General features: G+C 41.2%; 1 protein-coding gene across 1 annotated transcript; it reads right to left on the bottom strand.

The window, feature by feature from the left end:
- Positions 1–29395: 29395 nt before the first annotated feature.
- On the bottom strand, positions 29396–66768 carry ENPEP (glutamyl aminopeptidase). Its single transcript, XM_071555131.1, has 20 exons — positions 65870–66768; positions 60759–60900; positions 59130–59261; positions 55017–55137; positions 52505–52659; positions 51821–51934; positions 50023–50157; positions 45695–45760; positions 44314–44379; positions 42878–43029; positions 39473–39552; positions 37680–37807; positions 37508–37563; positions 36563–36713; positions 35866–35939; positions 35666–35767; positions 35387–35557; positions 33464–33601; positions 31820–31898; positions 29396–31578 (listed from the first exon to the last, which is right to left on the bottom strand). Exons 1-20 carry the CDS (start codon positions 66502–66504, stop codon positions 31438–31440), a joined length of 2838 nt encoding a protein of 945 aa, XP_071411232.1. The 5' UTR covers positions 66505–66768; the 3' UTR covers positions 29396–31437.
- Positions 66769–72089: the final 5321 nt, after the last annotated feature.

Here is a 72089-nt window from a genome sequence, read left to right as displayed (position 1 = left end):
CATGGTGGGTTTTGTTGTTGTTGTTTTTGTTTGGGGGGGATTTTGTGGATTTTTTTGTTTCATTTTTTTTCCGGGAGCTTTTCTTCCCCTTATCGGTGGTGGCAGTGTGAACCTGGAACAATGGAGGCCGCAGAGAGGGGGAGAAAAAGCCACAACGAAATGGGGAATTTGCAAAATATGCGTTTGAAGGAGCTGGAAGAGGCGAGTGGTTAAACAACGGGCTCGCACCCCCTCGCCCCTCGGGAAGGCCTATCCGGGCCGCCTGCTGCGCAGCCCCCCGCACCGGGCGTGCAAGCGGGCAGCGCCGTCTGCCTTCCAATCCACATCCCAATCCACATCCCAATTCACATCCCAATCCACAGTCCCTCCGGCCCGCGCAGCCCCCACCATGCCCCGACCGGAGCTGCGGTCGCGGTCGCGGCCGCGGACCGGCGCCGGGAACGCGCCCCTTCCAACCCCGAAGCCGGGGGTTCCCGGGCGGCCCAGGCGCCCCCTCCCAGCCGATGGCGCCCCGGGGCCATGTCCCGGCTCGACTCCGTTCTTTTGTTTCCGGACCGTGCCTTCCCGCACTTTGAACTCCGGCGGCATGCGCGAGTCCCTGGCCGTCGGATCGGCGTGCTTCGCCTCTCAAAGTCAAAATAAGGCGCAGATATGGACGTATGTCCTTTGGATTATTTTCTGTACTTCCCGCTGTCCACTCCTTGCTTTGTTTTTAGTACATGCGCACTCATCAGCGTATGCTTTCCCAAACCAGCGAGATACTGATCTTTACATACCTGTACAGTTGTCTGTAGCTAAAAAATAAAAGATTTTTTTTAACTTACGAGATTCATTAGCATTTTTGGAGGGAAATAACTTCATGGGAAAATAGTTGACATCTGAGCCCGTGGAAGGGTTTGCTGTTGGTGGGGGGTTTTGTTTTTTTTTCCACAAGGCTCGTTGCGGGGGCTTTTTTTTTTTTCAATAATGCTCCGTTGCGGAGTGGGGGCGGCGGCAGAGGCCGGTGGGGTGCGGGGCAGGTTTGCAGCCCGTCTTTCCCCGCCGCGGACGGGGTTCCAGGGGCGTGCGCGAGTGGGGTCGGAAGGTCTCACACCATGGCTTAAGACAAGGAGGAAGGACAGGGGACGGGATCACGGCGCACTGGGGCTAATACGCATTTTCGGGGCATATAATTTACCTTGCTAAATGCCTGCTTTGGTACGCGTATTACATATGTGTAGGTCTGGATATTAGGCACCCGATAGAGCGTAACAGTCAATAATCCAAAAACTTGGAAGGATTTACACCTTCGGAGCTCCACACAATGCCGGACTAATTGATTGCTAAATCCGAAGTTTTCTAAATGCGAGCCCCTTTTAGAATTAACTTCTCCGCCCGCCTGCATCTACTACTCAGAGAAGAAAAGAGAGTAATAAAATAAACTCTCACTTGCAAATTTTTAGCGACAAGGGAATCGTCTATGTTGATTTTTCTGTTCGTTTGTGTATTTTGGTGGGGGGGGTTGTTGTTGTTTTTGTTGTTTTGTTTTGTTTTGTTTTTTTCAATTAAAAAAGGCATTTGAGGCCGCTTTTCACTAGCTTAGACTCGCTTGTGCCGGGCAGATCCGCGGGACTGGGGAGCAAGCAGAGCTGAGCCGATGCTCTGCGCCCCTGCGCGGGGAGCCAGAATTCTGTCTGGTGCTCGACCGAATGTCCCTATGGTCGATCGGGGGCGAGGATGGCTTGTTTGGTCGCCTTCTCCCTTGCGGGTGTAACCAATCCCCGCCCGCCCCGAAGTGCAAGGGGCAACGTGGGTCGCTCCCGCCGCCGTGGAGCCAGGCGGGGCCGGGTAAACGCTGCCTCCGCCAGAGCGGGTTCCGAGCCAGCCCTGCCTTCTCGAGGGGCGGGTTGTCACTGCCCGGGGAGGCCATCGGCCCGACCCTGCGACTCAGCACGACCGCCAGCAGCTCATGCCCGGCAGCACAGGAGGAGAGAGGCAGCGTGGCCGAGGTGGGGACAGGTATCCATCTTCCCGCGGCACCGCCTGGGCAATAGCCAGAGCTTGACCCCACGTGGAGAGGCGGGGAGGCCGGGCTGCTCGGCAGGTAAAGTCCTGAGCTGCTGCGACTCTGCAAAGCCGTATTCCTGGGTGAGCCGCGCGATTTGCGATTTGCGTGGCTGAAGTCCGCCATCGGGTGCGGGGAATGGATGCGACTGACGGCTAGCCCAAAATCAGGGGAAAAAAAAAAAGAATGAAAAGACAAAAAAGCCACAACCCCCCCAGGAGCCCACCCGGGAGCAGGAGGCCGCGAGTGCCTCGATCCAGCAGTTAGAAGGACCCTGGAGCCCTTCAGCCTCAGCCCCGTGCCCGGGCGGCGGCTCATAGCACTGGGGAAGACGTGTGATTCCTGTATGTGTCTGTGTGCGAGTGTGCAAGAGTGTGGGAGAGACCCATGGCTCCCCACCGAGCCAGAATGCACTGGGGAAAGTGTCTCAGATTTATGCACGCATACAATATGCACGCATACATATATAGCTACGTACACACATATATATTGTACACACATACGTACGTATTTTACATACATACACACACATATATGCCCCCACACACAGAGTGCTGCGCCGGCTGTGCTCTGTAGCCGCTAAACGCAGATGAGAATGATGGTTCGAAGGCTGTAGCTCCACACGGCCACGCGGGGACTGGCCATGCACGGACCGCATTGGTGAAGTCCACACCTGATAGGAGCGCGAGGCGTGATCGCCTCCCAGTCTCTCCTTCCCTTTTCTTGAGGTTTTCGCCCCACACCCCAGGGTCTAGGGAGTCGTGGCGGGGCCGGGAGAGGAGCGAGGCTGATGTCAGCAGCCCCGTGCTCGGCCGCGGGCTTGCGCCCACCGTCAAGCCCGGCCACCGTTGAACATTAACAGGCTGGAGCGGCCCCGCGATGTAACAGGCTAAGTATAAAAATGAATCATCTCCCAGGCTGTTGTAAAACGTCCTGTAAAGTTCACCTATAAATCCTGGTATGCACTTAGTACTCTCGGCTTCACGTCTTACTTGCTATGTAGTATTTGCCATTCCCTCCTCTCCCCCCTTTTCTCTCCCCCGAAATCCCGCTGGCCGTGTGCGGTCCTAAACCTGGGCCCACATGCTCTGGGATGCCATATCTCCCCCCGTGACGAGAGCCTCGCCTCGCCGGGGACCACCGAGGTGTCGCCGGCCGCAGCCGTCGGGGCGCTGGGGCCGTCTCGCTCCCTCCGAGCTACGGGAAGGGAATAAAACAAGTGGGACAGGCAGGGCCCTTAACGCTCCAGGGCAGTAGGAGCCCCCACCCCCCCGGGGCCAGCCTAGGTGTGGCAGCTTGCAGCTGTCCCTGATGCTCCCGCCCTTCGAGGGATCTGTGTCTCTGTGCCTGTGATAAGACGAGCTGCAGCAAAGTTCTGTAAAACTCAGCAATGTCTCCCCCCTGCAAATTCTCTATGTATTTTTCTCGGGATTAAAGGGCAAAAAGGAAGACTATCCAATCTGAAGGGAGCTCAGTGCTGCACAGTCTCAGTGGGCAGGCGTGGGCAAGGATCAATGAGCATGCAGACAGCAATGCATCCCACAGTTCAAATCTGTGCCTGAGATTTACGGAATTGGAAAGGAACCCAAGACACAAGCTCCCTGGCCTATTGGGTGTGTACGTGGAGAAATGGCTCGTCACTTGATGTGTGTATTTGGTGTGGTGGTAGTCCCACTGCCTCACAGGGGACTGCTTCCATGCTTAAAATTATTCACATGCTTGAGTGATTTGTTGAATTGTGGCCATATGTAAAGCAATAAATATAAGTGGCTACTTCTGTGCAAGTAAGAAATCCAGAGTTCTCACAAGTAATTTTCCAGCAGATCCAGACCTTGTACTTTTGAGATAAAAGTGAAGAGAACTCTTTTATTTCATTCAATTAAAAAAAACTAACCCCACCAACAATCAGTGTCGTTGTGAAAATACAAGCATAAAGGAGCATAAAGACTTTCCTTTATGCAAAATCTTGCTGGGTACTTTCAAGGCTGCATTATCTGGAGAGGAGCAGGAATCTACAAGCCTTGTACTCATGCAGTTGTTTTCAACCTTCTGAGCCACAAACTCTTGCATCTTCTTTGGTGGATACAAAACTACAGAATGAAGCAATTTCTTGCAAGGCTGGAGGATGGCATGTCAGTGTGAGTAGGTCCCAGGCAGTTTGGTGCTTCTTTGAAGTCTGGAGAGTCTGAACTGTCAGTGCTCGGTGCAAGGGCAGTTCCCAAGCAAACAGAAAATCTCCCTATGAGGTTCAGAGTGGTTGATTTCTCCAGAGAAAGTCATGCATACTTCCCACTCCCCGGATGGGTGGGAAGAGCAGTGGAAAAGGAGATGGCTCTTCTGCCCTTTCTCTTCTATATGCAGAGCCAAAGTCTCTGGCAATTCTCTTTTCCTTTTTCCCTTTTTTTTTCCATGCAAAGTAAAACAGGATTTGGGTAAAATAATAGTATCCAGCTTTTGGCAATGCTTCCTATAAATTCATGGCTTTAGCCTGGACTGTCTCATGGCCAGACTGTAAATTTTCACATTCTAACTCCCTGTGACAAATCTCTAGTCTCAGTCATTGTTATTTCCTTCAGCTTTCACATCCTTCTGGCAAAAACCTCCAACTCTGGTATTCTTCCCCCCAAAACAAAAATTCCTACCACAAGAGCCATCACCCTGAGAACATTTTTTAATAAACATGTTTGGAAAATGAAAACAAGGCACATAAAATATATGAATATGAGTAACATCAAATGAAGACTTGGAAGGGGTTTCAAGTAGTATTACAAATAGGAAATAGCTTCCCAGAGATAAAAATACTCCATGTGTTTTGTTAACACCAACAGGCAGTTGGACTTTATTCTCATGGTTTATTTGGATGTTAAGGGACACCTTTGTTCTACTTGATGTACTTATAAATGCTGGTTGAGCCAGGAGGTCAGAGACTACAGCTTGCAATCAGTGGGTGACCGGCAACATCCCTGACAAATACTGTCGGTGTGACACGATCAGGGTGACAGCCATTCTCACATGTCAACAGCTATGGCTCAGTGAGTCCAAAGGACATAGGGAGGGATGTACAAGTCATTTTTTTCAGTCCTGGACCATGTACCTAGATGCTGTTTAAAACTTCAGCCCTTGATACAGAGCAGGAAAAATGGTTACCACGGAGAGGGGTTGTTTGTTTTATTTTGATTTGGATTTCTTTTGCAAGAAAAAGCAGAATTAATTCCCTCAAAAAGTGGCCTTATAATTTAGTGACAGTTGTATGTTCTCAGAAACTTACAGGGTGTTTCCTTTGAATTGTCTAGGGCACAGGACATGTTGCATTTTTCTGTCTTCTTAACAAAAAGGCTTCTGAAACTAGAGCACAGCTCTGACAATTCTTTCCATGACAATGGAGTACTTAATTCTTGTGATGGCCAGGCACTGCCATTTGAGACCACTCAAATTCCCTCTGGTAGAGCTGGCAATCCTGGAGACATAAATAACACAGCTTGGGCACTCAAGTGAGCATTGTTTACATGGAAATATTATGGGCCTACACTGGTCAGTGTAGTGTTTTCCTCCTTGCACTGGAAGGAGCAGAAGCTGTGACATACTTTTCAATCCAGTGTGGCATGTATGCATATACTTAAATCCTATTGGCTTCCAATGGTATTTGAACAGGATAAGTACAACTCATCTCATACTAGAAAACAGCAGAAATTGAGTGTGTGCCCACAGTACATGCTAAATCAGGACCAGGCTCCAAGGCTGGAGAGAAAGGACTGGGAACAGTTTCCCTACTTATGGCCTTAGACAGGTTCATTTAATCCTGCATGGCTGGGCAAGGAGAATAACTGGGAGGTCCTACAGTACCTAGATTTAAAGAATTCCCATCCAGAAAATACTTAATCTCTGGCCACAGAAATCAATCAGCTGTTTGGGACCAGGGTATGTCTCATGTTCAGGGAAATGGTGAACTAAAATCACAGAAAACCTCTAAAGGAGATCTGTGAAGGCTTTTCCTTGGGTAAGGAAGAGGCCATGCCGCACAGGCTATGAAGACCATGCTATGAAGACCTTGTGTAGACGCTTGCAGGCATGAACAGACACCATGCAGACTCCTGTTAGAAACACACTGCATTAGAAATCAGAGAGTGGTTCTCTTCTGTCTGGAGAAATAAAGTCAAAGGATGAGTAAGAAGAAAAGATGAAACAGCTTGAGAAGAAGAAAAGAGATCTTATTTCTGGTTCCTGTTAGATGTCTTCTGCAGTGACTGTCACAAGAAGAAACCTTTGTGGAATACAATGCCACAAAAATCGACGTGCTGTCTCATTAAGAAAAGTCTGTGTGCTCTGTAGATCAGCTCAGGGTTGATATGTTAGAGGAGTGATAATTTTGAATCTAATTCTTTGGTGGTGTAACCCAAGAAATTCTGTTTTACTGTTTTATTTTAATGGCACATTGTCACTTACTTAAAAGAAATCCAGTTGAAATAAACTTGCAGAGGGAAAATGGGACAGCTAAGTTGGTAATCTTAATGTAGTTTCTCTAAAGGTAATGAAGACACTCGTAATTTATTCTTTGTTATTCTTCATGACATCTGATTAATTTTAATGTAAAATTCAGTTTACACGTATATACAAGAAGAGTGTGTGGAGTGCTGTGGGCAGAATGCCCACCTTGACTACAGCAGAGGATTAGGAATGTCAGGCTGTTATAAAGAGAAAAGCAGAGCCTAGAACAGGCCTTAAGAAGTAATCCTCTGGCCCTGTCCTGTCACCTTTTCCATCAGAGGGAACTGCAGGGTGCTTAAGAAGATACCTGCTCGAGGATTTGTCACTCAGTGCACTGAGGTCTCCTGGACAAAGAAAAGCCTTGCTCTGTCCATTATGAGACCTGTGATTTAAGGCTAGAAATATGGACTTTAGCCAAATTAGTGAGAAGTATAAAATCACAGAAAGCACTTATTGATATCTTGGCAAGAAACTCAATAGGGTATCTGACACTCATCTATGCCTAATGTTATAGTCCAATACTACTTAACTGTTAAAGGCATGACATTAGATATGTAATCCTGGCCCCGTGGCCTCTGTGATTAAAATGCTGTCATGCAATCCCACTTAGTAACTGGTGTTGGACACACTCACAGTACCCCAAGGGGCTCTTGATGTTTATACCATAGCCAAAAGATTCCTGTAACAGTTGATGTGGACTGGAGACACAGTAGTAACCTGTATATTCCTCTGTTTACGTATGGGATCTCTCTTTCCTCTGAAAGTGAATCCCTCTTACCAAGTCCCTCTGCAAGCAAACACTAAACTGCCAAGAGAGATTGTGGCTGAGTTGGGTTTGGTCCCCCAACACCAACAGGATGAAACAGTTGCAAGATGCTGTGAATGTGAGTGCAGATGACCCTATGCCTTCAGCACAGAGGGTCATACAAACACACTGTGTCTCCTGGACCCTCCTACATGTAGAGCCCTTAGCCACGCTGAAAAAGGGCACGTTCTAAAGCTGAGCCTAGCTAACTAGATTGCAAATTGGCTGGACATATGCTGAGCTCAGTGAAATTCAGGACACCAGCACTAGTTCATGTTTTCAGCACATGGACAAGGTCAAGCCACTATGACGGTGTTTAAACTGAAGGATCTGGGATGCTTCCTGACCTTCAGATCCAATTGTATATCCTGGCTCTGGATTGGTGTAATGCTTTAAGCAGTCAAAAACATGTTGGAAAATCCTACATATTCAACCATGGGAAGGAAACCAGGCATGAAGGAAAGCAGAGAGAAACCACAATGTGTTCTCATCAGGTTCTTGGTGTGTGCCAAAGGAGATGGGAACCTGGTAGGTCCATGTAGTTCATATGCCATGCAGTCTTGGTTCAGATGTGCATTTTCAGCTGCCCTTACTGGCACTAGAACAACAATTGTGTCCCATGTGATGTGAAGATAAAAATGCATTGGTGGTTGCAAAATGCTCAGCTAACTTGATAAGGAAGAGCATTTCAGTACATGGACAGAAAATTAAATCCCTAATTTCTACCTAGAAATGGGTATTTATGGAGCATAATGCACATTTTACTTTTTTGTATTGTGTCTCTTTGTTTCATTTGATTGTTTGTTTTTATTTGTTTATTTGTGTTAATGCATTATATTGGCAGTTCCAACTCCAGACCTTTTATTCAAGTGATAAGCATAAATGATAAAAATGTCTAAAGACAAAGTGGCTTGTTTGCCTATAAACTGGAAGTTGCCTACCTTCACTAAGCACAATGAAAGGTTTCAACCAAAAAGACAGGCATAGCTACAGGAAAAACTGACTTAAAATGAAGCAGCCACCTCATTGCAGTATGATTAAGGAAAGCCTTTAATAGTCTGGAACAGATTTATAATAATTAGTACAACTTGCTCATTATCTGAGACAAGGCATGTACAGCATATATCATGTCTCTCTGTGAAATTGTAGACAAGTTTAAGCTGATTACATTAAACATAAGTAGCAGGGTGAAGCAGGACATTTTGTCCAAATACATGTAAATAGAGTACCTAATAGTTTAGGTACTATGCCATGAATGATTTATACCTGCCTACTTTGTCAAATCATGTTGACCAGGTTAGATCTTTTCATTTGGTCTCCCCAAGAGAAAAAACACAGCATATTAGGGACTAGTCCCCAGAAAAAGTGCCATGGTGGTAGAGATGCCAGCTTTTCATTTCCCCAGTGGGTGGTCTGAAAAATTCCCAAAAGGCAAAGAATCTAGAGCTAGACTGGGCCTCTCTTAAGCTGAAGCATTTAAGAGATTTTTTAATGTGTAATTTAAGATGCTTGCTGAGAAACAGACTCTGATTTAACTATTTGCAGCTTATGATTTTTCCATTAGAAAATCTTAAGGAACCATCAGCACATTCCATATTTGACTGACCACAAAATCACATTTTCCCCCCCTCAAATCTATTGCCCCACAGCAGTGTCCTTTGTTCTTCTCCTTTCTCATTAGGCTTGTGCTTATTTGGAAATTGTTGGAGAAGACGTTCAACCGCTCTCATTCACACTAAGCAATATGAACATCTAAAAAGATTGCCACTGGCTTCTTTTGGGGCAATTTGCAAAGCAAGGATTTCATCTGGAAGTCTGGGTGGACTGACATCCCTGCTTAATGTTTATCACAATTCCCTCAAACACCCAGATGTTTTGCGCACCCCTTTCTCTGCAGAGCCCTCTCTTTAACAGCCTGGAAGATCAAACTGAAGAGAAGTGAGCAGCATGCAGCATTCTCACACGCATAAACATTCGAGTCATCCCAAACATGTTGGAGCTGCGTTGCAATAGGCAAATACAACTACATCTAATTGTCTCCCTTATTTAAATATTGTTGGGTTTTTTGGGTTTTTTTTAGGAAATATATAACTTTTGTTTGACAGTGCAACAGGGTGGTCCTCTTTAAGTAGCCAAAAGGACCTGAAGCCAGTTTTCACTCCTGCTCCCCCCAGTAAGCTCTCTTTAAGGAAGTAGATGTGTGAAGGAACAGCAGACAAGATAGAGACTGGAGCCAGATGTTCCTCTCAGAGCTGCCTCCTGACCAGGATAGAAACCCAGCTGTTTGCTGACTCAGGGGGATTCCAGGCAGAAAGCTCTGGGATTTGCCATGTGTGCACAAGAGAAAGGCACAGCCTACACTTCTCTATGTTTACGCTCCCCAGCTTGCAGATGGAGGGGGAAAGCATCTGCTTGGCTGCAAAAAGGATGCTGGAAGGATGGTGAGTGTGTGCCATACAACCCCTTCGGGAAAAAGCTTCAGCTCCCCAAATTGTGCTGATGAGATGCTGACATTTCTTTTGGAACCTGTGGTAAGAAATCCTGTTTCGTGAAGTGAACTGCTGCCTTAAATAGTCTGGGCATTTGTCTAATTTATAGGAAGAATGCTGAGGAAATGGCTCTGCTATGGATGTGCTGCAGGCTGACAGCTTGCACCTGGTTTGTAAAATATATTAGATATTTCTGGACAAATTTACAAACAACTCCTAATTAGGATAATAAGCTGCTTGGCCAAAGTCAGCTTAAACTATAGCACACATTATATCACCAACCAAAAAATTCTATCCAAAATCATGGTTCAGCCCCAGAAAACCTCTCTACTCCAACTTGTGTTTAATGCCATTGATTCTGTGGGAACAAAAAGCTGCCCTTCACTGTTGGTCCATAGGTCACAGTCCCTAACCAAGAGCCTGGTGAGATGTGGCTCTACAGTCTGTATAGATTGCTTGCTCAGAGACGTCTACAGATAATATGCCATGAAAAATAAAGAAAAGTTCATTTAGGGTGGGTTTTATGTTATACTTTTTCCAACATTCAGAAACAGGTGTCACACATGCAAATGCCTCGCTAAATGGCTAGGTGAGGCTCTTGCCTACAAATTCTGGAGAGCTGCACCATTGCCCAGGATTCCAAAGGCATGCACAGCAAGCCTCTGTACTCTGTACCTGTTCTTATTCATAATGTATGACACACTGCAAGCAACAGTTATCCCCACTGGAAACACTAGGACAGGCTGTGTTTTGCTGCTGAGCAGGCATGCCATTCAGCTGCATCTAAAATATCTCCTTAGGCACAGAGATCTTGGCGGGGGGTGAACCACCTGGGTTATCTGTTCTCTACCACTGCAAGCTGTGTGTGCAGGTTAAAGGGAGAGAGCTTGGCACACAGAAATGCCTGTGTCTTTGGTCTGTCTGGCTCAGCAGGGCTGTGTCTTCTGTGAGCCTGATCCTTCTTGGAGCTGACCATCACCAGAGGTACCCAGCCCCTGGGATGATGTATACTGCCAACCCGGAGCTGTGAACATGGATGTGTGAGGTCCAGCACTGCAGCCAGAGGAAAACCTTGGCAGCTCTGCAAGCTCACTTTCACTCATGGCCAGGATTAGAAGCACCTCTCATCCTTGATAAAATGCAGCATGAAAGTGGATTTGACCTGCTCTTAAGACAAGTGCAGATCAGCAGCCACAGCTTGGCCAGCTCTGCTTCATGCTGCTGCACACCACATCTTCATGGTTTTGAGGCTTGCCTCCAAAAACCTTGACCATAACGTGGCAGCACTGTGATGCTGTGTTCACTACTTCAGCTTCTAAGTGGGAAGAGCATAAGAAGTGAAGTACTGGAGAAGGAGATATTACTGCTCCTCTAACTGCACTCACAGCCCCTCTGGAAAAACAGCTTATTAGTATTTTATCCTAGTGCTTTTAATTGGTAGTTACTTGCTGGCTTTGCAATACAATAATCCCAAGGAAGACGGGTTCACATTCAGCTAAGCATTGCTAGAGCTAGCACAAGGTGAGAAATTCCCTGCTCAGAAAGGCTGCCATTTAGATAGATAAGGCAAACTGTAGGAGGAGAAACACAGCTAGAGGAAAGTGAAAAGACTTGCTCAAGGTCACACGGCAGATCAGTAGCAGATCAACAAAGCAGTCTGGTTGTCTGAATTGCCAGTCTACTGTTATGCAAAATCTTTGGATAAAGGTCTCTAATAGCTGTAGATACCCTTGTGCCCATAGTGTCCCTCTGCAGATGATACTGTAACTCAAATTCTGACATCCCAGAAATAAGAATTTCGCATTTTATGCATTTGGAGTATGAGTCCCTAAGGTAGCTAATTTGAAAGTGAAATGATTTGTTGGGTTGGTCATTTATTTTCAAAAATTAACTTTTGTAAAGGATAGAAGAACTGAAATCTATGTTTTTTTCTGAACATGCTGGTGACCATAATCTTGGCTAAAATATAGGATAAGGAACTCTTTGTCCTTCCCCCCATTGCTATTTTGAGTTGGCATGTGTTTACAGAGATAACATTTGATGTCATAGTTGCCACATTTGACAGAGAAAAGTCTGAGAGAACCATTAACTATAGGACAAGTCAGCAATCTAAGGCATCTTTGTCCTTTGCTAAATGATTAGCTCAAAGCAATGCTCCTTCTGAAGTTTCCAGCCCTAGAAAATCCCACAAACAAACATTCTAATAGCTATTGTAAAATAAAGAATCCTTTATATGTAACAGAATTTTACAATTGTGCAAAATCAACTCATCTTTATTGTCCACAAGAAAAATACTTATTTGTATTCATTTCTAAATGCATTATATCAATGTTAACTACAGATTTCAAAGCAACAGTGAATGAAAGAATAGAAACTAGTGTAAAATAAGAGTCAGGATGCCAGATGTCTATTTCTGCTCTACCACTTGGTTGCTTTGTAACCCTGGGTATGTCACTTAAACTCCCCACCTCAATGCATCCATATGTAAAAGACAACAATGCTTTATCATTCACAGAAATAGTCCACTTCTTCTGGTGTAGATTCAGACCCTTGACCCTTGCAGGGATCTGCCTGTGAAGATTTTGGGAGAAGTTTTTTTCTCCTCAATGAGCTGTGAATCCTATAGGATCTTATTCAGTAGACCAGATGTTGCCACCTAAAAGAAGAATTGCATGGAAACCACATTCCAAAGACACTGCTGGCCATAGAGGCTTTGAAGACCCTCAAGGAGGAGAATGATGCTGGCCCATGATGAAGCCCCAGACCACATTTTATCCCCTTATACACCTTCAAGCAAACAGGAACCACTGATACTTTTGTCTGCAACTCAGTCAGTTTCTCACAGCCATAGATGGAGAAGGCAATATGGGAATGGGATAGGGACAGCTTAATTTGCCTGTGTAGGGGAGAGAAACACAGCACACAGAAGGTTCTTTGGATAATGGGATCTGAGCAGTTGGGGGAAGATTTCACACTGAAACATATTTAAGCTCACTGCTGATGTGTTAAGAAAAGTGAGAATTTTTAACGCACTACTTGGGAAACATTTTTTTGTTGCTTGAAGAAGTTCTTTAGCAAAAGGTGTGACACAGATGCCTGTATTAATAAATGCTGTCATTGGGAAACATGGCACTACATTGCATCCATAAGAATGCAAAGTTGCCTTACGTAAATGACCGTTTTAGGCACTTAAAATTTTTCCATACTTTCCTTACTAAAAACATCCATGAAACCCGTCTATCTTGCTGATTTATTTATCTTTTGGTTAAAGATTCAAAACCAATGGCTCATCCAGTTTTTCCAGGGATAAAGAAATTAATCTATTGTTTGGCTCATTTTCCAAAGGGAGAAAAACACCTTCATCCTGCTGCAAAACACTGGTTTGTATGTACTTAGGAGCAGGGATGTGAATTTGCTGAAAGGGTTACTCCAGTGTCAGGAACATTCCGTTTCCTTTCCTAAATATTATCAGCAAAATTTGTGAAATTCTAGTTTGGATATTTTCTAGAGAGAATTCATAGAGTTGAGCAGCTAAATTATCTGAAGCTTACACATGTGGTAGCCCCCACCAGCTCACATCAAACTATGGCTGCTGTAGGAAACATGCACTGATGTATCACAAAGCCAAATTGCTGCAGTACATCCCAGCCATACTGCACTGATGGTGAGACAGGGCTGCTGCTTGCTTCTCAGAACCACCCAGGCATCTGTCAGACAGACCCGCAGGCTGTCCTTCTGAACCCCAGCTATCCAGCCCAGGCTCCACTGGGCTGGGCAGGCTTTTTCTTGGCCGGCTTGGAGGATCTTAAGGAGACTTTGTGGCCAAGCGATGGCTGGAATCACTGCTCTTTGTAAAGCAGAACTTGCCAAAAGAATTAAATCATCCAGGCCAGACTAAAATTTAGGGAGGGCTGAGTGTTTTCTCCATAGAGATGATGGGGAACTAAACATTGTTTGAGTCAGAAGAACACTCATAACCAGAGACCATGAGAAACAGCACAGACAATGGCACTGTGGCATTCAGAAGAACTGCAATGGGTCATATCCCCTCTGGAGTTCATAAATATGAGTAGCAGGCAATCAGCATGGCTAAAGAAGGTGACAACAATAGTTCCAGTTAGAGGACATCTTCCATTGTCATGGTGAAGAGAATGCTGGGGGAAGAGCTCACCCTGAGCAGGCCGCGCTGCTGCATCACCTCTTCTACAGCCATGCAAAGCCAGGTGGCTACTGTTTCCACTCAGGAAGGCCTCAGGTGGCAGCAGCTGTGGCTGGCAAGGAAGTGGGTCTGTCACTATCAGCTGGTCTGGGAGTGACATGCCTCTGTCCCCAGGATTTTGCACACAGGAACTCAGTTTCAGTCCATCCCATTTTCCCTTCTCTCCATACGGCAAGCTGGACTGCCTCTGTCTTTGTCTTCTTATCCCAGGAGAAGAAAAGAGCATTTTGCTACACAGCTGAGAAGCCTCAAGCTGAATCTTTACTCATGGCTGGGGATGGGGTGCCAAAGAGCAGTATTGCTGTGCAGCCTTCAGCTTCCAGGATGGTGCTTATGTATTCAGGACAGAGAGCACTTTGGACTCACGCAGTGCACGTGTGTGTCTCAGCGATGTCCCCAGCCCAGGTCAGGTCAGGATTTTGCTGTACAATACTTCCCATGCCTGGCACGAAGCTGCAATAGGCCCTGGGATGGAGACCTGAGGGCACACACTAGCTCTGCCATAAGTCAACACTGGCAGTTAGTAGCTTTTATTTATACACGAGCAGTTCTATACCTATGCATGGCAATTACTACTACTTGTTACAATGTCTAGAGAGGGAGGTGGAATTTGAGATGGAATTTGATGAGATTTGTAATCCCTGCCATCTAGATCCTTGTATGACAGAACAGAAGGCTATCAGAAATGTTGGCTCAAAAGTAACACCAAACAACACAGTTTTTCGCAAAATACTTCTTTAAATCCTGTTTCATCCAGACATGTTACTAGTGAATAACAGCAGTGGAATTTGTATCATGTTATGGAGAGTACCTGAAGAATACAGTGCCACCTCTCAGGTATCCCAGTTGTGTGGAAACTTCTTGACTTTAGCCTCTCCATGCTTACTTGAGCATGATAAAACCAAAGACCATACTTTACCTTTTTGCCTTCCCCAGGAAAATTCTATTTGCCTATTAAGCTCAGGAAAATAGAGATGGGAACAAGATAAAAAGGAAGATGAAAATAAGCAAACAGAATTAATTGTATCTTTCCTTAAAAACATTGAATATTTTAAAGCTCAAATACTTTTCACAAAAAAAGCGCTCATATCTGTTATTTATAAAATTCCATTTTTATGTGATTTTTTTTACCATCTCCTATTCAGATGACAAAACCCCAAACTAGACACAAGAATTACATGTTGTACCAGTAAGTACTAGATTCCCTGAAAGAATATAGCAGCGATTATTTTTTTCTAAATATTTGACAACAGAGGTGTGTTTGGAAGAGGGATAGAAGGAACAGAGGTAGCTCAAGAACAAAGAGAAGGGTGATTAATAGAATACAACCCTCTTTATCTTCTTTGTCTCCAGATACCAAAAATATTCAGGTGAGCAAAGAAAATGGCAAGTACGCATTACATTCCTGATGAGAGCCTCAGTCAAATGAAACAGACTTTCAGATAACTCCATTTTCTTCTTCAGATGAATATATTCAAAAAGGCACAAGCTTGTCAGCTTGCGCACTAGACTTATTTTTAAACATTTATCTAGTCAGCATGCCACGCTCCTAGATATGCTCACAAGCAAAATACTTAAGCCCAGTGCTTTATAACAGCAGAATGGCACTGTTTTCTTCCTTGGGAAATGCACTATTTCAGCTGTGTCTGCAAACAGAAGCTGTGGCACTTCGACCATTTGGGCATAAGAGCACAAACACAACCATTCCGCTCTCCCTCACATCGTGACTGCCATTATACTAATATAAAGACCCCATACCGATGTTGTTATTCCTTACCAAGAAAAGGAATGAATTGCAAGCACCTTCCTGCCACTGTAAGTGAATTGATACCAGGAGCTGTAGATGCAGTTAAAAGACCCCCGTTGTGCTTCCCCCACACCAAGTCTCTCACATAACTGACACAGTTACACTTGTACGAAATCTAGCTATAGAGCAGGCTTTCATGGACCAGGAGTCTTTACCCTTTTTTAATCCACTTAGACTAACAGCAGTGCACTGCTAATTCACATGGCAAAGGGCAAAGGGCTTTTTGCAAAGAAAAACTCTTTCTCGTAGCAAAAAATAGATGAACCCACTTTCCTCTGAAGAATTGATTACTGGATGCCTTTGTGGATTTTGTACAACAATCTGGTTGTGTGAACTAGGTGTAGTTTGGTGGATGCAAAGGCTTAACCCCCCTTCCTCCAACCATATGTGGGAAAGGAGGGAATCTGTGCTTAAGTTTAGAATTTTTGAAAAATACAACAGCTCTTTAATTTTTTTTACACATAACCTACTTGGTTTTACATGTAATACCAAACATTTTAAAATAATAGCAATACAAAGCCTTCTGAAGTTTTCCTAAAATGTTTGTCATGCTAAAATCTCAATCTCCATTAATCTGGCAGCACATTTTAATGGGAAACAAATAAAATCATAAATTTGCTATGCTGAGGGCTACTCTTGTCCTGTAAACACTGCTGATAGTCCAAAGGAGCCTTGGTCCATAAAGAGTTTCTTATGAGATGGACAACTAAATATTACAGCTTTATTAAATATTAAAGGATTATGTGCACTTTACAGACATACTTGTTTAAATTGGGGTTTAGGCCAGTCAGGATTTTCACTAATGGAAATCAAGCATTTCAGAATCCAGGCTATTGCTGCTGCCTCAGTTGAGCTAAGCTGCTAAAGGAATTTTTAGGTATGACATGGTCTGTTATTACACTGGATTTGACCCAATGCAATAAAGACCCAATTCGACAGAGATATGTGCTGCAATAATTCTAAGAAAACAGAAATATACATACATATACCCAGTGGTAGGTACCACATAAAATGATCATAAGCTGGAGGGAAGGCATGCGAAGACAATTTGTACCTATGTTCATTTAGTTTTTTAAATTTTTTTTTAGTATTCAGAATTATATTTCTGTAAATTTTCTTTGAGCCATGGGAGATCCTTCAGCAATGAAATTAATATGCAAATATTTAAAAATTTCCAACAGTAGGTATACATATATGAGCTCATTGACATTCATATAGTTAAAGTTAGGTTTGTGCTTCACTGCTTTGCTAAAAGAAACAAACAAATTTTTCCTTGCTTTCCCAGTAAAAAGAGCTACATCAGCATTAACAAAAAGACTTTCTGTATGAACTAGTTATTAGTCACGTTCTGTCGGTCTGTCAGATTTTGCTTCCTCCTTGCCTGACACCACATCTACTAAATCTCTATTCACCTGTAGACTGAGGCAAGTAGAATAAACCAGGACTTGATTTTTTTGTATAAAGTATTACCAGAAAATCTCAGTCTGCAATAAAAAGAAAAAGAAAACAAAGCACCAAAACAAACCCCCCTAAAGCCCCCATAAAAAAACAAAACCCAAAACACCAGAAACTTTATGGATTAGTAGAGATTAAAATGAGAAAAAGTTTTCTTCCACTATTCAATCACTTTTGAAGGTAACCTTAAATCTGCACTCACTTGTGCTTACCATTCTTTTCAAACTTTCCAGTCAAAATTGAAATTTGGTTTTCTTGACAGTAAAATGTCAGCAGCAGTAAAAAGGAGGATTTTCTTGCAGGCTGTGATAGAGATGTAAATTGCACAGCCTTTCTTTTCCCTTCTTTAGAATCAGTTTCTTACCCTGTGATAAATGGCACTTAGATCCAGGCGGATCCTGCTGTATCACAAGCAAGGCTTCCTTTAAGCATAACATTGTGCTCTCTGTACCAGTGCACGGCCAGAGCATGGGGTAGTGTGGAGCACATACCTCCATCCTGAAATGCAAAGAGGATATGGGCATAAGCTATCCTTTTTGTGTGTGTCAGATCTGGAAAATAGCAACTAATTTTTGTTTCAATAAGGCATAGAGCCAACACCATCTCCAAAACTGTGATGCTTATAATTTTTGTTCATAACAATAATTTCAGTCTAATACATATTGGAGGAGTTGGGAGGTGCTAGTGATGTTATCTCACTTACTAACAAATAGAACTTTTCAGCTCTCATCCTGCAAATTATATCACACAGTTGGTGCTCCATAGAAAGAAAACTCCTCTTTAGAGGACCAGATGGCAAGTTTAGGGCTTTTAAAGGTTATATCTAAAAACCACCAGAGCCAACAGACTCAGTAGTTTTGCATCCAGAGACCCTTTGCAGAGCACATGAAACAATGATGTAGCTTCTGCACTCACATATATGCACAGAGCTGATCATTTTGCCGTTGTGAGGAGGGATTAATTCCTGGTGGCTGTGTCTTGTCTGTGGGACAGGGGTGCTCCATATGAGTGCACCTCAGGGAGGTTGTTCTGGTTCCCTCCTAGCCCACAAACACTCTTTCCTCCCTCCAGACTGAGCAGGGGGCAAAGCAGAGGGATCACATTCCCACATTTCACCCCAACACAAAGTCAAGACATAACTGAGCCAGACAGCAGGACCCAGGAGCTAAGCAGTACTCAGGGTCAGACTGCATAAACACAGTCAGTATTAAATCTGTATTATTTGCTTTTGCTGCAGTGCCTCAGGTCTCAGAACCTTACTGTGCCAGGCACTGTATGAGTCCAGAACAAACTTACCCCGATATAGAATTTGAATAAGGACAGTATTGAACCATGACAGATTTAGAACACAGCATTTAAAGATATCATTAAAAAAATTTTAAACCCCTGGGGTTTTTTGAACAACACCATCCCCCACTGTTGTTTTAGAGGGGAGACCTTGTCAGGCACTAAATAAATGTTTACAGAAAGGTGTTTATGACCCAACATTAAATAATAGTTTAAGATGGAAATGTTGACAGAGCCTGAGTGCTAGCAATGCTTCTCAGAATCTCGATGCATCTGGGTATTTATTTCCTTTTACAGCCTCTGATAAAAAAGAGAATAGCTCTATCCATGTTTAAAAATTTCACATCAAGGGCCAACAAAAATGATCTATAATCCCCGAAAACAGGAATCTCTACTGGAAACAGGAACAAAACCTCCACTGTAGATGTTTCAGCAGGAAAAACAATATAAAAATCATCTCCATATGTTGCACAGATTCCTTTTTCTGTTTACAGCTCATTGTTTCAGAAGCTGGGATTTTTAACTAGCGCTGTCTTTTCATTTTCCTATTCCTCTTGTTTGTCTTTTTATCTTAAAATGTGTATTTGCTTCAGAAAAGTCTTCTTAATTTTGACCCAGTGGTGGCCCAGCTAAACACTGAGCTAATATTGACTAATATTTCAAAATAAATTGCTCCCTCTAGTGAGATCACGGCAGTACTCATGTCAGCAGATGTGACTGAAAACATCTTGAATGTGTTTCTCTGTACTACTCGATAAAGCAGTTGGGTCATTATGGATTTGATTCTGTGCTTCTTACCCCCACAAAACTCTAGATGATCTCAAGAGAAGACTTGCTTGAGCAAGGAGTGCATGATAAGGCCTTCTGCATTTAAGATAATATTATTTACTATGGTTTATGCCTCCTACACCAGAAAATTCTTCCCTTAAACAACGTGGCAATTAACTAGCAGACTTTTAAAGGACCAGAATGCAAAAGCCTTGCAGAATGACAAAGCCTTTGCTGTAAAGTTTTATACAAACAATCCTGTCATCAACATCTCCTTAATTTCTTTCAGCTCCAAGTTGTTTGAAAAAAAAATCCAGTTAAAGATAGACCTCACTCCAAACACAAGCTGGATGCTTCAGTTTGCTCCCCTATATCTAGCAGCTTTTAAAGTAAAAAAAAAAAAATTAATATGGCATATTTTGTGGCATCTTCAAAATGTGGTATCTCAGGCGTGTCCTGAGGAAAAAAGACATTTAAAAGGATGAATTAGCATTCTTTTCATCACCTTCAAGCATGTTGTCATGGTATCAGAGACAAAGCATTTCATAAGGAAATGGTGCCCTTTCTGTTTTTGATTAATAGATAACTCAAGGAACACTTGGGAATAAGTTCCAGAGAGGCCAGGACCAGGGTGCTGGGATGCTTCTCTCTAATTTGTGTGAGCTATTCCTTAACAACATTATCCCGAAGCTGCGTGTGCAGTCACCGAGTGCTCCCTGAGCATCCGCGCCCCACGGCCCGGAGAGGCTTAGCCCGGACCGACTCTCCCCTCGGCACGCGTGGGCAGCAGCTCCCAGAGCAGCACTTGGCCCTGCTGACAAGGCAAGGGAAGGCAGGGGAAGGCAGGGCGCGCTGTGACACAGGACTCGCCACCTGCCCCACCAGCGGCAGCAGGTCCAGGGGCTCCTGGCAGAGTCACCCACCGGCCCGGCCGACCCGAGGCCGAGAGTGGCAGCGCTGTAAAGCCATGCTGGACGCCGCAGGGAGATTTCATTAGCGGCACAGCCTGATTTCATTACCAGGATGATTGGATTAGCATCCGAGGAGCGGCTGTAAGGAGCCCAGCCCGGCCACCCCTGCCCTCCCCGGCGCTCCAGCGGTGCGGGGACATCCCGGCCGGAGGTCTGAGTGCTGCTCAACCTCAGGCACGTCACACCAGCAGGATGGCGGTAGGCTCTTCCGTGCTCCCTCCCATGGCCCTGCCGGCTACATGGAGAAGACACAAACACTTAGCAGGCTCCTGGCTGCCTGGGAGAAGTCTCCTTCAAGGTGGTGACCTTGGTACAGCTAGGGACGGCAGGTGAAGCCAGAGCCACGCTGGTGCTGGAGGGACGCAACCACAGGGGATGCTGTGCCGTGCAAGCCATCTCGGCTGTGGCTGAACCTCCCCCGGCATTCTCAGGGAGAGGCTTTATACTTTGAAACAGTAAATCAGCAGCTCAGGTGGTGTGAGATGATTACCTGGAAGCAATATCAGCTCCCGCAGACTGTGTAAGAGCAAGGCTACCCCATCAGAGGAGGTAAGTGTGAGGGGAGGTAGGAGACATGCCTGAATATGGGGACCTGGTGTTCTAAACCCTTACTCCTGTCAGGGCAATTGCTGCCCCACCACTAGGCTCAAGGCTTTGTTCTCCATACCTGTGGAAAGTCAGTCATGTGAGGGAGCCCATCCCTCTGTTGGCTTCTCCTTCTGGCCTGGCTGCCTGAGAGAGAGAGGCTACACTGTGTGCCAGGAGCTGCCCTTTGGTGCTGAGAGGACATGCTTTGCAGCTGTCCTGCCTGGGGCATCATGCTTGGCCTTGCTCTGGATTTCCAGGCTCCCTTTGTACTGCTGTAAAGTGTCGCTGAACCACTGAGGCTACAGGTATTATCGTGACTGTGAGCTTGGGTTCATTTTCTATAAGCAAACTTGACTGGCTGGAGCAGTTTTCTAGAGGTCTGTGCAGAGCTGTGTCTTCAGGAGAGCAGCCGCCACAGGCAGTGGTGGCTGAGTCCTTCTGTAAATGAAGTGATGACTTAAAGGCAGGTGCTCAGGCATCTTAAGCAAATATTTCATAACTTCTTTTCAGTGAGGAATAAAAGAACATATGATTCCCCAAAGCAATAGATTAAAAGAACCCCAAACATAAGCCTGTTTTGGAAATGTTGAGGGCTGTGTTGTGGGCTACTGGCAGGGCTGTGGGGGGACACTGCCTCTGGAAGGAACTGGCTTTGCCATTACTTGCCACACCTCTGGCAGCCAGAGCTCGTTCCCAGCTGCAGCATGGGTCCTGCTATGGCCCCTCAAAGACAGTCAAGTTTGCAAGAGGTAGTATCTTCTTAATGTCTCAGTTGCTATAGGTGAAATAAGCTAAAAAATACCTGGTTCAGGATGACATAAGGGAATTTATGAGCATTTAAGGTTGCTGAAAATTACACATGCCTGTTTTTGCTAGGAAGTTTTTTTATCTGGAAACAACTGCTTGAGGTAAAATAGCCATCATGCCAGAATCTAGCACACCTGCTGAATACAGATGTCTGTGCAAGCTCACTGTGACTATCTTCAGTTATGAGAGTTTTGCCTTTTGGTTCTTCATGGCAGTGCCTGCTCCTTTTTGAAACATAACTTGCATTTCTTGGTTTCTGGTGACAAGTTCTTCAGTGGTTGGTATGGGGACCAGTGCCATTTAACATCTTTGTCAGCAACATGGACAGTGGGATTGAGTGCACCCTCAGTTTGCTGACAACAAGCTCTGTGGTGCAGTCAGCATGCTGGAGGGACAGGATGCCATCCAGAAGGACCTTGACAAGCTTGAGAGGTGGTCTTGGGTAAACCTCATCAAGTTCAACAAGGACAAGTGCCAAGGTCCTGCACATGGGTAGGGGCAATCCCAAGCAAAAATACAGGCTGGACAGAAGTATGTTGATGGGTGAGAAGCTCAACATGACCCAGGAATGTTTGCTTGCAGACCAGAAAGCCAACAGTGTCTTGGGCTGCATCAAAAGAAATGTGGCCACCAGGTCAAGGGATGTGATTTTCCCCCTCTACTCCACTCTGATGTAACCCCACCAGGAATACTGCATCCAGCTCTGGGGTCCCCAGTATAAGGACTTGGATCAGTTGGAATGAAACTGGAGGAGGGTCACAAAGATGATTAAAGGGCTGGAGCACCTCTCCTATGAAGACAGGCTTAGAGAGTTGTGGTTGTTCAGCCTGGAGAAAACAAGGCTTCAGAGAGTCTTATAGAAAACTTCCAGTACCTAAGGAGAGCCTACAAAAGAGCTGGAGAAGCACTTTTTTGCAAGAACATATAGGAATAGAATAAGGGGGAATGGCTTTAAGCTGAAGAAGGTTAGGTTTAGACTGACTATTAGGAAGAAATTCTTTATTATGAGGCACTGGAACAGGCTGCCCAGAGATGTTGTGGCTCCCCCATCTCTGGAAGTGTTCAAAGCCAGGTTGGATGGGGCTTTGAGCAACCTGGTCTGTTGGAAGGTGTCCCTGCTTGCAGCAGCAGGATTGAACTAGATGATCTTTAAGATCCCTTTCAACCCAGGCCACTCCATGATTAAAATGGTCACATGTAATCTTAAAAAGTGACATAGAAGCTTATTTTATGGGTTGGTTGTCATTTTTTTCATACTTATAAATTTTATCCATAATGATTGCCATTTATTCTAGGTTTAGTAGTTTTATGTGATGTTACTTAGAGGAACCTATGTGCCTAATGACTGGTGCTGTTCATAAGGTCTCTAAGGCGAGTTTGAGGCTGTTTTGTTTATTTTTTGAAGATTTATTATAAACAGTTAAGAAACTTTCTATAAGCATAAACGCTGTGTTAAGGATGGTACAATTAAATAATAGCTACCAATTGTCACTAGAGGCCGCTCTTAATACACTGTGAAGAAGTAATATTAGGGGAAAAAGTTCGTCTCCTATCGCCTATAGATTTTTTTTTCTTTAACAAGAGGAAAAAAGTTAATCACCATGATGCATCTGCATTGTTATCCCATTTATTTTCATTGGTAAATATTCGTTTAACCATGAAATCATCCTATCTATTACAAGAACAAACCATATTTCCCAGACCACCAATGCTCATTGTTTTTTTAGTGCACAAAGAAAATAGATCAAAATTTTTGTATTTCATTTTAAGAAGTATTTAAACAATAGCTCCTAAATACAAAGGGAATTTTTTTTGTTTTGGAATACTATAGATCCCATAGTAAAAACTTAATGATACTTCATTAATATGTTTTCTGATGCTTGCTTTTTTCTGTTCCTAATCTTCCCCATCTGTCTTTGGCAGATTGCATTCATGTCCTATGTAAGGAGTCCTAGCTAAAAGTTAAAAATACCGTCAATATTTTGCAAAGAACTCTTCAGAACTGTTAACCTCTAAGTCAAGTGTGTTTAAGTAAACAAAACACAAGTTGTTTGTGTTACTAGGACATGGGCTCAACCAGCTTTGGTAATTTAACTACCTCTCTGTTCCCGTGTTCATTTGGACAGCCCAGAAGGTACCCCAAAAATGTCTTTTTCCTGAGTGGGCCCACCCATCCATTGGATCCGAACGAGCAGTTTGGCCAAATAAGTAGTTCTCTAGTCATTCAAAATGCAAAGATGGCCAAACATTTCTTGTCCTGTTCTCTTCTAGCTGTGTATCTGCAGACATGAGTAGGGGACAGGGGGAGAGGTCTGTTGGGGCTGCAGAGCAGAAGGTGCCCTATTGGTGTATTAGTGTAACACCATGCTTGAATGAATAGTGCTGGCTAAGACATGCTCTTTGGTATTGCACCTGATTTCCTACTCCTGCAATTTGAGTTTAGCTATGGCTGACCTTCCCCTTGGTTGTGATGTTTCAATGCTAACTATGTATCACTGGCTCTGCTGGTTGTTCCATTTTGTAATACCTGGGGCTGGCTTGCATCAGCACTTCTGAAATTTTTCAGTTGTGTGCTTCTGTTTGTGGCTAAAGTGATACCTGACTGGGTAGTTTGCTCTGGTTCACCTCCTAGATTGCACTGGTTGACTTTCATGCCTGGAGCTTGTCTTTCCTCTGTTGCAGCCTGGCTGGGGAGCTGAGGAACTTGTCTGTGAAGCCAACAGTCATTTTGGGGCACTCACTGGAGGAGCACAGTTTTGTTTGTTTGCTTATCTCCTGAACTAGGGAGGAGGGGAGTGAATCTGTGCAGCTTGAACTAAGCTTTTTTTCTGCTGAGGAAATCAAAAGCTGAAGTCTTGTCTCTCCTGACAAAGAAATATTCCCTTTAGAATCATAGAATCGATTGGGTTGGAAAAGACCTCCGAGATCATCGAGTCCAACCCTTGGTGCAACTGTAGTCCATTTACTAGATCATGGCACTCAGCGCCACGTCCAATCTCAATTTAAAAACCTCCAGGGATGGTGAATCCACCACCTCTCTGGGCAGCCCATTCCAATGCCTGAGCACTCTCTCTGGAAAGAATTTTTTTCTGATATCCAACTTAAATTTCCCCTGGCAGAGCTTAAGCCCGTGCCCCCTTGTCCTATTGCTCAGTGCCTGGGAGAAGAGACCAGCCCCCACCTGGCTAAAACTTCCCTTCAGGTAGTTATAGACAGTGCTGAGGTCACCTCTGACCCTCCTCTTCTCCAGGCTAAACAACCCCAGCTCCCTCAGCCTCTCCCCATAGGGCTTGTGCTCCAGTCCCTTCACCAGCCTTGTTGCTCTTCTCTGGACTCGCTCCAGCACCTCAATATCCTTTCATAGGATTGAGCCTATTGGTATGGAGTCCTTGAGGTGGTAGAATAAAAGAAGGTCTGCATTTACAAGAGCACTGGAGGAGAGGGATGCCCCTTACATGCAGTGGTTGGAGACCTTGTGTGGGAAGTGGAAGACTTGAATTATTGTGTCTGCAGGAGAGAATTTTAGAGCACATGCCTGCCCTTTCAGGCTATTACTCAAACCACTGTACCATGGAATGGTGCTCCTCTACATTTCTAATTACTTAGGGCCTATTGATGCAGATCTGTGCTTATTAGCAGCCTCTATTGAAGATATCCATCTTTACTTAAAGTAATAATAAAGTATTCTGTAATAAAGTAGTCTGGCAATCCTCTGTTCTCAGGTGCTCATGTGAAGCACTGAACTAGGAAGTTACTAATTTGCTTTTGATCCTGGCTATTATTTAAGTACCACAGGAGAGTTTGAACAAACAGCCTCTATGTAGTCCTGTGGAAGAGGCAGAAGTGAGCCTTGTCCTTTTACTTTCTTTCTAAGTGCTCCAGCCCAAGAAATAGCAGGGATGATGACTTTTCATCTGGGTTTATGTAACTTCAGGTCCACAGTGTTTTCTTCAGCTGAATTTGCTTAAGGTACCTGGGTGGACCACAATTTCAGTTTGGTGAAAGCGACTATTTGCTAAAATAATCAAATCAGTTTTTGGCTGGACAGACACCTGGAAAATCTGCCTCTTAGACTGCCACAGCAATGCTTTTGGCTTATAAGAAGTTGGCCTACAGCTTAACAACTTTTTTTGCCATGATATTCCATAACCTTTGCTCTGGCTAATAGTGCTGTTAGCTACCCTCCAGAGAGCATCCTGCAGTTGTTTGGTTTCAGGTTCCCTCTTGAGAAAGACATGAAAAGTAGGCCAGAGTGGCAGGCCTGCTATAAGTATGAGCTCTGTAGCTCAGTGGTATGCAGTTCCTGCTTGGAGAGCCTTCTTCACTGACCTCTGGGGTGCAAATAGATTTGACAGCAGGCAAAACAGAATGGGAAATCTGGAATGGCAGAACCTCATCATCCATGCTTGGGCTTGCACTCTTTGGAAGAAATCATATAGTGACCAGTCCCTTGTCCACTGCAAACTTGGAAAAAAATTCAGAAGTGCTTGAAAGGACATTTAGAAGTCACCTGGCTGTTATATTAAACTCCAAAAGAATATTAACATGGATGGTTTAAGCTGGGTGAAGGTTGTATGGTGGATATCACATATATAACTGCAACATCTACTTGAAATTAACTTTTGATTCTTGCTGAGAATAATGACCCTGTATCCTGAGCCTTCCCTTTGAAGAGTTAGGTTCCAACCCTCTCTCATGCCTAGATCTCTTCCTTTCCCTGATCACCTGGTTCTTGAGACCAGCCATAGACATTGTTTCAGCATTGTTAAAGCACCATCAAGCAGATGTCAGCTTGGTAGCAGTCTCTGGTCATCATTTTGTGAAGAAGAGAGGGTTGATATTGAAAGGTTTTCTGCAGGTGAAGGATTACTGAGACAATTAGTGAGTGCTACTTACACATGGTATCTCTCAGATACTATATCATGATGATATATTTCAGGATTTACTTTTCCCTCATGACTCTACACTGGAAAGCCAGAAACTCTCAGATTTATATGAACCATATACATTTTAGATGCTTTTATAAATATATTTGTGAGGTTTTTTCCTGAAGTGCATCTTTGAAAAGTTCAGATATTTGAGCAGCCCTATGACACTGTAGTCCCTGTGAGCTGGAGAACATTGACTTAGTCTCATATAGCTCTATCTTTCTATATCAGTTTTCCACATACAGGCCTACATTCAGCTGCCAGAGGTGTGGATCTGGAGTTGAAATACACCTCCAGGTCAACTCACTTCTGCCTAAACACTTGGGAAAGTAAACACTGCCTCATTTGACTGATTTTCATAATTGGATACATGTAGCACAAGACAAAGTTTTCATCTGGCAATATGGTATTGCTGCTTCTAGCAACCTGATAAGGCCCTATCCTTCAGCCCCTGTTTATGTAGAGTTTCCTGTGCCCATCACAGGCTAGCTTTTTCCCTTTCACCTTGAGTGTCAAAAGCTGCTGGAAGATGCCATCACCCAAAATACTGAGAAATGACGCAGGTTATTGTGCTGTACTTCTTAGTCATGTCTCATTTCAACGGACATATCATATGTATAAGGTGGGGTTTTTTTATGTCTGCATACTGTGGAGTGATCTTAACTGCTGTTTTAGAAACTGACTCAGTTGGGGAGCTGCAGATGCCTTGGTGCTATTAATTTTTTGCTCTGCGCAGTAATACATTGTTTTCAGTCGTTTCTTTACCTGAATTATCAAGATAAAGCATTTTCATGTGCCTATCAGGCTTACAGCCTCCTGAGGCCCATGGGCTCAGGCTCTATTGGACGCACAGCTGTGGTTGATATGCGAAGGATTTACAGAGCTGGTGTAAGGCAACACTGCAATAGAAGTGGCCCCTCTTTAACTTCACCACATTTCACGTCGATTACTCAAAGCATTTCTCTGCCTCACTGCGTGCAATAGCTTTTACTGTGGTACAGGAGGAACAGCGGAGCCTCAAAAAGATGTGTGGATCTAAGGGGCCAGCTGGTTCTGCACTCCCTCACTTGGCTTTATCAGTAGAAATTCCTTCCTTGCTGATCGAATGACCAAGGGAAAATTATCTCTTTTTAAAACAGTTCACATTTCTTTGGATTCAGTTTCAAATTGGCATTCTTAAGCTTATCACAGACCATTTGTAAATGCACTCGTTCCTGACCGAAGGATTTAGCATGTACCAGATTTGTTATCCATCTAGGACAAACAGTCTGAAAGAGGCACATGCCATACACTACATTCTCCATAAGCCATTTAAAGGTAGCAAGAGCACTGCATAATCTAGAGAACATTATTTAAAATTGACAGAACCTTTACCCCACCATAAAAGCAGCTGTCTTCTGGGGCTTTTGGACTTAATTCCACATTCACCTACCCACTTGAAATCTGTGTGGAAATCCAGCTAACCTTTCTGTAACATCAAAAGTGTCCAAGCAGCCAAGCACTAGTCAAAAGTCTCTCTGATCCAGTGTGGCTCAGGCACAAAGGCTGCACTTGGTCCCACCTTTCTCAACAGAATAAGAATGAAATGGTAAGTGGCAATTGCTTGGTTCATTTTTAAGTCCCTTCCTCTCCCCAGTTCATCCAGGATCATGAGCCCAGTAGTTGTTCAGCCTTGTCCTCTGTTTCTCATTCTCCCTCTGCCTCAGTGGTACATTTCTGGTTTCTCTCTCTGATTGACCTTTTTTATTTTTTCTATTACAGCGACAAACAGCGCTACCAATATGTGTCTTGTCTGAAACAGTGGTATGTCTGCATGATTTGGATGAAGGCTGTTTTAGCTATAGCTTTTCAGCATCATAGAAAAATTTAATTACTTGCTATGTTTCTTTGATGAAAACCTACTACTGTAGCCGACAATGTTGGCCAGCCTTGGCCAGCACAGTGGTAGTAAGGGCTACATGTAACAAAGGATAAAAGTCTCTTAAGGTAACTCCCCAATCTTGTATTACTCCCATATTACTAATACTTTTCTTTCTATAGCGAATTGTGGCAGAAGTGTATGAATAATTAAAAATTCAGTTCTTTTTGCCACATTTCATTGAATCATCTGTGAAAGGAAGAACAAATGAGCTGTGTGCCTGGATATCTTCACATTGGTTTTGCATTGTTGCACAAAACATACTGACAGTGCACAGAAATTTTTTCTGAGATGATTGTACTATTGTATAGTCACAGGGATACAATGTACTGATAGTATTACAGTGGGATGCTACCAGACCAGTTTATGACCTTGAAACCAAGACAGTTGTTTGGCTTGTACTCCTTCAATTCACTCATGGATACTGTGAAATAGTGAAGGTGAGTTGTCGTATGTTGTACTGAGCAGGCAGCTCCCCAAGGACAGTCTGCTCCCCGTATGCTGCTGGTAGTTTTGGGTGTGGACAGCTGCTTCAGTTTCACTGTCCTTTGTGTGAATCTGAGCAACAAGAAAAACTGGAAGAAATTGCCTGGCCCTTTGCCACCTCCTCACCTTAAAGAGCAGCTGGTATCTCTTGCAAGTTGTAACCACTGTTGGTCAAAATCCTGCCATATTTTGTTTGCAGGAGGCAAATGACTTTTTCCTTTGACGGGTCTTGCGTTTTAACCCCAGCCAACCACTAAGCCCCACAGAGCCACTTGCTCACTCTCTCTCACTGAGATGGGGGAGAGAATTGAAAAAAGTAAAAGAAAAAAATTCACAGGTTCAGATAAAGACAGTTTAATAACTAAAACAAAGCAAAAGAAGGAATTCTGTCACCAATTCCCATTGGCTGGCAAGTTTTCAGCCATCTTCAGGAAGGCAGAACTCCATCACTTGCAATGGTTACTTGGGAACACAAAGGTCATCACTCTGAAAGTCCCTCCCTTCCTTCTTGTCACCTGTATATCTAAATGCTGAGCATGACACCATATGGTATGGAATATCCCATAGATGAGTTGGGGTCATCTGTCTCAGCTGTGTCCCTTCCCAGCTTCCTTGCTGGTGGGGTGGGGTGAGAGGCAGAAAAGGCTTTAATTCTATGTAAGTGCTGCTAAGTAGTAAGGGATACATTCCTCTTTTATCAACACTACTTCCAGCACAAATCCAAAACATAGCCCATATCAAATTAACTCTGTCCCAGCCAAAACCAGCACAACAGGACAACTGACTCAGTCATCAGGTTTGTCTGGCCTTGTTGCAGCTAATGGGGTGTCTAGGGATAGGTCCAAAACAGCACCAGTGCTAAATTTCCTGTGGAAGTGGGGTAATGTATTTCCATCTGGGACTGTATATAAGCTTCTCTGGAGCCTTCTGTGCTGTATCAAGGCCCAAAGGCAGGCAGAGCCTGTACCCTGAAATTTCCATGCTTTAGAGCCATCTCCTCTTCCCTTTGAATAGCACCGCAGAGTGAAGGGAAGAGAAGAGCTTTTCCATCCTTCTGTGCTCCCATCTAACTGCAGAGGTTCCTGACAGCTGTGCTTAATCTCTCTTAGGGCTGCTTACTGTGAGATGGTCTGTGATCATGCTCCCAGGACATCCAGACAGACACTGGCTCTAGCTGGTTATGTTCTGCTGCCCCTTTCCACTCAGGAGACCAGGGAGAAGGCAAGGAGGTGCTCACATATGCTGACCATACAGTGTCAGGACACAGCATATGGAAATCTGAAATATCCAAAGCACTCCAACTTCTAGCTTGGGATGGACAGGCAGACCAGCCTTGCTGCCTTCTCCAATACTACAGTGGCAGAGGGACTTGGGACTGAGAGTTGGTTCTTTGTGTCTGTACTTCTGCAATAGACAGAATTGAAGCGTGGGACTCATCTGCTCCCTCTGACTGCATTTGCCATTTTTTCTGTGTTTTCTCAGAGGAGAAAATAGATTTTTCCCTGTCAAAATTCCCTGAAGGTTTATGTACAGCATAGCTGTGGTCTATGTAACAGCTGGTTTTCTATTTGCCAGGTGGTTTGATTACTTCATTAGAAAGAGACTGAGATTTAAGGTGGATTTTCTAATTTTATTTTTCCATAAGAAAAGAGATAGTAAGTAAAGTATGTCTTGTTTGCAGTACTGGCTGCCTGAAGTTTTGGGTTTGGGGTTTTTTTTTGAGAAGATTTAGGAATAAGACAAAATAACCAAGACAACCCTTCCCCTAAGCTACAGAATCCCAACTAATAACATCAAAAAAGGAGCTGATAATATTGATCCCTTGTGTACTGGTAGTTAAAATTAAAAAAATCAATGCAGAGGAAAGGTTAACTGGTCTTTCTGAAGTAGCAGAAACCAAATCTAAATCCCAAATATAAAATTTTTACCTATAAATATAGGGGATGATTTTCAGACAATGTTAAAATTACTCCTTAATTCCCTTTTTTTCAGGACAAAGCTCCTATGAGGTGCACTTGGAAAGGAATCCCTGAGTGTACCTAGATATACCTCCGTGAAAACGAAGAGTAGGTTTTTAGAATGGTATGTACAAGGAGTGAGACCAGAGTGATCAGTGAGGACCTCAGTTCTCCCATCACATCTGCCTTGAGTAACTTTAAATGTTTGTCCTGTTTGTTGAAGGAGATTCAGCTCTCAGAACATGAAGCTATTCCTGCTAAGCAACCACGTGAACATTGCTCTGGCAGTGGTCTCCTGAGTGTTTGTAGAAAAAAATATTTGGCCTTGGTCATCTAAGGTACCTAGGTGAGAAATACACATTGCTAAACATCTTTGAAGATCTGAGTGCCTGGTCTTTTAAACAACGTAAGACATTGAAGTCTTAGTGTGCTTCTAGCCACATTCGTATTTCCTCCTTGTTTTCTTTTAGCCATCTGATGTTGCTCTTCACCTGCTCAAGAGACTGACTCCTGGGCAATTCTCCTGCCCCAGCATTAGGATATTTTTCAAAGAAATTTTCCATCTGGAAAAGAGAAAAAGAATTGAAGTAAATAATTCTGTTCTTGGGGAAGTGGCTCTTTACAGGGACATGGTCAAGGGCAATTTTGGCTGGAAGAGATTCTTAAGCTCATGCTAGTAGCACTGAAATAGTTTTACGGTAACTCCTGGTGCTTTAAACATTTAGAGGATAAAACGTCAAGTTTCCTGGCCAGAAGATTTTTAAGTATATTGACTTAAAACCAAGAGAAGTTTTGTCACCATACCTGCCAAAGCTGGAGCTCAGTGTTGAAGTTTTGGGTGATAGTTACTATTCGACCAAGGGTTCTGTCATTGATAGTGAATCTAGAAAAACAATTCAATAAATGATGTTTGATGCAAAACTATTGAAAGAGAAAAGGTAAAAGCAATTATATGAAGTTTAAACTTATAATTATGCTACAATAAAACAAGTACATTCAAATTTCAGTATTTTTTTGAATTCTTGAAAAATTGTTGTAAAATATCTGTGCTGTTCTTAAATATGCTTAATAATGGAATGACCTCTTATGGTGGATTTTTTTCTTTTTTAAATAATGACTTATTATCTCTAGCTGTGTTGTAGTTTGGGATTATTATGTAAATTCTCTCCCCTGCCACTTAACTGCCCAGGCCAGCGGTTAACAAAAGAAGCAGTTAACTGTTGATCGCTGGGGTGGGGGCAGGTTTGTCTCTTTTGGTTTTTTTTTTTGGATATTCTCTGCAGTCTTGGCTCGGCGGAACGGGGGAGTGGGGGCTCGAAGGAGGCAGGCTGCCCTGCTGGTTACTGCTGGGGTTTTCCTGGCTGTTTTGCCGCTGCCTACTTCGGACTACTTTTTCGTGCCGTGCTGCTGCTGCTGCCTGCCTTGGATTTTGCTGCTGGTTGCTCGTATCTTTCTGCTTCTTGGACGGGGAACACAGGGGGAAGAGACTGAGTCCATCTGAAAGCTCACTGCTCATTTGTCTCGCTGGAGAGGGACTGAAACTCACTCTGCAGCCAGCCAGGCTGTGATATGAACACTTGAGTATAACCTTTCCTCCCGGAGAAAAAAACCTGCTGGGTTTTGTTGTTGTTTTTTTTGGGTTTTTTTCCTCTCTTGTGGTGTTGGGGAAGTGGGTTGCACTAGTCTGTTTACATATATAAATATATATATATATATATATATATATATATATATATATATATATATATATATATCAGTTATCCTTCTTGTATTAAAATTCCTTTTCTTAAATTTGATAAAGAGTGGTGTGATTATCGTGGAGGAGGCCCCTCCCCTGCTTGTGGGTAAAACATTTTGGTTTTTCCCCTCAAACCAAGACAAGCTGGAAGTTAGGTATATTGCTGCCCAGCAATACAAATACTGTCCAGTTCACAGCTCTAGGCTTACAGGTGTGTGCTGTTTCTGTGCCCCTCCACCAAGCACTGAGACAGGAGACATAAGGAGAGCAAAGTCACTCAAATAGGGAGGAGCAAAGCTAAGGTTTGCTATTACTTCCACTGCTCATCTGTATCTCTGCTGACTGCTGTTACCATTTGACAAAAATGAAATAACAATTCTATACACTGTTTTCTTGATATGAAATCAGTAGCAAGAGTGGAGACATGACTTACTAATTTCCATGCAATAATCAGATTTCTATGGCCTTGGTAGAACTTTTTGTACTTCTTCATCACAATTTATTGGTAATGATCATTTAGGGAAAGAATGGTTTTCAAGTCAGCAACAAAGTACTTTTTCACAACAGGTGGATATACTTGTGTTGAATATGCTTTCAGTTTTGATTTTGCAAAGGCCAGTGTTCATAGCTTTACAGTGAAAACACAGAAAAGCATGGCATGTAACAAGATTTACAGATGGATGTATTTTCCAATGAGTTCATTAGAGTACCTGTCGACTAAATATTGCCAGTTCAGTCGTATCCAGTCCCAGGCCATTGTTTTCCCATAAGTGTTATATGAGATGTATCTCAGGACTGTGAACACATCTTGGCTTTTGATGAGGCTGGTGGAAATATATTTCAGATACCTAAGAGAAATGCCAGAAGAATCGATGAGAGCTGTTTTCAAACAGGAGTATTAATTATTTTTCTACAACATTTTAAAGGTGAAGTATGTGCATCTAAAATGTAACTGGGTCAAGAGATAATTGTATTGAAAGAAATCTAGGCACTTAGGAATTCCTTTAGAAAATAGGTAGAGTTTATGTCTCTACTTGAAAATAGCCATACACAATTATTATTCCTATATTTTAATCAAATAGGGAAAACAAGATTGGTTTAGCTCATCCTGTTTGGGCAGCCAAGTGCCAAAAAAAGCAGTAGCCCAGGCTATAAAGATCTTACAGGGACCATTAGCACATACATTGGTGATTTGCTCACACTGACATCTGTGCTGTTTGTTTGGATAATTTTATTCATACAAAATTATAATTCATTTTGGCAGGGTATGCCTGCAAGTGCTGCAGTTATACTTTCAGTTACAGCACAAATGGTTTCGACTGAGAGACTGGAGGGATCACCCAGCATGCACATTTACAGGGAGGTGAGCAGCATGGTCGTGGCTTCACAGCAGCAGCTGCAGAACACCCTTCTAAACTGTTGTGTGCTGGGATCAAGGATTGTCTTCTTTTTTCCTATATGTAAGGGGCAATTTTGTTCAATCTGTTTGCTCTTTTCTCCATGCTTGTTATTTTAATAGTAAAATAAGTGACAAGTTTTCCCTGGTTTAGGGGGGATTTTTTATTTTCGGCAAATATAGTCTGATCTAACTAACTACTTCATGTCTTAATCATGTCAGTTATTAGTCATTGAATGGCTTTAGATTAAGGCTGTTGTGGTCAAAAGAATTTAGGAATATACCTGCTTCCTACCACTACATTAATTACTCTAACTCTTATATTTACTTTTCTCAAGCCTCCTATACTTCCTGGTTTCATCTCATTTAAATGTGGAACTCTTTCAGGCAGAAACTGTTCCATCTTATGATACTTAGACAGGGCTCCAACACAGTGGTCAACGGTCCTGGTGAAGATGTTTGCCGGCATCTCAGCTACATTATGCAACTGGATGCAAAGTTATCAGGTAATCCTAAAGTAGCTGGTGTGCCTACACAGGCTGACAGCGTGGTGAAATACTTGCCCAGTCTGATAGCTGGGCTGGCCCAGAGCAGTATCCAGACTTCTCATCACTGCCATGGTGGCATTGAACACAATAATTTTTGTTCTATCTCAAGTGCCTCTGCACAGCATCTCGGGGAGCATTGCAAGTTCACATGGATGCGATCCTAGGGGCAGTTAGTAACAATGGCTCAAGCTTGTTTGCCTAATTGTGGCTACTGAGAAGGGAGACATCTAGGCTAAGCCAACTCCCTCTGGAGCCAATGTAGGGTAACCGACAACACTCAAAAGCAATTCTTGCCATTGATTTTATGCATCTTTCCTTGTCTGGGATAAGCAGTGCTCTGAAGGTCCTGCCTCCCTTCACTGATTATGGAGGAAACCAATGACTAATTTTCTCCTGATGCTTAACTATTAGACAGCTAAAATTGCAGAGGTTGAAGGTGGAAAAGCTGAAGGCTGCTGTGTGCAGAAACTACCATATGTTCAACATATTTCCTCTAAAAGAACAAAGCTTTTTCTCTGCTACAGTACAATCTTAGAGGGGAGTGTTAGATAACTGGTCTTGAAAATGTGTTGCATTTCCTTATGCTGTAATCTGACAAAAATGACAGCACGGAGAGAGGAGAGGAGAATGAGTAAACAATGAACAGTTGCTTCTGTAGGAAAAGAGGAATCTTTGTATGTTTAAATAACCTGTCCAAAAGGGTGATGTTCTTCACTGATGCCAGGCCATATAGAAGCTTTTCTTTTTCTTGGGCTAATGTAGTTTCCTGATATTTCTGGAACATGTAATTCCATGATGTCTCATTGCCTGAGTTCTGCATCCCATAGCGATATACAATGAGTCGAAGATTTGCAGCAATGCTACAATAAAGAAACAGTGCTTAAATATTCTTCCCCCTTTTCTGCTTGAGATCAATGACAAAGTCACATGCTATATTCTTCACCGTGACAAAAGCTGTGAGCACTCACGGTTTGCCTTGTAACCATTGATTGAAGAGGTCAGAAGCATTTTTCAAAGAGTCTGGGTCACCCATACTGCAGGCAAAGTCTAGAACAGAAGCACGAAGAAGCCTTGAAAAGAGAGAGAGGGAGAAAGAGACATTTTTCTACTGCTTACCATTTTTTGAATCCATCAATAATGTGAGAAGGAAAAAATAAAATTGTTCCACCTCTCCACATGGCCTCCAGAATCATTCCAGCTCAGTTTATCCACAATGGGCTTTACCAGAGTGCAGAAATATCTCTGAGGTAGAAAAAAGAGGTTGGTTACTTGTGTAGATTTCTTTAAATAATAATATATTTGTGTTCATAGTTTATTATCCTGGGGTAGAGCAAGGACACACTGCCGCAACTGTTTTCCACAAATGATGTCCAGTTCAGAACATATTTGTTTTAGTGAACATAAAATCATGTTCAATATATTAAGTCAACTAACAAACCTGCTCACTGCCACATTGAGATATAGCCATCCTTTGTGCTCAGGACAGGTGTCAGAGATTTTTTTTGCCCTATACATGCTTTTTTATTGAAAGCAGGACAAATTTGACTAATAAATGTCTGTACTGTGCCTTATGGTTATGGATTAAGAGAATAATTAGGGATAAATTCTTTTCTCCAAGTGCATAGTCCTGAATGCAGAATCCAGATAATTCAGATATCACTTAAGCAGTTTTTAGTATTTGGTTTGGGGTTTTTTTGTTGTCTGTTTAGGTTTTTATAAGAGTATGGTAACAAAAAAGTAAATACTGATAGATCAGGAACACTAAAAATCACTTGAACTTCAATATTATTCTTGTTATAAATCTTGAACTATCAGATTCAGTGGTCTCATGCAGGAATGTTTTGGGGTTTTTTTTGTTTCATCACCTGAAAGAGGGGATAGATATTTGTATCATCTTCAAGCATGTTTGCGAGGTAAGTTACAGATGATATAGCTCTATGCCAAGGCAAATACTCAGTTTCATTTCTTAGGTATTTTGTGAGCTCCAGAGTAACAGTGTAATTCACAAGTCCAGGTCTGTGGAAAGAGAAAACATAACTTCTGTTATTTCAATAAATTTGAAGAACTTACTTCTTCAAAGGTATTAGATTTACTGTTTACTTTAGAAGGCCCAAAATAGTAAAGTTTGTGAGGGGAAAAGTAGCCTGGAATGTTACTTGGAAGGTGTTTTCCAAAGAGACACCAAGGATCAGTGTTGATCAACACCAAAGCATAGGAATTGTCACTGTGAGGAGACTATTCACATTGTGCAGCAGCCCAGTGTGTCCAGAAGCAAGAAACCCTTAACTGACTACAATAACATCACACAAAAAGAAATGGCTGGCTGGAGCCATCCCAAAAGGCTGAGGAGACAGACTGAGAGGCTGTTACAGAATGTTGCTTAGAATTTATCTGTGCCAGCATGGCTGTGTACAAGAGCTAGAAGTATCTGATCAAGTTTCTGAACAAGATTGCTGAGGTGGTAGATACCTAATGCCTTGGTATGCATATTAGGCATGCTTCTGGTTTTCTGGATATCCAGCTTCTTCTGGAGTGCTTCTATTATTACATGGTAAAAACACCCCTAAGACCTGTGCAATTAAAATCTACTTTTTTCTTGCCATGGAACTGAAAGGGAGTATTTCTCTTGACTGCATTGGTAATGCAAGTTGCCAATGCATACTTAAAGTTGCCCCTTTTGGAGGACAAGTTAAAGCAATTAAGAATTGTAACAAATTAAAAAATGTTTTCAACCACTCAAGTTAATTTTAATTACTAGGCAACGGAAAGTGAAAAACTTGTGTTGAAATCTCTCAAGGGAATTAGTTTACCTTGCTAACGAAAAGATATCATCCAAAATCCCTGCACGATCAGCAACTGAAAAGTTCTGTGTAAAAAGAGGAAAAGAGGGATCAAGAGTATATAGATTATTTGCAGGAAAAACCAGCCTCTACAAACTTCTTCTAAATGATCCACCAGACAGTTTAATATTGCAACACTCACTCTGTGGTCTTGGAACAGAAGGGAGCTAAGCCTGGCCCAGTTTTGACTATCATAATTCACCCGATAGAATCCAATGTGATCTGAATTGATGTTCACAAAAGTATCAGAAGAAGCTCCTACTGTAATTCCTGCAAAACAAACAAACAGAGATCAGTTTGTGCATCTTATATGACACAGAACTCACTGGAGATTCCTTGACTCCAAAAGTATTATTTGGTTTAATGAACATCAAAATAACATTAAAACATTAATTTTATTTACTGATTTTTAAATGGCTGTGAGGAAAGATGAGTTGTTAGAGACTTTAATGAATGCTACCACTTGTCTTAGAACAATGAATTGTGGTCATTACTTGGGCCAGCTAGTTTGTTAAATTTGAAATGGAGATCATTGTGACTAGGGTGAGGATGGTGGGATTTATTGTCATTGTAAGAAGTAAAAAATTGAAAAGCAACAGTTCTTGCAAATGTATTTTTAAAAAGTTTTTGATTCTTATGTTTACTATTACAGTTATCATATTTTATACTCCATTAGTTTCATTTTTTCAGTTTGTTTCAACTAACTTTTTAAGGGTTTTCTTCTCTGTATTCTTCACTAATTCGTTTTTTTGTAGCTATAGATAAAAGAATTACACACTGGGTTGAGACTCGTGTTTAACTATTTTCCCATTTAAAATGAATACTTGAAAAAAGTTCCTTTCTCAGAATCTTGGACTGGCCCAGCTGGAATGGTGGTTATGAAAGTTTTTCAATTGCCCATTGAAGGCAATGGTCTTCAATCTGTGGTTTGAGGGTGGCTGTAGTTAAAAGCACATTTCTGTTTGTGTGACCCATACAAAGTATTTTGAAAGGCATTTTTTCCCTACAGTTGTTGTTTGCCCTACTAGCCGAGAATTTTATGGATGTAGAAGTAAGCACGTAATCATGTCTTTGCAGGCTTTGTCAAATTAATAGCCTCTTGTAGCCCACTGTAATGTCATGTGGAAATTAGAGAAAGAAAATTCCTTTGTGTAAACTTCTGACTTGTATCATGGCATAAAACTTTTTTTATTTTCTTTTGCATGGATACTAAAAGCAACCAGGTTAAAAAAAACCCAACACCACCACCACCCCCCCCCCCCCAAAAAAAAAAAAAAACCCAATGCAAAACAGAAGAGAAATTACATTTTAAATAGGTAACATTCAAAAAAAATAGAAAAGCTGATTATAATATTTCTGAAATTCCAACACATGATGTAACTCAAAAACTGAAAAAGGTTTTCCTCTGATTTTTGTCCACTAGCACTATAGAATGAGAAATTCAATTTGATTGCATAATAGAACAATGATCAAAATTACCGATGTAGGTATTTTCTCAGTCCTGAAATCAGCATTAGAAAATATGTTTAATAATTTGTAGCTGTTTGACTGAACCCAGATTGCCAGTTTACCATGCCATAGATGCTTTCATCAGCCTTCCACTTCACCTCTTTTCTTAGACTTGAAAAAGGGCGTATATAAGTCCAATTGATTTTAGCACATTATAATTAAGAGAATGCTTAGATGTTTCCTTGAGTATGACTGTATTTAAACAGATGCTTAAGAACTATACTGAACTGAGCCTAATAATGTGTATAGGGGACATAGTAATCATCTCACAGAAATTACTACCAACTTCAGTCCAACCAAGCTGTGTGCTGGTTCCTGAATCTGAAAGCTGAGAACTATGAAAGTTAATTCTGTGTCATATTTTTTGTAAAGGAGACTGAGAAGTTTTATCCATTCCCTATCCTTAAAAAAGAATAGGAAGTTTACCTGCAGAATCTGATGCATTGTAGAAAGTATAATTGGTTGAATTCCCAAGTCCTGTTTTCACTGGTATATTCCATTTGTAACTGAAATTATTTAAAGGGAAAGAAAATAAAATGACATTTGAAACCAAATGGTAAATGCTTACATTTTGTTTTATGAAGCTATATGCTTATGCACATATATATTTACTAAATATGCCTTGTAACAAAACACGGTGTTTTACCAAGAGCTGATGTTTTTGTTGTAAAGATGTTTATGTGCTATGATACTCTCTGTTCAGGCAGCAAAATGTCAGATACTGATATGGTATGATTAGAACAGTTATATTGGGGGAAAAGCAAAATAAAAATCATGAAGTGTCTGAGCATGTTCCTGTTCTGGAGATCAGAAGTAGCAGTAGCTTGTCTTAATACTTTGTATTAATCAATATTTGTCAAAGTGCATGTGGTGGACTGAGCAAGGAAGTGGAGTAAGATTTTATCCAGTGTTGACATATTAGTCAAGTTAACATGGTAATGTGTTAATTATGTGCCTGAAGTTAAGTCTGAAAGATGCACCATTTATCTGTTTTTTTGTTTTGGTTTGGGTTTTTTGTGGGTTTTTTTGTTTGTTTTCTTTTTTAATCAATGAAACTGCTAGGGCTAGGGCTATGTCTTTCTGAATCCATTCCATGCCTCTTGGTGACTCCATATACTGGACAGGGTAATAATCATCCATAATCAGAGATCTCTTATGTCAATGAATTTCCACTGTGCTGTACCGTGTAGCTTATTACCACAGCTCTGGAATATGCAGGCCTACTAGGCAGTACCTTTGCATCATGTCAGGCTATAATCTAGCAGTAAAAGATGATTATAAGTGAATGGTTGCTGTCAGTGTTAAGGTTGATATGTCTAGGGCTTTGTGCAGAAAACGGTTAATCTTTACAACACTGACTTGAAATAAATGGTTAAGTATTACAAAACATTTCTAACAGATGGAAAAAATTAAAGAGTTTAAGCAACACTGTGATACAGTTAGTAAGACCTCTTGCCTTTACCAGTCCGTTTTCTTCTCCAAGACAACCCTAATTCCTCCATTATAAAGCACTGGGAACCAAATGCGACCTTACCTCTTGCTTCTCAATTCCTGCAGACTCATTAGTTCAGGGCATGCCCAGGACAAAGCTGAGTAATTTGGGCAGGGATGGAGCCACAGCACAGTCTGACCAAGACTGTGACCAGGCAGTCAAGGAAGTGGGACAGCAGAGCATGCTGTAAGCATATTTGCACAGCCACCTGCATAGGCCTGCTAAAATTATTGAGCCCTTTTGAGCAGTCAGCTGCTGTTTCATGTTAACATACTAGAGTTCATCCCAGGGAGATTTTTCTTCCATCTTAAACACTCCGGTGACAACTGCTATGGGAAGATCTAAGTCAGCAACCCTAAGTTAAGTGAATGGTCATTGACTTCAATATAAAATACAAAAATGAAAGTTATGGTATCTTCTTGTGCCTCTAGGAAGAAAGATATATTGTTTTGTATCTGCTAAACAAAATATCAGATTTATACAGTTCTAGGTTTTACTTTTTCTCTTATGGAGCTTACTGTGATGGAATTTAGAGATGTCATTGTTTGGCCAGAAGCTCCAGTATTGTGTTTCCCCAAGAGAAAGCCCATATATGATTTCTTTATACAAAACCTCAATTTTTTTCTAAATGCCTTTAATGAGGGTGTATGATGACCCACCCTTAAGGGGGAAGGATTTTATTTAGTTTTCCTTATATGTTCCTGAGATTACATATGTAAGTACTTTTCCTGAGTGTAAGAAATAGTAGCTGTGTCCTGTTGACTGTACATATTAGTGTGTGTTCCTAACATGCTGTAGCTACGTATTTGTGCAGTAGCACTACTTTAAGAGTACAAGTTTCTGAACATCTGTTTCTTTGGAGTGCCAGCAAGCAGAACAGGACTTTTGCAAGAAAAACAAGCTTGGAACAAGCCAGCAGCTTGTGGAAACTGTTCCTCCAGGGGTCAGAGAATGAAGCATATACAGGACCTGGAGTTTCCACTGCTGAAATGAAACCCTGCATCTGGACATGAAACTGGGCAGTTCCATCTGGGGTAGGATCTCTTTAGGAGCTTCTCATCCCCATCTGTGAGGGTAGAAGGAGGAGGTATGGATTTTTAGTGAATTGACTTTTTAGGCAATGGAGTAAGTCTCTCACAGGATAGGTAATATCAGTATTTTTTATATATATACATATATATATCATATATATATATATATGTATATATATAATGTATTTTATTTTTAAGTCACTTATAAAAATTACATATTCAGAAAAAATTCCCATCTCACTTTGGGAATAGCAGGGACAATACACAGCTCAGTTTATTCACAGATTAAGGTAGAAATTGTGCTATCATTTCTACTTTAGAAATGATAAATGGCAACATACTGTAAACACTGAAGTCAAGTAGTTCTGGTTCATGTTGGCAAGTTTTACTGATTTAATTGTTTGGTGCAATTCAAGGAAAAAATCCTTCCTAATTTGGATTAATTTGAATCTCTTTCACTGAAACCATTAGCAAAGTTGTACTGCCTCAGAACTGGGGCTGTCTAAGAAATTATAGTGCTAGCTCTGAAAAGTTGCTCAGCTGGTTAGTGCCATGGTGCAGCCAAGCCATTTTTTATGCAGGTCCACCAACCCACAGACAGAGTTCATTTACCTTCAGGTCAGTCATCTGTTATTTAACAAATATCCCACCTATCTTGAACAGGGTAGGTAAACGTCTGCAGATGGCTGTCTGGCCACATAAGAGCCCAAACTGTCTAACTTTGACTAGATAACTATCTTTTAAATGAGTAAAATTAAGCAATGTGACCCTAGTAAAATGTAAAAAAAATAATACTCTTGTTGAGGATTAATGACATTTATACATGACTGGCTACTTCATACTAACTCATGCTTTTAGGATGTGCAGAGAAGATCCTGTATTGTATGTGAAGATCCTGTGATGTATTATAGATCCTACACCATATAGGAAAGAGAATAAACTACTGTGGTATAAAATATTTAGATCACAGTATCTGATTTCTGAGCGATTTTGTGTCAGTTTTCTTAGTCTGAGAGACTAATTTGTAGTGATTCAACAGGTGACTTGCAGTAATCTGAGCTGTCTGTGTGGCAGTAAGGTTTTCTGAGAGGTCCTGTCCAATTTTACTCTGCTGCATTTGAGAAAGAAACCCTGAGACAAAGGGCTGATGTTTTCCTAAATTTGAAATACTTATATCTAACTTCCGCCTGACTTCTTTTTAAAAACAAATGCTGTGAGGAAAATACAACCTACATGTATGTCAGATAAAGACTGTATAGGTATAGTATTTCTACCTGTTTTGAAAAGACATTTGCAGCAGGAACTTACCCAAGATCAGAAGGAGGATGAGAAGCATTTGCATTGGGATCCAAGAGAAAACGTTTCTGTGTGAGTACTAAATTATCTCCCATCTCCAAAACAGGGTAGCCCATCTGCCTAGTCCATGTGTCCATGACTTCCTTCACAGGTTTATTACTTGCCTGTAAATGATGGATGAAATTTGCAGTGAAAATACAAATTCAGTCCAAAGAGGAAAACAAATTAAGTATCTCTGGTATTGAGAAAAAGAAGAGCAGAAAGGGGTAGAGGAAAGAGCAGGTTTCAAACAAAAAATACTCCATTCAGTTCTTTTATGGTGCGTGTTATTGAAAAAAGAAATGAGCTGGAAACTTGAACACAGACAAGAAATGAGAAGTAGGCAGGAAACTGTCCAGTAACATGATCAAGAAATACTGAGGAACCTTTGAGGCCCCGTTCATTCTCTAAGATCTCTCCATTTTTTCTAAGGGAATAATTGAACAGGACAAAAAAGACACCAAGACTTTCAAAGCCAGAAGCCTTTTTGCAGTGTGTTCTGTTTTCAGTGTGAAGCAAGGGCCAGTATTAACCAACAGCAGCTGCACTAATGTAAAATTTGATCCATTTAATTCATTATGCAGACTGTGAGCGTCTGTCCTAGGAACTGGAGAAAGCTGCTACTGCTTCCCCAGGATACCACCTGCGAGGAGAGGGAGCTAGGGTCATTATTTCTTTCTCCAGATGAGGTAGATGATATGGAGATGCAGAGCACCAGAGAGAGAGAGAGTAGGAAGAAGTCCTGCTGAGCAGGAAGAAGTCTGGGACCAAGGAGGAAATGGGAACTAGAAAAGAGACACAAAAGCATGACTTGGGCAGTGTGTCCACAATGGTTAAAGCAAAGGAAATAATACCAAGGGAGAACCTGGTAGTATGTAGGTGGAGTTTTAGGGGTCATAAGATGGATAGGAAAAAATAGCCCAGCCTCAAGGAAAAATCAGAAAATGGTGGCATAGAAATGGTCCTAGCTGGGACTCAGAAGCTAGAGAGGGAGAGAACCATCAAAGCTACTTGGGAATTGATATTATTGATAGCTTTTAAGCAGCTGAATCTGGTTAGAGAAAAGGAAGAGTATGGGGAGCAGGTGTGTGGTGGACCGAGAGGTATTTTCACACATGAAATGAGTTCAGGTTTTGGAGGGAATATTGCAATTGCAGTATGTTAGTTAACAAGGCCTCATTTCTTGTTTCTTATTTCACTTCCAAGGTCTTATGCAAGAAAAAAAAAAGAAGAGAAAATAATATATATTTGTTAGAAATAAGATATATTGGAGTATACTGAGAGGCTCTCTAGCTTGTGATCTCTCATTGACAGAAGAGCTACAGAATACAAAAAGTTTGGGAAACTGAAATCAGTGGATGAGATATGAAATATTTATTAGCAAGGGTTTGGGTTGATGAAAAACATACCTCTTCCAGAGCTTCCCAAAATTGTTGTGTCTTGGCATTCTGGAATTGGTATTTCTTTAAATATACCTAGAGAAAGGTAGAAGACTGTGAAGATGTTACCATATCTTTCTTCTTTGCCTATGAAAGCAATGCACATACCCAGTTGTACAGAGAGTACCAATCAGCTGTACAGAGTGAGTATCTACTTATGGTGGTGGTATCATGAGTAGAAGGTTAAACAGATCAATGTTCAGCTAATGAAGTTCCTCTGCTCTCCAATGCATCTCATAATCATAAAAGTCAGCCTTTTCCAGCATGACTTGTTAATATGAAATAAATTTGTGAAGAGATGTTTGTATTTTGTTTGAATGGACATTAGCCATGGACTCAGTGGAAGGAGGAAAGTCTGGTCACATCTGAGTTGTGATAGAAACTACATTACAAGGAATAATGTTATTCACTAAAGTGTTTGCGATACCTAAACCCTATTCCTGTCCTGTGTCTAACCTGACTGCTTAGCGTTTTCCTACCCCGTCACCTGACCCTGGCGATGTTCAGTCAGTAGATGGTGCTGTTAGTTTCGCTGTCAGCCACCGCTGCCTGCGCCGGCACTCGCGAAGGCGCTGAGTAGATGGGAAGTGTTCGGCTCTCGGGGACAAGGTGGCTGTGTTTTCCCATATTGTGTAACTGCCCTGATTTAATTTATAAAAGCAGAAATAACGGAAAATAAAACCGCCATGTAGCAGCCCATAAATGTGCTCTCCAGAAGGAAGTAAGAACAAATATGGTAAACCTGCAAAACTCTTCAGAGATGACCAATGTAGGTTCAGAGAAAAGGACAGATAACCTTCTTTCTGGGTAGGCTCCTTTCTCCTTTTTTTTTTCTTTCCGTAATTTTGTTGCACCACATTTTTCATCCACAAGAAAGAACTATGAACTATGCAACTCTTTTCTACTACCTATTACCTTGGCTTTCTAGTGCTGGATGTGTCCCTGCATCTGGGCAGGGATGAGGTTATGCCTGTAAGAATGTCCCTACATAGCAGGCTTGTGTGGATTGGAGGATCCTGGCTGTATGAAGCTGTAGACATGTTTTACAGCTAAATGAGGGGATCCTAGCTAAAAACAGGATAACAGTGGGTTGGAAGAGGTTTCTTCACTAAAAGTTGTCATGAATGTAGGTCCTCACTGGCAGGATATCAAATCTTAGTACAGTTCACAGTCCTGCTTCTGTGGGAGCATGGAACTTCTTCCTCTCCATGTTGTCCACTCAGTACTGAAACATATTAAATACTTTTGCTACTAATACCAGGATCTCTGATACTCCCCTTTTGAATAATGGCTTTGCAACTGTCACATGAGGATGGGCTGCATGTTTGGTGCATTTTGGTGACACCCTTACCTGACAGCCTTTCTGGAAGAGCTCTGGTGTAATCCAGTCTTGAATCATTCTGAGGATTGATGCACCCTGACAACAAAGGGAAAGGGGAGAAGGTTATTCCACACTGCTCCAACACTGGATTTCCATTCATTTTAAAAGCAACATATGAATAAGTATATATAAGGCAAAAATAGAAACCATCCATCAGACTAAGGAAGTGTTTATTCTAATTCATTTGTGGCATGGCGTGTCTGCCTGGTGGAGCTTAATTCTGGATGTGAGAATTGGTCTTTAGCTGGGATCAGACACTTGTTTCTAAGTTCAGCTATGTTAGGTGGAAGGGCACCCAAGCCCTGCTGCTGGGGGTTACAGTCCTGCCACCCTTCCAGTTTGTGTCAGCAAGACTCTCATTTTGAACAGGACAGGGGTGAGGGCAGCTGGAGAACCAGCCCTGTTAGGGAAACAGCCTGATAGAGGCAGTGCCTTCAGCTGAACACCCAACAGGTAGGGAATTCCCAAACTGCTGCCAGTCTGGGGCTCTATGTGTTGGGAATGCCATCTCAAGATTAAGAATGAGATTTACTGAGGACTGATGCAAGACCTTTGGCCTCTTATGCAGCGTAGAAGTCAGATCAGAGAAGTTACTCACTTGGGTGTCACAGGAAAAAAACCCAAACATTTTGGGCCTTGAAAGAAGAGAGAAACAAAAGGAAAACAGGAGAGGGAAGTTGAAGAGTCATGTGGAAGAAAGAATTGAGTTGGCACAAAATGATGAAAAAAAAGCAGTGCAAACCCAACCTAAAATGCAAAATACGATTTTAGGATTAACATGTTTTCATTTTCTTAACTAAATCAAAGGGCAGCTGAGAGGTTTAAAAATCCAGTTATCCCATGAAAACAAGAGTGTTATCTGAATTCTCAGTAAATCCTGTTTCTTCTCTTTACATGTCTCAGAACAATGACTACAGGAGTCATGGCAGAGGGACTGTTTGAACAGATATGACTCAAATTGCTTAGGAGGCTATTGTTGGAGAGTCAAGGTGGTCTCCACCTTTTCTGATATAGAAATTTAATGTGTTTGCGATGGAACATGTTCAAAAACAATTCAGTAAAATTTAGAACAGGTATCTGTTAGTGGTAATCATAAGGCTGCTTATAATTTATGGTGATCATAAATCCACGTGTACGCACTAGGATACCTCAGTTGCCCAGCTTTATCTATTAGCCACTTCTTTTCTGATATCACCTCTCACAAACCATCCCTTCCCATTTATATTAAAAGTCAGAGTAGAAATACACACTTATGCATGCATTTGGGAACAGTGGAGATTTCTTTTGCTTTGAACTCTAATGTATAGTTACTCCCTCACATCTACTACTGTCATGCCTTTCTTTCTTTCCATCCTGTATTTCCTCTACTCTTGTCATTCCTCTGTAGTCCATGGTGGAGTGTGTTTGAGAAAATCTCATCCTAAAAAAATCAATGATTATAGGAACTCCAGTGTTTTAATAACTTGCTTTTCTTTGAACTGTTTGGGAGGCTCAGGACAGTGACCTTGATTTCAATAGCTTACCTACTCTGATCAGGATGTAGGGGGGAGTCTTTCATCAATACCCACATAACTTCTAAAGAGTCACAGTAATTGCCAAGTATATGACAAAATTTGGTTTTGGCAGAAATGTGGAACATGAATCCTAAACTTCTTTAGCTGAGATGCTCCAAAAATGCGGGGGTCCAAGACCAAATTTCTAGCAGAACTTATTTAAGTATCTGTTTCCTGAAAAAGTTTGCAACATTTGAACTCCAAGGACAAAAATTCTCATTGTTACTTCAGTAAAAACTTTCAGACTAAGAGGATTAGACTGGAAAAGAGGTGAGATGCTATTACTTTTTAGAGCAGATTAAAAAAATTATATACATTGATTGTTTAGTCACCAGCTCTACTAGTAGAGCTTTCCTAGGCATAAAATGTCCTATGGATCATACAACAGTTAGAGGCTCCTTTACAGAATACACTGCAATGACTCCATAGACCCTTAGGCAACTCGTTAAAGTTTTAGGATTGTATAAGCACTGTAATTGTCCTGGTAAGACTAACAGAGGGCATTCCAAATTATTCTTTATTTGTTTAGTGATGAATATTATCAAGAGAAGATTGTTTTTATTAAAAAAATGCAAAAGCAAAGCCAAAATAAAGAAAAAACCCCAACAAGTTAATTTTGTCACGGATTTGTATATAAATACCAACAGTAATTTGAACTAAATCTACGCCAATACTTTCTCTTTCAAGCCAAATTACATCGCAAGCCAAATTATATCCCAAGCAGTGTTCCCAAACAATGCTTAAGTCCTCAAGTGTTTTTGCTTTAAAAAAAATGAGTTCATGTAGCAATTATCTAGGCACACAGAAATGAGTAAAAGCTAGGATTTTTTTTCTCCATTGTTTTTTCAGACCCGGCAAAAGTATGTCTCTTGCTTAGCTCACCATGAAATACATTTTAGTCCAGAGTATTTGATTTAGCTCTATATATTTCATGACTTTTGTTAGTTTGAATTAAAAACAGTGTTACACAACACAGGTTTTCACATGGTTTATGATTTGACTGTGAAACATTTATGATGCAATAAATACTGGTTGTATTATTGGATAGAGGATTTAACCATTGAAAGCATAATACTGATCGAAATAAATGTATCAAATCTAGCTAATAAAAGTAGTAACTACATTTTCAGGCTGTAGCACAGCTAAAGCTAAAGTCAATGCAATATATACTCTGTTTAGCTGATAATGGAAGCTTGGAGGGAAAGCAAAAAGCAGTATTTAATAATGGTGAATTTTGTGTCTACAGTAGAAACTTGTTACGGCATCAGATAGGAAACACTGACAGAGTCATACAAGAAGCTGCCAATAAAAACATGATGTATCAGGTTCAGAAGCAAGCAAGGGAGATGGCTGATTGAGGAAAAGAATGAACAGAGTCTTAGCTCCTTCATCATCTTGGTGTTGTATGTGGTGGTGAGAGGAAAGAGGGACAGGGGTGTTTCTTCCTGTGCTTCTTCAGACTTGTCTCTTGATGCACTGAAAAAAATCACTAGAAGGAACAATGTTGCCGGGGTGCTTGAGTCAAGGGACTCTCTGGTTAGATACAGGGGGGAAACCTGCTTTGTTCCATGTCTATGGCTTGTCTGAGGACAAAGTGGCTTTGGCTATATCTGAATAGAATCACAGAATCGATTGGGTTGGAAAAGGCCTCTGGGATCATCAGGTCCAACCTATGCAGGGAGACAAAGCTGGCCTCAGCCTCCTAGCCTTGGTCTTGCTGACCACATCAAAGTGCCAAACCTCAGCATGGCATACCTTACGGTCTGGACCTCACAGCACTTTTCCGTAAGTGCTGAGCTCTTGGCTGCTGCCCCACATAGGTAGTACTACCAGAGGCCATGAGCTCAGGAAGGCCTCTGTGCACCCTGGTCACAACAGCAGCTGGATGACACCAGCATTCCTGTGTCTTGCTGCTCAGACAGAGCCAGGGTATTCTTCCAGTCAGTTCCAGATGGTTCCTGAGGGAGCCTTTATAGGCACAGGTCCTGACAACCACTGACAGGGACAGGATGAAAAATCATTTTATCAAATAGCTAATGGAGAGTCCTCTACCACCTCCTGGGCTACAGACCAGGAGGTCTGTACTCTGAGGCAGTCTTGAGCTTTGCCACTTTCAGTGAAATGTGGAGGTAAGTTATCTCCCAGTTTAAGGCTAATGGCAGTAGAGGCTGGTGTAGATCATCTTTGCTAAGGCTTTTTAAGTGAGTGGGATACTGTGAACAACTTGAGGTAAAAAGTCACTTTCCTGTTTTCACTGCTTGGTTCCATGCCTTGTTTCCTCAAAACAGAAGTTATACTGCTCTGGCAGTGTGATGAAGAAGTGAGCGAGAGAACACCTGGACACCTGTCCTTGCATCATCTGTCCTTGTGTTACATTATGAGGCTTGACATAACAGGGCTGCATCAGCACATGAGATGGTGGGATAGGTATGTGTTTAGTATCTGGTTTAATTTCATTTTAAAACCAACAACTCTAGTGGCAGAAGCTACTGACACTGTGTTTTCTCTGCATACTGTGAGCAGGCCTGCATGGTGCACAGTGACTGACTGAGGATCTAGTTGCACTGCTTCTCTCACACTTGCTTTTATCTGCATCGTCACTGACAACAGTTGGGAATTTCCCCGAAGGATCAACACAAACGTAGTTCAAGTGAAATAGGAGTCATGATTACAAGCACCTCTGACTTATCTCCTCTACAAAGCCTCCACTTTTACATCCAAAGTCACAAACAGGAGGTATCCTACCTTACTGTAGGATATTCCATCAAACACAGAGGTGATTTCAGCTGGAGATGACACATCAACCACAATTGGGTGGGAAGAGAGCAAAGAGTCATCCTTCATTACAGGAAGCACATCATCAATTAAAACCTGTTCAAGCTGAGAAAGAGAAGACATTCAAATAGAAAACAAGCCAGGAGTATATGCCTAACTTCTCAAACTAGCTTGAACTGCAACTTCTTTAGGGAGAGGCAATTGGAAATGGAATGAAATTTCATGGCCTCTAAAGAATGACTTGCAAACTCCTACTTTACATCTGAATGGGCAGGGATTCAATTCTTCCTTAGCTAGGATATGTTGCCTTTTGCAAATCTTGTTTCCCTGTGTATATCATAACAGAAACACAACCAGCCTACCCTCCCTCCAACACCAGTAAACAAAAAAAGTAGTCTGTGTTATGAATTTCAGTAATGTGACAGTATTTGCAAAGCATTATGGGCTTCTCTTGCAAAAATGGAGCTGGTAGGCAGGGAGGGAGGGAAGAAGGAGGCAGGGTTCCCCATCTCAAGGCTTATATTTTTTTTAAGTGATTTTGATTTTTTTTTTAAGTATTAGGTGGCTAGAAATCAAAATCTCTTTACTCTCTAATCACTATATACCAAAAAAGACTAAATTTCACTTTAGTTTTCCTCTCCTAATACTCATTAGGATGATGATATTGAAATATTTCTAGATCTTAAATTAATAGTATCTACATACGAAAAGGTCTTTTAAACTCAGTAATTAAACTTTCTCTTATGTAGTTATGATAACAGATCCTCTACTTCAAAGTGTAAAAGTGACCCACTAATGATTTTGTTCTTAGCCTCATATAATATGGATCAGAAGAGATATTTATGGGGAGCAGCAAGGGAGGCAGGGAAAGCACTGCCTGCTTTTGAAGTCACTAGGTTAAGGGACCAGTAGCTTTCAACAACTGGCGCAACTTATGCAAAACGTACCCTGCTTCCTTCCGCTGGCATAGGGTGTGTATTTCCCAGTAGCCAGAATCCTATTACACTTGAACAGCTGGGGCAAATATGCATGCTATGTGCCATCACATTTCTTTGGGAGGGAAGGAAGGAAAGAGCAAGAAACCTCCCTTTATTTACACACTGCTGTCATTCCTCAGAGTCTAATGCATATTTAAGGCTACTCTCTTTGCAACCCCCTTAAAGTGTCTGGAGTTGGTTTTGCTGCACAGGTAGCACTGTAGGCCATCCACTGTCATTACCTGTTTTTGCACTACACAGAGTAGAGGTTATCTGAGTTGGAGCATTTGAAATGACACTTAAAATGCTGGCAGAAGCTGAATGGGAGTCTGATACTTTCCTTGATAAATAGCCCAATCTGTGGAGACAGGCCCAGGTTCCCAGCCCTCACCAGATCAGATAATACTAAATCCCATGAAGAGAGTACAGCTACAGCTCAACTAAATCTCCTTCTTTCAGAGTTAGATTTTTAAACAACACTACAAAGTTGCTATGGCTCCAGAATCCACTTAGGTGTTATTTGCCATAATAATAACCAAACACTTGACTCACTTGTTACAAAATAATGACTCTTCCCTGCAGACTAAAACTTTATGAAGTTTACTTTGACTAGTTTCAGACAATAACACAGGTAGGTGAAAAAGTTTAAACCAACTTTTTCTTATGTTGGACTGCACTGTGTTAGTTTTCTATAAATACATTTTGAGTCTTCATTGTCCTTGTCTATTTTCATTCCCTTCCAGAATGCAACTCCCAGTCCCGCCAAGCCTCCACAAAACAAGAATAATTACCATTTGCCAGTCTGGTTCTGTTGCATTTGCTCCCAGGAATTCAAAATAACTGGCAAATCCTTCATTTAGCCACAAGTCATCCCACCAATCCATGGTGACAATATTTCCAAACCACTACAATTATAAACATAAAGATGTAGTGTTAGCTAAATAGTAAATGTACATTTCAAAATCTCACATCTCCACATACAACATTCATTTGCCTACATTTTTCTTGTTGGCAGATGAAACTTAACCTAATTCTGGGGTTTATATAAGAAATAAGGCATTGCTTTGTGTTAAAACATCACTTTTATTACAAAATTACATATTACTGAGGAGATAGCTAATGATTCATGTGCCACTGAAAATATTTTTAGTTCGTTCTTCTTGATTTGATGATTTATGCTTGTAAGGATGTGTTTTACGACAGCCTCCACAGTGTATAGCTGTCCCTATTTGCTTGCCCAAAAGAGACATCTGCACATGTAAATTAGTTCCTCTAAGACATTTCAGATAGATTTCCTGAGAAAAATCCCAAGGCAGTAGCTCTAATGGGGATCCATTTTAGCATGGTATTTTGCAATCAGACTGTCAGCATATGTAGAAGATCCTGAGATGGGGTTGATGACAGTAATTTCAAGATTAAAATATTGTGACTACATATTGAAACACTTTAAAAATTAATCATGTCCTAAAATGTACCTGATGAACGAGCTCATGGGCTATTACAGCAGCTACTCTCTGTTTGTTGGAAGTGGCTGACTCCTCGGGATCATACAGCAAGTTTGTTTCTCTGTATGTAATCAGGCCCCAGTTCTCCATAGCACCTGTCCCAAAATCTGGAATAGCTATTTTATCTGCATTGAAAGAAAGAGAACATGATTACCACTGTATCCCTTAAGTCACTTAGCTTGTCCTCTCTCCATGTGTTTACAGTCTGTGTTGCTTACCATTTTTGATTCTGGCTTACTACTGGGTACTGCAGGCTACAGTCTGTGTTTAAGAACTAAGGAACTGGCCTACAGCAGCTGATAGCACACACCTTGGCTCTGCTGAGATTCACAGAGCTGGAATCAGTTGCCCTTGCTGAGGATCTGTCCTGTGAGGTGACACTATGCCACCTTCTGGGAACATGCATTTCATACATTACTTAATTTTGGCTCCAGAAATTAATATAGTGTCTGGGGATGTGCTGTAGGCAATAAACCTCCTGAAACTATTTGGAGCATAATGAGGCATGACATTGTTTGTCACACTGTTGTATTAAAAATATTTATCGACATTTTAACTGAAGTAAATCCCCCATGTTGTGAACAGCATCTGTTTCTATGCCTTGCAATTTGTAGGGGGTCACTGATTTATGGTCAGTAATCAATACAGGTTTAAATGAGAATTGAGAGCTCAACTGGACTGGTATTTTCTTTTGCTAATAATGACCACCGCCTTTCTACAGGGGTTAGTGAAAAAGTACAGATGGATTTAAAACTGAATAAAATCAAAAACTCTCACCCTACCCTAAGAGAAGACAGGAATTACTTAGTTTAAATTAAACAAGTTGATTATAAAATCAAAGCTGATAGTCTGGCAAGGGCTTCAATGATAGTCAAAATAAGGATCACAAGGAGAATGGCAATGCCAGAAGCCATAAGTCAATGCAAAATACAGTATTTAAACAAACCATTATGCAGAGGCATATTTGATGCATCAGTTTTGACCCGGATGACTTCTAATAATGAGCAAACAACATGGTAATTCAAGATGTGTGATCTAACAAATAGACATTCTGACAAAACCAGTGTAAAATCTACAAAAGTATCTATCTTCTGACACTTCTGACATTTCTGATACTGCTGACCTGTAGCATAGACAGCCCCTTATCCATACATTGCCATGGAAAAGTCAGGCAAATCAGGCTTTCACGGAAATGAAAAGTTGAATATGAAGCACAGTCTCTGTTATTATTGGGGACCAGTGTGTGAAAGAACATGTTGAACTGGTTTCCCTAATTCACTTGTCACTGCAATACAGAAAGATATTTACAGTAAACTCAGATGTTGCCGACCAGGCTCTAGTGAGACTGCACACACCAATATGATGTTCAAGCAAATCTCAAGTTTATTCAAAAACACAGGTATATATCACCTTAAGTGACCCCGCCCCAGGTGCGGAGGTCTGACTCCAATTGGTTGAGGCTGGAAATATGTCCTTTTAAGGTGAAAATGAAACTTGTAAGGTGGTCCTTCAGACCCACCAAAATCAGGGGCTGCAACACTCAGATGATGTTTTGAAAGGAGGAGGTAAAAATCTTTTGTTAAAGTAATATAAGTTAGCCTGATACATACAGACATGAATAGCCAATAAAAAGTTTGCATAGCATTATTAATTGTCATCAAAGTTTGGGGTATTTTTTGCCCATTGTATTGCCTTGACTTGTTTGCAGTTAGTATTTTTCTGTCCTTTTAAGTTCATGAACCTAACTGAATTACCTCTTTAAAGATCTTAGGAAGCAGCAATTACAAAACACTGATTAAATTCCCAACTTTGTTAGTTCAAATTGCACAAATCAGATTCACAGCTCAGATATTCCAAGCTAAAGGATGCTGAAATGTACTACTTTCTCTCTGCTTGTTGTGCAACCATGGGCAAAATTTGACAGTGTGCCCACTCTTGTTTATTTCTGGGTCTTTTTTTAGCCCAGCAGTAGAACCTACAAATTATATGCTGGACCACATTCATCTTTTTACAAAGTCGATACACACCCACTTTGCACTAAGGTTAATAAATAACATGACATACTCTCTGGCAGTTTACATCTCCACTTATCTCACTGCTGACTTTTGTCCAGAAGTTCTCATGGAAGTGGTACATATTTTTCTGAAACTTCTGGCTTTATTTTAACTTACGATGTTCCTTTGCTGATGATACCAATGCTTTTCCACAAAACACTTTAAAATAACCATGCCAGGAGCATGCTTTAGTTCAGCAAACTGAACTGTGAGAACTGGTAACTAAACTGTTACTGAGACCAACTCTCCCATTACAACATTTAGGAACATCTTGAACTATACTGGTACGGTTTTAAAACATCCTGACGTAATACCAAAAGTTATCAACCAAATGCTTTCATGCTGTTTTCCACTAAAGCAGAGAGACCTGTAAAAGCAAAATAACCATGACACTGACCATAATGAAAAATATAAATATTAATAGTTACCTAGTTTGGGAAGAGAATAGTTCATATTAAAATACTTTTCAAAGAAGTCGAATACAACTTTTGTTACATTTGCTGCATATTGTGCTGTGTGTATTTGCTGTGGCTGGGCGTAAACTCGCAGCTGTAAAATAGAGACAATTAGAGCAGTTTTCAGTTAAAAGAAATCAGAAGGTGTCAAGCACTGAAAAAAGACTGGCCTGAACACTGAATTCTGTTCCCTAACACATTTATTCAACAGAGTTATTCAAATGTTGTACATCAGAGAGACCAAGTCAGCACAATCTGTGCACACTTTCTACAGAACACCTAAACTGTAAAACTGGCAAGACCCATGTCCAGAAGCTCACAGTGGCCAACCTTGAAGCAGGGCATGGATGCATGTCAACCCCTGCTGCCCCAAGGGCTGGCTTTCTCCAGAAGGAAACCTGGGCAAGCACAATCAAAAAGGATCCACTGGTTCTCAGCAGTTAATTGATCTTGACTGATCCAATCAAATCAATCTTTAGAAACACACCTGTATTAAAATGTCTCTGAAGCCCATAACATGTTATTTTCTTCAACTTCTTCCTATCTTTTCTATCTACCATCATCACAGTTTTCTCTTGTCCTTGTATGTTTGAAGATCTCAGACCCTCTGAAGACAGTGCATTTGCCAGACCTGTCAGTCTTCCCAGACTCTGACCACGCAGGACCTTGGGCCATACGGCCCCCCAGTCACAGCTGTGGTGCCTGCTGGGCTGCTGCACCCTGGGAAATCACATGCAAAATCTGCTCTTTCTTTTCCCACCAGGCAAATCCAGGAAAACTGGTATGTTTGATAGCCCTGTGTGTGATGAACTGATCATTTCAGCTATCCTCTTGCATATCTGAATGCAAAAAAATGTTGAGTTGAATGTTTCTAACCCTGAGGCTTGGTGCCTGGGGACTAGTTTGACTATTGCTACCAGGCAATAGGAAACCTCAGGCTCTAGAGGACTAGAGTCCTTATGGCACCCATATCCAGGATGAGGAGGCCTATAGCTTGAAAAAACCTTTTCAGAAGTTACCTCCACATTGTGAAGAAAAAGTTTGAGTTCAGAATCATGGAATCTCTTGGAGTCTTTCCCTCAATTTCTTTGCTACAAAGCTTGAAGGAGCAGTAGGAGGCTGTTCACTTCACTGGCCCTGATTATTTCCACTGTGGAAAGTAAGAGATCTCTATATGGAGTGAAGTTTCTGGTTTTGCGAAAACCAATCCCTCTCATTTTGCTGGCTGTGTGACTCTTTATGAATGGGCCACATTCATCTGGCTATGTCGGTGTGGGTTGTTTACTCCTCTGTGCTGTCCTACAGCCAGACATTTAGGGCCCAAGCTGAGCAAAGGAGCTGGTCTATTTTAGGAGCTCTCTTGGAGCCTGACAACACATTGATTTCAATACCATGAAATTACACTTCCTCCAATGAGAGGGGAGGATGAGAAAGTGGTTAGAAATAAAGCTGGAATGAAAAAAAAACAACTAAAAAAAGCTTATGAGATTCAATTGGGAATCCATTCCAGCCAGGGGATTTCCCCCAGGGTCAGTTTGCAATTACAATCTGCAATTTCCACTTCTGTAAGCTCTTTACCCAATTTAGCAGTCTTCACTCCCCTAGCTGATCCATATTAATGGTTTCCAAAACCTTCAGCATGCACTAGAACTGATTCTGGGTTTCATTTGTATAATCGCCTCTGTGACTTTCCAAACCAGACATTTGGTACCTGACAGGTAATCAGCTCAGGAGCATTGTTCCCAGCTGTAGGCATATTTCCCACCTTTGATTCCATTAATGTCTTCATTAGGGCTTTCAGAGTGAAAAGCAGAGTTTTTAAATAATTAACAGTATCATCTGAGCTGTATCTTCTTGCTGTTGTTTATGAAAGTAATTTAAAGATCACATGGACACTTCCTGCTGGACTTTCTATTGCTAGAAATTTTACACAGGAAACTGTGGAATGTTCTTTTCAGCAGTTGGTGAATCTAAATACCTCATTGTTCAGCTGGGCTTCAAAGTTCTTGGAGAGGAATCTTTGGAAAGGTTAGCAGAACGAATTTCTAAATATTTGATTAAAAACCCTAACGATAGTCTGACTTTCCTGGGAAAAAGGTAATTTTTAGTGATAGAGTTTATGTGAGTCCCTTAATTAGAAACAATCTTACACATGTACTTTTTATTGGTAAAACTATGTCCATGTTAAGAGAAGGAAAACAGTTAAGATTTTAACCTTGTTTAAACCCCAAGTTTTCTAGTGCAGGCAAGTCCTCCGACATTGTTTAGTGAACACCACTAATAAAATATGTAGTAACTGAGGCCTGAATTAGAAGATGTTTCTTCAGCCAACCTCTGTACTGACATGAGTACCTTTACACACACACACACACTTTAATTACCATGTTTTTGTGAACACTCCCTTCTATTTAGAAAAGCTACAACAAGCCAGGAAGACTGTGGGCTTTACTGTTTTGCCTGGGGAAAAAAACCAAATATTGATTTCAGAGCTGTACTCTGGAGCATGGCATGGACAAGCAGAAGATGTTAACTTTTGCATCTAGAAAATAGTGTTACACACTTCTTCAATACTTTTTTTTGCCCTTACTGCACTATTTTCTTCACAAAAAGCTACACAAATTCTGCTTCTTAAAATAACTAAAGTCCAGAGAATATCTATTGAGACCAAATAGTTAAAGTCCTGTCCTGAATAGTGAGTGGATCAGCTGCACTGAAGAACAACTGGTTAACCAAACTGTGTGACTGGGTGGCCTAAAATGTACTACTCCTCTTTTGCAAATTAATTCAGGCAAACAGCAGGTAACTAAGAGTATTATATCTCTCTCAAACCAGGCTCAATCTGTTTGTCTAAGTGTAATTTAGCCTTAGTTATTTGTCGATAAATAATCTAAACACACAGCATGATATTTGTGAGGGCGCAGAGGCCTCAGCACAGCGCTATGCCAGGAAGTCTTTATTAAGAACTGAATCAGAACTTTGGAGATTTTTACAATACAGACTTTCACATCAGGGGAAAGCCTTAAATAGGGAAGGATTTGCTGAGCTTTTTTGGATGGGGAAACTCAGGAAGAGCTAACTTGCTAGGTGGCCTGGCTGGGACTTTTTTCTGGATTCCCTGTCCATATGTGTCACTCACTGTCTCCAGAAAAGGAGGAATGTACTGCTCAAGTGAACCACAAGACTGTGTGTTACATAAGGGGAAAAAGCAACAGCCTATAACCCTGGGATCATCCTCCGTGACAGATGAAGAAAATATCTAAACCAGTAAATAATTAACAGCGGGTTGAGCATCCCAGTCTTGTTGAGGAGTTGTTGAGAGGCAAATTGTATTTAGGATTCCAGTTCGTGATTCAACGTAGTGTCTTGTGATCTCATTATACCTGATCAGCTGTACCTTCAGGAGATTTGAATCTAAGCAAGAACTGGATTGGACTACCTACTGCATCTAAATAAAGGAGGCATTTTAATTTTATGGATTCAGATTCAAACCCAGGCACTTCATTAGGGCATCTACCAAATATCCAGCTGTTTAGGCAGACACTGTCACTTCTATATTTATTTGTAAAGACCTCACACTGGGCAGTTGCCTGTAGCAGCCATTGTAAAATAAAGAGTATTAGAACCAATATATAATGGCACATAGCACTGTAGTCCTACATCTCCATGGCTGTAATAACATCAAGTGCATAGATTCACTCCTTTTAACCCACAGAAAACTATAAAGTATTTGTATCCATGACCTCTGACTCTCCTGTACCCTTGACCTGTACATTCCTTCAGACACTTGGTTTCAACTCAGGGCTGAGTTCAGAGAAACAGTGCTCCTTCATCACCTGTGTGCCCATATGGGAGGTACTGACTGAGATCTCACAAACATGGGAGACCGGAAGGACTGCAAAGCACTGTATGTAGTCAAGGTCAGAGGGACCACTGTGAATAACTAATCTGATAAAATAAGCTGCATAAAACAGGCAATAGGAAAGGAAAAATATGTTCCAGTCTTTATAAAAATAGATTTTCTTTTTTAAAATGCAAATCAAGGTAGTTCTGTCACCTGAACCATGTTCACATTGCAGCAGAACTTACAGGTTTTCCACTAGCAGATATTCTCTCTTCCCAGGCAAATTGGTGCACTGCAAAGCATACCAAGTAAGTGCTCATGGGAACTGACTTCTCAAAAGTTGTTCGATTCCAGCCACCACCAAGCTGTATAGTTTTCTGAAGAAATGGAAAAATAATTGATTTGATTTTGGGAATTGCAAGCATACAGAAGAGGGTACAATATTTGTATGAAGACTGCAACTACACAGGAATGATAAATCACCTCTCCAGGTTCACCTCTTTTGGCATCTCATTGCTGAAGACGTGAGAACAGGCAACATGGGTTTTTTTCTACAGCACTGCAATACATGAAATGAAACTTTTTTTTTTCTGCACTAAATAAGTGTACCTAGTTCTAATTTTCATCAGGGATTTAAAATCTTTCACATGTACAGGAATTTTGCCAACAGGAGTTTTCCGGTGTATGCTACGGTGCTTTGTTCTTGAAATAGCTGCATAAAATAACACCACTTTGGACAGATCAGAGAAGAGACTGAATTCTCTTCTCTCTTAAATACATGCATCATGTACAAGGGGTTGGAGAGATGCCACTTGGGATAAAGACCAGTCTAATGAAGCTATCCTGAATTCATTCCAATAGAAATAAACATTGCTAAGTGGTGGGTTGCTTAAATGTACCTAAAATGTAGTGCTGATCATGGTTTTTATTTTGCAAATTAATTAAAAACCATTCTTGATTTTCCCAAATGTTCTTAACTCTCAGCTGAACTATATGGCCAAACCTGGATCCTGTTTTATGTCATTCATCCCATACATGTTTATTTCTGTTATCATTTTCTGATATTGTCTGATAATGTTTTGTTTCTGACTGGATGACTAACTTAAAGAGGACAAAAGCAAAAAGAATATAAAGGACATTAGCTTCCTAGAGATACCTTACTTCATTGTATTTTTGTTATAAACATGATATAAAGAAAGCAGAGACAGTGAATGTTATAGGTAATATGATTCCATGACCAAAAAAACCTTTCCACAGATATATTCATAACCCCCTTTTCACAGAGATATTCACAATCTACTTTTCCACTTTTTGACTTATCTTGATTCTATCTTGATATCTTTTGTTCTTTCAACAGTCAGGATTCAAGTGGAAAAAATTTTTTAAATAATCAACTCCAGTGAAAATTGCAAATGAAATGCACAAGTTTCTGGTTTTGCTGACCTGATTTTGACATGTTGATTATATAGCTTTACACCACCAAAACTGCTAGCTAACAACAGGAGACAGGTTTCATGTCTGCTTTGGAGTTGACTCTGTATTGCCATGTTGTACCCTGGTGGACCACTGTGGAGTCCTAACCACCAAAACAGTTTTGTCCTATGGAGTGTTTATTAACCATTAGTTTTACAGTGTCTGGGTGGTAGAGTCTGTGAACACGCAAGGACCTTGCGATCAGCGCAGTTGGTTAAAACTTGGTTGTAATAATGCCAAAGTCATGGGTTCAATCCCCTATATTGACTTAAGAGTTGGACTCGATGATCCTTGTGGGTCCCTTCCAACTCAGAATAGTCTGTGATTCAGTGATCCACACTACCATTCCAGTGGCTTTACAGAACCATTCCAATTAGGCTACAGAGCTGGGAAATACATACCTGTACAGGCATGTTTGAAAGTGCTTGGTACACATCTTGATGGATGATAGATATGTTGTAAGTTGCCTTTTTGTTTGGCTCGTCAAAGCAGGGAAATGATTTCCGTGCATCTGTTGGCTCATGATCAGTAGCTGCAATGCTCCTTAAACAAACAACATATTGGCAAGTCTTCATTACATAGCTTTGAACTCTTGTCTGTAATTTATAAGTGTATTTTTTAGCAATTTCACAAACTAAATTCAACTAGAAGTATTTGTGTGTACTTGTCCCTAAAAGCAGGGGGTGGAGAATGTAATGGTTTGACCCATGGCTTCCTCAGTAACCTCAGTGATTTTAGGGTCACTTGAGCAGGTGACATCAGAAATGCACAAGCTGACATCACATAGGCAGACATATAAGTCAAAGTCTGTCATGAACATGCTCTAGGTTTCAGAGTAAAAACTAAAGCTATTAGCTTATCATTAAATATTTTGAGGAGCCAGGCAGTTAGATAGGCATGACCACTTATGGATGGTAAAAATGTTACTCACCTTCCTGATGAGATTTCCCATCAATTTATGCACCTAAAATAAACAACTGATGATATCACCTGAAAGGAAATCAAGTCGCTCCATGGATCGTTTACCCACTATAACACATCTTGGGATTGGAGTCTTGAGCATATCCTGAGACAACACCTTGAAATTGTGAAAATGCCACTAAAATCTCATTCTGCCTATGTGTTTCTTTTTCTGCATTTATCAGTTTTCTGTTGGTGCTGTTGCGCTCCCCTGACATTTTAGTGAAACTTCTGGAGAAAGTGTGTTCAGATGAACATCCTAGTGCATAACTGATGATATGTAAGTTGCGTTGGGGTGGGGTGGGGGGGTGGTGGTTTAGAAAGTCATCTCAGTTATGCAAAAACAGCTGGAGGAGCTAAACAATAAGGGTCATGTAAAAACCTAAGGTGAAGGTCATGAACATTCATATCATGTGCTTGCTTCTTGCAGTGACATTAGGCTTTCCCATTAACAAGCCATACAGTGGCAGAGTGTATTCGCAAGTGATTGATGGTGAAAGAGATCACAGATGCTTCTTCAATTAATCTGGAATGTTGAGCATTTTCTGACAGCACTTCTACAGCTGCTTCAACTGTATTAAGGAAGTTTTTCTTTCCAAAAAGTAACTAAAAGTGTACATCATAAATTACGGATCTGCAGCAATCCTACAGGCTCACTTGACAACCAATTTTCCAATGTTTCTGTTGCCCTTAGTATTTCACTGTGATGGTTAAATACTAAACTGGTCATTAGGAACTTGTAGCAACAAGAGTCATTTACCAGCCTGATAGAGGTAATATGTCTGGGCTCACTCCATTCATGTTCATTGGAATAGTATCTCAAAAGTTCATGAGAGCATAATGAATATTCACCTTAACATAATTTCAGACTCAATAGAGATTCTTTTGCTTGGTACATTCTTTGCTGTCACTCTCTAATTTTTGTAGGATTTGAAAACTATTTCACAATTAAGTTAATTTCAAGCCTCTGGGGCAATTCCTCTCAGCTATTGCTTAAAAAGTTGCTATATATTTGGACACATTTATGTCTCATTCCTACAGACTGATAACACTGTGATATCTCTGTTGATTTATATGGTGATGATTCGTCTATTCTCATATGCTTCTGGAGGCAGACAGACCTTAGGAGTGCAAACCTTAGCACTACCATTCCTATAGGCTAGATGATGGGAACTCCAGACTGTTGCATGCACAGGAGTGTTGTAATTTCCCTTAAAAACTGCATAATATAGTTTTTAGCTAAGATTTGCTTCGCTCTTTAGTGGCTTCTACTCTTCTACTTGCTGTTGATGTCCAGATCTTTAAATGTGAACTAGAGGTGACAGTTGTAAATATTATACTAATAAGAAGTGAAGATCTGGATGAGACTGTATCCAGCTGTCCTCAAAATAAAATAGTCATGCATTTGGAGCCTTGATACATTTTTCTTCCTCCTCTCCCACCCAAGTACAAGGCATTAGTGCAAAACCCCTCCTCCCCTTGAGCTCATTAGAACATTTTTCTCCTAGTGTTTCCTAAAATTCAGACTTGTTGCTTCTTCTGAGAAATATTTCTCCTTGGGGAAGAAAACCAGGAGTGCTACTTCTGTACACTAAAGAAAATGTTGCCTTTCCCTATTCAGTAAAATCCTGGTTAGCCATGTGCCCAGCCTCTTGTTCTCCTCTAACAGACAACAGAAAGAATTCCTACAATAGGGAAACCATAACTTGCAACTAATAGTAATGCGAAATCCAATCCAGCTGTTGTGACAAGTTTGTATTATTTGTAATATTAAGGAGAAAATACAAGGGGCCTTTAGCACATTTCTTGAGAGAAATTAATGAGTAGAAATAACCCATTACACCAGGCAAGGACTCTTCTTGTGCTCCTTTCTCTAATATATGAAAATAACAAAACTGAAATGTAGTTATGCTCACTGCATCATGCAAAGTAGAGAAGAACTGTTGTTCCATTTTCATCAACGAGGAAATGAAATGTGCAGAGAATAGTTTCACCAAAGCACTTAAGTGCTTACCTCTGGATTCAGGAACCCACAGGAGGATCTAGGGAGGTCTATGTCCAAAATCTACATTTTCAAAGTTTCTGCTTTCCTGTGCCCTACTTGTATGTGCACATCAATTAAATACTTTAAATAGTGCTTCCAAGGTATCTCAAGATCCACCTCTGGGCATGTCCAAAAGCACCTTTGTCCTGATGGGGATTGTGTGATCTGTCTGAACAGGATTCCCAAATGAGATGTTCTTCTCCCTAAGCCTCTCAAGGATCCCAGACTTATAGACATGTTCAGCACATGTCTACCTGTTTTCCACAAAATGCAGTGGGAGATTTGAGTCTAAGCAACAGCAGAGCCTGGATATGTGCCCAGTTTGTAAACAAAAGGCATTATAGCAATGCTTTGGCAAACCTTTGCCTTGATAGACATCTGGGGAACAGCTCAGCCCTGCAAGCTGACTTTCCAGTTGTTATTAATTCTCTCAAAAGGTCCTGCTGCTTCTAACACTGCACAGAAGGGAAGTTTAAGTAGGTTATTTACATGTTGGATTGCATTTTCACCTCAGCCCCCTTCCCTTTAACATCCCCTATTAATAGACTTGTTTCATCATTGCAATTACCTGATCTGATTTGTATTTACTTGCAACATGACAAGAATGGAACTATTTGGGTTGAAATTTTCCAAGGATGATGTCTACCTCAGGCAAAGGCAACATAAAAATGCTGTTTCCAGTCAGCATTGATTTTGAGTAGAAAGCCAGGGGGAAATGCAGTTTTACTAAGTAATAAAACCCTTCCCTTGCTGTCCTTTCTCCTCCTGTCCTATCATCCACTCTCATGCTGCAGAACAGCAACTTGATTGGTGGTTGCTTTAATTTCAAAGCTGTACTTATCCATATGATGTACATCACCTCTTCCACCCTCACAAACAATCTGCCCAAACTCAACCACATGCAAAACATTTCAGAATTCACCATTCACTGATTCTTATTAAAGCCCTTCTCAAGCCTAACAAGGAAACTCACATGCTCAAGTTCTTTTCTGTATTGAGAGTTTTCAGACTGCTGGCTAGAATCGTTCCTCCAACTGTAGATGCCAGCATCCAATTCAAGAAGTAGGAACAGTTAAATTGAGCCAATATTTTATACTTTCTTCAGTGCGTGAAGCTCCCCTTTTTTTCCTGACATCAGATGCTTGCCCCTTGTCTACCTATACTGTCTGGATTTGAGGGAAAGGCACTCACCTTTTCTGCTCTGCAACTCAAGAGACCTGTGTTCTGGTCCTGCTGTTCTGGTGTCGTGACAGAACTGGAGCTATTAATTTAATATCTAGGTATCCTTCCCCAATAAAAAGTAAGTAACACATCTCAACTTAGAAGGATGATAAGAGCTTGTGCTTTAAAACTGCTATGGACATGTCAGATGCTCAAAGTATAAAACTAAAGCACATTTCAGGTCAGAGCAATACTGAGGTCAAAGATGGAGAAAAAGAAGGGGGAAAGAGCCGTCTGGTGGTTGAGCTGTTCTCTACATAGCTTCTTCGCAGATCAGGTAACTATTTTTAACTAGGAAAAATCAATGCTTGCTTTATTCTCTGCCTCTTAGATTTGCTGCTGCTGGTGCCTGTCACTGCTGCTACTCCTGGCACTGCCTGTTGAGTGGAGCTGATTTGAGTCTCATTTATGACACCATTGTCCCAGGAGGGCAAACAAGCCCCATGGAAACACACCAGTGCTTGTCTCCATGTTCCTGCTACAGGGCATTGTAAAAGTCTAGCCAAGTTTATCTTCTAGCTGTAAAGGCTGGAATGAGTCACTTTGGATATGTAAATACTGGAAAATGGATGAGTGTCCTCTCCATACATTAGCTGTGAAGAAAAGCCTTTGAGCAGTAGGCAATGGCTTTTTCCACCTTGAATTAGTGCAAATCTGGCAAATGGAATGGGTTAGCTGAACTAGCAGAGGCTTTGTAATCTTTCAATAACTATTGATATATTAATAAGGAAGAGATGGAGCACAAAAAAAACCCAAGTCAAAGATAACCTTAATTGTTAGAACTTTCCTACACATAATTTAAACAATCTGCAGGAGGGACAGAGGATTTCTGGTTTGAATATTCCTCTGGCTTACAACATCAAGGAGGCATGGTATCAGAAAAACTATCAGAAGAGTAATTTACACCAAAACTTTCACCTTGGGGAGTGGTGATAATTGCATGCTATTTATTGTATTACAGAGATAAAAGCAGGCCTCAATTCCTCCAGCTCTCTGAGGGAGCCATTCATAAAGTTCAAAGGTAATCTGGGACCAGTAGAATTTGAAAAGGTTTTTCAGACAAATAATAACAAACCCCTCATCTCTCCAGCCCACATTCACTAATCAGCAGCCAAAGGGGTTTGAATACAGCATCTCCCTTAGGGGAATGATAAAACTAAAGAACAGCCCAGAAATGTCAGCAAGTTGGTGAGAGGCAAGACTGAAAAACTGAAACAGGAATAGAGCAGGCCTGAGCAAGCAGAAATAGACAAGAAAGTTTAATAAATAAAAGAAAAACTGCTTTACTTGATCTGTCCATTCTCAGTATACGTGGTCCTATAAAACCCCACCAGCGAACCATTCAGCCAGCCTTGAAACTTCAGGGTGAGCATATAGGGATCATTTTCACCAGTGACAGGGAGCTCTGCTGCTGCCTTCATCACAATGTATTCCTGTGGGTTGTACTCAAAGCAATCATTCACAGTAATCTGCTGTCCTGAAGATTTCTGGAGTGTGGGCATTTCTGTAATCTTGGTCTCTCGCAGGTGAAGCCAGAGGTAGCTGGTAGGTTTTTCCAAAGCAATGGAAATATTAACTGTCCCACTGTAAGTGTCTGCCTCCATTTCAGGCTTGATTTCCAGATCATAGTGGATAGGCTTGACATAAGTGGGCAGCCTAAAATGTCTCCAGTCTCCAGTATCATCATCTTTGGGAGGACAGGGACCCAAATCCACGGGGGGATGAGGCTGATCGGTTGTTGGTTGATTTGTTGTTGGCTGATCTGTTCCCTCTGAAGGTTTCTGAGATTTAGGTCTGCTCAGTCCCACACCAAGCCCCACAGCAAGACCTACAATGACCACAACACTACAGATGATAGCCACATGCTTTGTCTTCATGCAGTACCTCTTGGACTTCCTATCCTCAAAATCCATGCCTTCCATCTCTTCTTCTGGGTCTGTTCTCAGAGCAAAACATTAACCACAGAAAAGGCCATTAGTCACTCCAGCACTTGCATTCAGTAAACTCAGCAGTCTTGGTTTGTATTTTAATTGTGTAGCTATAGCTGTTCTCTGCCTGTCTCCCGCACCTCGCTTTCCACGAGACACTCAATTAATTAAAGACAACATGCACTTGGAGGAAATGTGAGTGATCAAAAGAAGTGCAGCTGGGCTGGGAGACGGAGGGAACTCACACAGAAGAACATTGTTCCTGCCATGTTCCCCTTATAAGCAATACAACCCCACCCCCAGCCCCTCCTGTTCTGCCCTGAGTTAAATATAAAACAGGGCTGTGTTAATCAGCAGTCAGGAGATGATCAGATGCCAAAGCTCTGTCAGCAGCTTTCAGAAAGAGTTTGCAGATAGAGGTGTAATGGCTCTGAATCCTCAACCTTCACCACTACCTCTTCCTTTTTTTCCTCTGCTGTTTTCTTGTTTAGTTTTTGAAGGTTTGGGTTGTTAAGTTTTTTCCCTTTTACTAACAGAGATTTCCTTGAACTTCTACCCCATAAGTTGTGAAATGACATCTCCAAACTCTCAAAAATCCAGCAAAAATCACACACATCTCTCAATTGTTTCCTCTCTTTTCTAGGCTCATTTACCTTTGCCAAGTAATTCAAGGCAGTCACAAACAGATGAACGCACAGTGGAACAATAAAGTTTTATCACTGACTTCAAACTTTAAAAGATGTCTAATTCCTCTCTTTATCATAGGGCCAGTTTTCCAGATTGATCATAACCATACATGCAAGCTGGTAACCATTGCTTTGTTGGTCAGCACAATTACAGTGCTGCCTGTGAACTCTTGCTGTGAGGGACACTTCTGAATATGCTATTATATGATTTGTTCACTAAAGATCTAATTTAGCGTTTATTGCTTGTCATCACAATGTGGCACTTCATTGAAACAAATTAATTGAATAGAGCCTGATTCTGCTCGAGGGAACTTATTGTAAGCAAGGCCTTACTAAGCCTGCAAGCAAGATGTTGCTAATGCAGTATGAAAGTGAGCACAGCAGTAATCTTGGCCTTGTTTGATACTGGACGAAAGGAAAATAGTGTTGAATAGAAACCTTAGTCCCTAGGTCTCTTAACCCTTTTACTCCACTTATGTAGCCTACTTGAGTAGATTTTTAATGAATCACACCAGTTTGGCTTCATGTCTCCTATTCTGATTTATTAGGAGACAGATTATTATCACTCTTTACATTAGTTACAAATCTAACTACTTAGCCTTGACTTTTTTCTTTTTCCTTTTTTTTTTAGATGGATGAAGTTTCACCTGGATGGATTGACATAGGCCTTAGAATTAGCACATGCTCCAGTGAGATGCACTGAGTTGTGGGAGGAGCTTTTCTAGAAAATACTTCACCCAGTCTGTTTAGAAATGTATCTGCTCATGAATTTCACTGTAAAATGTTATCAACCACCACTGGGAACTTGTCACCCAGTTTGCATCGGCATTCTTCCAGCACACTGCTATTTATATAGCATCTGGTCTTAAAAGCAAGGGTTTCCTACAGAAACTGAGTAAAGAAAAGGGGTTTTTTGTTTGGGTTTTATTTCAGAGCATCAAGTTAACTCTTACTCAGATATTTTCAAAAGTGAGAAACTGATGCAATAAAAAATCAAGCAGAAAGCTAAAAATCTGTTTCACATTATGTCTGTTTTTATTGTTTCCCATTTCTCTGCTGTGATCAAAACTAGATATGACATGGGAAACCAGAGCCCTTTAATGGATTGAGTAAGAATTCAACTTCTAGCAACAGAGCCAGCACTGAGGATCATGGTATTAACATTTAAAACTATTTCATCTTTTCTTTTGTTCTGATTGGATAGGACAAGGAAAAAGAGCTACAATAGGTTTTAAATAGGATATCTTTAGCCAGAGCAGGGCATAAATGATGAGATAGTAAATATATCTTGATTTCAGACATGCTTTTTACATCGCTTCCATTTGCATTCTCTGTAACCATGAGATTTTCTGTTACATTTTTAATCTGAAGATGAAAAATTCTGTTTGAACTGAGAGACTGCAGAGCAGGTTACTTACTTTAGTTTTGAAAAGACTTGCAGATTTCTTCACTGGTAACAGCTATCTCCTTCAGGAAGAGCTAGAAAACACATGTAGATGAGCTGATCCTAAAGAGCAAATACATATGTATTTCTTATCCTAGGTCTTGAAAACACCAGCAGTAGAAAAGTCCATTACATTACAAGCTGTCAGTCATGAGCAGGAGTGTAGTTATATCAAGCTCTAGCATTAATACTCTGTATAACCGAGGCTCAAACCTAGCTGCAGACAAAACTGGATACATTTCTGACAGCTATGAGCAGACTTAACTCCTCCCATATCAGAAATGTGCTTAATTACTACCTGACAGTAATGGAGTTAAGTGCTAAGCAGTGCTAAGAATTGGCCCACCTGCCAGTGATCCAATATGCATCTCCAGGGGTAAGCAGGCATCAAACTAATAATGCCTCTACACAGAAGAAATGAAGGAGGGCAGAGCTACCAAAGCAATGCCAGTGCTCTCTGCTTGGCCCTTTCCAGGCAGAAAGGGGCAGGGAACAGGATCTTACCTCCCCAGAGAGCACAGCATGATGGCCTTCAGCAACAACGTATAGATACTCTGTTTACCCTCTCTCCATAGGAATAAGATGATGAATCTCCACTTTAAAGGGAAGTGGAAGAAAGTCCACCTCAAGCTGTTCCAGCACAAACTGCAACCATGACTGCAGGAAAGTGCAAACTTGGACAGGTTTAGATTGTTTCAGGTTGATTTCTAGAAAACTGAAAAGAGATTCAAACGGTCCTAGCAGTCACCTGGACAATGCTAACAAAAGAGATTCAAACGGTCCTAGCAGTCACCTGGACAATGCTAACACCTGATAATTTTTGTTTGATGTTGATGTTTAAGTAATTTCATCTGAAGTGAGGATTTAGTTCTCAATCTGCACCAGAATTACCACACTGGTTTAACCCTGCCTGCTTGACTACCTAAAATGGAGGCAATATGGAGTCACCCTGCTCTGTCATGACATTGCTGGTGGGGACTTGCATATACCTGTAGAAGCGATACACAGTTATCTTTTTTAGACAACTACTAGGAATCTAATGAATCCTAATTTTTATCCACAAAGGGTCAGGTCATTAATTTATGATATAATTTCCAATTTCAAGTATGGAAAATGGAATAAAATTTCTGCAAGTGACAGCCAGGATCAACACTAGCAAAGGCCTGCTCTAGGCATGCAGGGAGATGTCACATACACCCAGGATATCCTTAATTCAAGCTGACAATGAGAAAAGAGCTGCTCTGGAAACATCAAAGACATGAAAACAAATGAAGTATATTAAAAAAAGAGAGGGAGAGAAGAAAAGAAAAACTCTGCTGCAACTCACAACAAATGAAACTCCTCTGAGACGTCATCCTTGGAATAACATGAAACACTTGCTGTGCCTATGCCAAGGAGGCCTTTGTCTCCGTGTGTCCAGGGACTTTAAGGCAACATGAGGGCAGCAGAGTCTAATGACATCTGACTCCCTTCTGCTCTCTGAGCTCCCCTTGCAACAAGACTTAGGGATAATAAATGGATCCTTTCTGCCTCCATGAGGAGGAATTTGTCTCTCTTTATGGTAAAATAGCACTTCTTGCTAGATTTTTTACTGGAAAAAAAAAGATAGAAGGCATGTAGTAACTGCTGTCTGGCAGAGCTGCACTTGTAGATTCCTCCCCTGTGGCCCCCTACCAAAAAAAAATCTTTACGAGGTTAATTTGAGAACTAGAAAACTGGTTAGGGTGTTGTTTCACCAGGTCACAAATGAACAGTGTCAGATAGAATTCCTTTATCCAATGTTTTCCTATGTCTGTAATGGCTTATTTTGTCTCCCATCTTTTGGCTCTGAACATCCTCTAGCAATCATTAATCCTCTGGAGTTCATAAGTCTGAGTAATTACTGGCTTGCAGGGGTACATGTTCCATTTTTATATGACAATTTTTAGCTCCAAAACAAGTTCTTTTGGATTTTTGTTGTTTGGAAGTGCAAATATTTTGAACTGATTTGAGAAACACAGTCAGGACTTCTTCAGTCATAATTGTTTACCCATTTAGACCTTTAAAATCAGGATTCAGCTGTGGGATACTGTTGGCTGCAGTGCCTTGGGAGAACTGTGCTATTTCCTGCTGCAGTCTGATAAGCTCTGTCTGTAACACACCAGCTGAAGTGCAATGCAGTCCCACCACTTATTCTGGGTTCTGCTGTGTTCCTCCAGTAGGTCAGGGCTAAATGTTTTATTTATCACTAGGGTCAAGGCTAAAGGGCGTTACCTCAAAGCCAGTTCTCAAAGTACTGTAGTAGAGGCATTATTTCTTTCCTTTATTTTTTTCCCGTTTCAAATTCCTGGATGTAGATTCTGTACCTTGAAATGTGAATGTCATCTCTTATACTATTTATGTAAACAAAGCAAGACAAACTGTATTCGTTTTGCTGTATTATATCATGTTTATGACACGATATCATACATCAAATGAACACATAATAAAATCATAGAATGGCTTGGCTTGGAAGGGACCTTACAGATAATCTAGTCCCAGTCCTTCTGCCACGACCAGGGACATTTTCCACTAGACCAGGTAGCTGAAAGCCTCATACAACCTGGCCTTGAACATTTCCAGGGAAGGGGCATGTCTTACCACCCTCACAGTGAAGAACTTTTTCCTAATATCTAATCTAAATCTAACCTGTTGGTTTAAAACCATTACCCCTTGTCCTGTCCCTACATGCCCCTCTGCAACTTAATCATGATGATATGGTTTGATGTGATATCATATCATATTATTGCATCTTCCTCTGAATTGCTACCGAGATCCTTCTGTTCTTTCATTCTAATCATTAACCTTTAATACAAAACCAGAAAAGTCTAGATCCTGGTGAATATAGTTCCAACTTTCTAATTCTATCATCCTTTATTATTTTTGCATTTTTGTATCCATTTTCTTGTCAACAGTGGTCATTAAAATAGTTCCAGTTTATGGCTCTGCACTCTTCAGCTTCCAAAGTGAAATTTCCTTTTTGTCTTTAGACGCAGGCCTGAGGACAGTTCTACCATATCAACAAAATACAATTTAACTTACACAGACCTTTTTTTCAACTCACTTAACATAAATTTTATTTAAAAACTTCCTAAACAAAAGTAAGAAAAGGAACAAGCTCTTACAGTGTAACTTCCAGGATATGTTGGGACACCAGCTGGCCCACTGGAAAATCAAATACTGCAGTTTAGAAATTCCATGTGAAATTCCTTGATGAACTTTTGGAGGCATTTTATCCTCTTTGAATGAAAAACTTACTTTTCATGAATGAGGGTGATATCTTACAAGACCTTCTCTCTCCACTTGCCATTCAGGGCACTTTTCATGAACCTGATATGAGTTGCAGTTCCCTGAAGTGCCACCTCTGTCCTTGAGCTGTGTCATTTGGTATGCAGTTATATTGATCTGTTTCTATGTCTAGATAACAGAGC

This window comes from Pithys albifrons, chromosome 5 (assembly GCF_047495875.1).
Source record: "Pithys albifrons albifrons isolate INPA30051 chromosome 5, PitAlb_v1, whole genome shotgun sequence".
Lineage (NCBI taxonomy): Eukaryota > Metazoa > Chordata > Aves > Passeriformes > Thamnophilidae > Pithys > Pithys albifrons.
Note: the sequence above shows the minus strand (reverse complement) of the source record. Positions and strands in the feature narration are given on the sequence as shown.

Coding starts and splice junctions, on each gene's coding strand:
- ENPEP (XM_071555131.1), bottom strand. CDS start 66,504: ATGGAAGGCATGGATTTTGAGGATAGGAAGTCCAAGAGGTACTGCATG. Junction 50,158..51,820: donor CAGAACCAGACTGGCAAATG/GTAATTATTCTT, acceptor TCTCTTTCTCAG/CTTGAACAGGTTTTAATTGA. Junction 39,553..42,877: donor CATCCTCCTTCTGATCTTGG/GTAAGTTCCTGC, acceptor AAATAATTTCAG/TTACAAATGGAATATACCAG.